The sequence below is a fragment of the Ruditapes philippinarum genome, unplaced genomic scaffold (assembly GCF_026571515.1).
Source record: "Ruditapes philippinarum isolate M1 unplaced genomic scaffold, ASM2657151v2 ctg755_1_1_1_1, whole genome shotgun sequence".
NCBI lineage: Eukaryota > Metazoa > Mollusca > Bivalvia > Venerida > Veneridae > Ruditapes > Ruditapes philippinarum.
In genome coordinates this window covers 261,357-323,942 of record NW_026865297.1, presented here as the reverse complement: position 1 = coordinate 323,942, position 62,586 = coordinate 261,357, and the positions used below count along the sequence as shown (strand labels likewise).

The window sequence follows — 62,586 nt, the reverse complement described above, 5'->3', positions numbered from 1 at the left end:
GAAGATTAAAATATCATACTTTACTATCATACTTAGGTTATACCGCAATAATGAGTTATAACTTGAATTATTTTCGGTACATGATAATTTATATAGTTGCTTTTGGTGATTTTTTTTATTTCTTACCTATTCATATAATAAAACAATTATTGAATAGTGAACCATTGAATATGATGTGATATTCACCGGCAGAAAGTCAAATTGACCTCGGTCAAATATGTCATCTGCCGGTGAATATCACATCAATAATTCAATGGCTCAACCTAGTCAAATAATTGTATAATATTGTATTCGTTGGGTTTACAATAGTATCAATTATTTTCTTGATTTTTACGCTAGTAATTTTTATGGAGAAATTGTTCAACAATTAGACAGTCACTGTTCAAAATCGCTATGCGTTTTTATTTATTTTAAAAATAATGACAATTTTGTTCATAGTTGTATTATTCTTTTATTTTTCTTATGTATAATTCATTATCACTCAGCAACCATTGTTTTACATTATTTATAATACATAATATAGTTTATTACATGTGCGATTTTTTTCCAACAATCAAGTTACAGAAGTTTGCGTTACTACATGAAGCTCTTTATCATCATCCATTTTTTTTACAATACAATATGATACCCACTTGTACAGAAATATATATAGGCAGTGGATCCGCCGCATCAACAACATAACTGTACCACATATTTGCCAACTCCGTGAATGAGTAAAAAGCTACTCCGTTAACGAAATTTCGCTTGTGACGTCGTTAACGTCAATTTCAAAGTTTATACCGTGCGCCGCATTGCTTTACATGTACATGCCAATAACAGCATAACTTTTTTTTGTTAATATTTTCTTGTTGGTATTTTTGTATAATTCAGGGGTAAGATTCCGATTTATTTTCCGTGTATCTTTATGTAAATTTATTTAACAGGTAAAGAATCATTTACAAAGTCCGGTTAATTTTTGATCATCCCTCGTATATATTGATTAAGCATACATTCAAGTTCCACACAAAATAGTGTGACACGATTATTGGAGCACTGCACAACACTGAATTCTAAAACTGCATTTTATTCTGTACGTTAGACTGGTAATTACTGGCATTGTTTTCATTTGCATTAAACTTTATAAGTTACTGTAGAATTAAAGTCCTACTTACAAGTATGTTTTTATTTGATTGAAGAGAATAGAATGAAAAATTCGAAGATTTTACCTTGTTTTCATCTGTTTATCATCTGTTTTTCTTGTTGTATGACTTGACATCCATTTTGTATGACAGAAAGATATGGTGTCTCGGTCAGAAGTATGATATTTTGACATCGCACGAAAAAGTTGTGGTAAACGCCCTATCAACGTGTAGTATATTTTTGATGGGTAATTTTACAATGAATACAGGTAGAACAAATACATGATGTATTTGTTGAAAGTGTGTTATTGTTATTGAATAACCTGGTATTAGAATGTATGTTATTTGTTTATTGAATGCTATATAAGCAAATGGTAATAGAATGTATGTTATTTGTTATTGAATGCTATATAAGCAAATGGTAATAGAATGTATGTTATCTGTTATTGAATGTTAAAGTGTTTATATAATGAATGAGGTCATTGTCATGGTGAACCTGTAGTCTATTTGCTGATGTAATGTTATAATTTATTCATGATGAATAAAACTATGTGATAACAGTACGTTTTGTTGTCATTTTTAGCTCGACTATTCGATAAGAATAAGTAGAGCTATTGCAGTCACCCGAGCGTCAGCGTCGGCGTAACCACTTATGTTAAAAGTTTTTGTAATAGTTCAAATATTTTCAAAGTCCATTGACATATGGCTTTGAAACTTTGCACACTTGTTCACCATCATGAGCCCAACCTGTAGACAGGAGGGGGTAACTCTATCAAGCATTTTGACAGAATTATGCCCCTTTTTCGACTTAGAATTTACGTTAAAGTTTTTGTAATAGTTCAAATATTTTCAAAGTCCATTGACATATGGCTTTTGAAACTTTGCACACTTGTTCACCATCATGAGCCCAACCTGTAGACAGGAGGAGGTAACTCTATCAAGCATTTTGACAGAATTATGCCCCTTTTTCGACTTAGAATTTACGTTAAAGTTTTTGTAATAGTTCAAATATTTTCAAAGTCCATTGACATATGGCTTTGATACTTTGCACACTTGTTCACCATCATGAGCCCAACCTGTGGACAGGAGGAGGTAACTCTATCAAGCATTTTGACAGAAATTATGCCCTTTTTCGACTTAGAATTTACGTTAAAGTTTTTGTAATAGTTCAAATATTTTCAAAGTCCATTGACATATGGCTTTGAAAACTTTGCACACTTGTTCACCATCATGAGCCCAACCTGTAGACAGGAGGAGGTAACTCTATCAAGCATTTGACAGAATTATGCCCCTTTTTCGACTTAGAATTTACGTTAAAGTTTTTTGTAATAGTTCAAATATTTTCAAAGTCCATTGACATATGGCTTTGAAACTTTGCACACTTGTTTCACCATCATGAGCCCAACCTGTAGACAGGAGGAGGTAACTCTATCAAGCATTTTGACAGAATTATGCCCCTTTTTCGACTTAGAATTTACGTTAAAGTTTTTGTAATAGTTCAAATATTTTCAAAGTCCATTGACATATGGCTTTGAAACTTTGCCACACTTGTTCACCATCATGACCCCAACCTGTAAACAGGAGGAGGTAATTGTATCAGCATTTTTTTTTTTACTATCAAGCACTAAGAATAGTCGAGCGTTGCTGTCCTACCGACAGCTCTTGTTTTCTTTAAAGCTCTCACAGAATCAAAAGTTTCAAGGGGAGTTATTCAGAGGGGATGATTATGATGAACTAAATGTTGAAATCCTGTTTTATTGCCCCATGGTTAAAACTAACAAGTCTACGGTAAATCAAATTTGTGAATAAATAACAAACTTATGACAATCTAAGGTTTGACATTGGAAGGTCAAGGTCATTGATATTATGATATATCGAGTTTAATTAAATCATTTTCAGCAGTATTTCAAGTGAAGCAATGACTGGTTGCACCTGCATTCTGTACTAATGTTTCTTCTCTATTTTTCCTGCAGGTAACTAACTTTTTCCCATCATAAACCATTAGCAAAGTGATAATTGAATGAAATACAGTGTCAAGCATAAAATAAATGCCTGCCTTGCCTAAAGTAATTACTTAAAAATCTGCCATGAGAAGACATACTCCCTTTCAAAGTATGAGTGTACATCTATGCTGTGAATAAGAGCACCACTAAAAGATTTGATGCGTTTTCCTATACATTTATCTGCATAAGTGACCCAATTTTGACCTCGGGGTCATGATCAATGTAACTTATGAAGACTACGTGAAATAATAAGCTATGGACAGTTTGTTGAGAAGGAAATTTTCAAAGGAACTTCACTGAGGTCTAAAACATCAAATTTGAATTTCTTATAAAGGTCAGCTTAGGCATTTAAAAACAGAAAGGTATGCAAAATTTTGAAGAATATACTCAGAAATAAATATTTTTGCCAATATTTATAGCCCAATTTGAGTGAAAAACACTTCAATTTGGGGTTATTTTTCACAATCTTGAAAGCCAAGCACTCGAGTTATTGTTGAAGACCTATATCAAACAAGACCTGTCGGTAGGACAGCAACGCTCGACTATTCTTAGTGCTTGATAGTAAAACAAGAAGCGCCGCAATGCGACGAAAACCAGGTTTTCAACGACCAAGTTTTGATGTGACAACAATCAATAGGTCAAAGTGCACTGAAGTTATTGAGTAGATACTGAAAATTCTATTGTAAGCAAATTACCTTGACCTTGTACCCAGATATCTAAGTGGCAATCCAAAGCTGCCACTCAGCAAGTTCAGTGTCAAAAGGTCAAAGCAAACTCAAGTTATAACATGAAAACTAAATGCATTAACCTTGATCACAGACACCTGGGTAGCAATCCCAACCTGCCTCTTGATATAAGCTCCCATTCATCAAGTTTGGTGTCAATAGGGCAAAGCAATCTCAAGTTATTGAGCAGAAACTGAATTTCTATTTTTAGTAACAGTGACATTGACCTTGATCACAGACACCTGGGTACCAATCCCAAGCTGCCTCTTGATATAAGCTATCCATACACCAAGTTTGGTGTCAATAGGCCAAAGCAAACTCAAGTTATTGAGCGGAAACTGAATTTCTATTTTTAGTAACAGTGACCTTGACCTTGATCACAGACACCTGGGTAGCAATCCCAAGCTGCCTCTTGATATAAGCTATCCATACACAAAGTTTGGTGTGAATAGGCCAAAGCAAACTAAAGTTATTGAGCGGAAACTGAATTTCTATTTTTAGTAACAGTGACCTTGACCTTGATCACAGACACCTGGGTAGCAATCCCATGCTGCCTCTTGATATAAGCTATCCATACACCAAGTTTGGTGTCAATAGGCCAAAGCAAACTCAAGTTATTGAGCGGAAACTGAATTTCTATTTTTAGTAACAGTGACCTTGACCTAGATCACAGACACCTGGGTAGCAATCCCAAGCTGCCTCTTGATATAAGCTATCCATACACCAAGTTTGGTGTCAATAGGCCAAAGCAAACTCAAGTTATTGAGCGGAAACTGAATTTCTATTTTTAGTAACAGTGACCTTGACCTTGATCACAGACCCTGGGTAGCAATCCCAAGCTGCCTCTTGATATAAGCTATCCATACACCAAATTTGATGTCAATAGGCCAAAGCAAACTCAAGTTATTGAGCGGAAACTGAATTTCTATTTTTAGTAACAGTGACCTTGACCTTGATCACAGACACCTGGGTAGCAATCCCAAGCTGCCTCTTGATATAAGCTACCTACACACCAAGTTTGGTGTCAATAGGCCAAAGCAAACTTAAGTTATTGAGCGGAAACCAAAAGTTGACGCCCGCTTGCCCGCCCGCCGACTTCGGCATTACAATAACCCGGTTTTCGTTGAAAACCTGGTTAAAAAGCCTTGATAATGTAAAATTTTCTAAGTTAAGAAAAAGGCAACATTTTTCTTTAAATCCATGTAACAGTTATAGGCCTTGAAGAGAGTCCTATTATGCTCTCAAAGAAGAGTTTAAAATTTCAACTTGTTTCAAAGCCATATGTCAATAGAATATAAAATTTTCTGAGGTGGTATGGAAATTTAAATATAAATTCTAAGTTGTAAAAAGGGGCATATTTCTGTCAAAATGCTTGCTACAGTTACCTCCTCCTGTACACAGGTTGGGGCCATGATTGTGAACAAGTGTGCAAAGTTTCAAAGCCATATGTCAATGGACTTTGAAAATATTTGAACTATTACAAAAACTTTAACGTAAATTCTAAGTCAAACTAGAAATGTGTCCATAGGACACGGATGCCCCCACACGCCACTGTTCTGTCAATCTTATGACTCTAGGTCAAATATTTTTTGGACTACATGTGCCACAAGTTGAAAATAACTAGAAATGTGTCCATAGGACACGGATGCCCCCACACGCCACTGTTCTGTCAATCTTATGACTCTAGGTCAAATATTTTTTAGACTACATGTGCCACAAGTTGAAAACTAAAAATCAACAAAGGGCCATAATTCTGTAAAATTTGGTCACAGCAAAAATTCCTTCCTTTACTACCATCTACACATTAAGGTTGTTCATCCCTGGAAGTTTAAGCAAAATCTGCCATCCGGTTTAAGAGGATTTTCGTTCACAAAATTTCTTTATGGTATATAGTGAAAAAATTAACAAAGGGCCATAATTCTGTTCAATTTGATCGCAGCGAAAATTCCTTCCTTTACTACCATCTACACATTAAGGTTGTTCATCCCTGGAAGTTTAAGCAAAATCTGCCATCCGGTTTAAGAGGAGTTGCGTTCACAAAATTTCTATATAGTATATAGTAAAACAAGAGGGCCATGATGGCCCTAGATCGCTCACCTGAATTATCAAACTCATCCAAACAATTACCTAGACAAGCATTCTGACCAAGTCTCATGACAGGTGAGTCAAAAATGTGACCACTACAGTGTTAACAAGGATTATCCATATTTGAGCAGTGCGACCTAGTTTTTTACCCAGGTGACACATATTCAAACTTGACCTAGAAATCATCAAAACAAACTTTCAGACCAATTTCCAGGATACTTGGATCAAAACAGTAGCAACTAGAGTGTTAACAAGATTTTTCTATTTTTAGCTCCGGTGACCTAGTTTCACACATGCGATTTCGAACTCATCCAAGCAATTACCTAGACAAGCATTCTGACCAAGTTTGATGATAATGGAGTCGAAAATGTGACCACTAGAATGTTAACAAGGTTTTTCCATATTTGGGCGGTGTGACCTAGTTTTTCATCCAAGATGACCCATGTTCGATCTTGACTTAGAAATCATCAAAACAAACTTTCAGACCAATTAACAGAATATTTGGATCACAACAGTAGCCACTAGAGTGTTAACAAGATTTTTTTCTATTTTTAGCTCCTGTGACCTAGTTTTTCATCCGAGATGTCCCATGTTCGATTTATTCCCAGCAATGACCTAGACAAGTTTCCTGACCAAGTTTGATGACAATTGAGTAAAATTGTGACCACTAGAGTGTTAACAAGGTTTTTCTATTTTTAGCTCCTGTGACCTAGTTTTTCATCCGAGATGACCCATGTTCGAACTCATCCGAGTTATTACCTAGACAAGCATCTTGATCAAGTTTGATGATGATTGATGCAAAAATGTGACCGCTAAAGTGTTAACAAGGTTTTTTCTATTTTTAGCTCCGGTGACCTACTTTTTCATCCGAGATGACCCATGTTCGAACTCATCCAAGCTATCAACTAGATAAGCATCCTGACCAAGTTTGATGATGATTGATGCAAAAATGTGACCGCTAGAGTGTTAACAAGGTTTTTCTATTTATAGCTCCGGTGACCTAGTTTTTCATCCGAGATGACCCATATTCGAACTCATCCGAGCTATTATCTAAACAAGCATCCTGACAAAGTTTGATGATGATTGGGTCAAAAATGTGACCACTAGAGTGGTCACAAGGTTTTTCTATTTTTAGCTCCTGTGACCTAGTTTTTCATCAAGAGATGACCCATGTTCGAACTCATCCAAGCAATTGACTAGACAAGCATTCTGACCAAGTTTGATGATGATTGGTTCAAAAATGTGACCACTAGAGTGTTCACAAGGTTTTTCTATTTATAGCTCCTGTGACCTACTTTTTCATCCGAGATGACCCATGTTCGAACTCATATGAGCTATCACCTAGACAAACATCCTGACCAAGTTTGATGAAGATTAGGTCAAAAATGTGACCTCTAGAGTGTTCACAAGGTTTTTCTATTTTTAGCTCTTGTGACCTAGTTTTTCATCTGAGATGACCCATGTTCGAACTCATCCGAGCTTTCAACTAGATAAGCATCCTGACCAAGTTTGATGATGATTGAGGCAAAAATGCGACCGCTAGAGTGTTCACAAGCAATTGTGGACGGCCGGACGGACGACGGACATTCATCGATCCTAAAAGCTCACCCTGAGCAAGCTCAGGTGAGCTAAAAATCAACAAAGGGCCATAATTCTGTTAAATTTGGTCGCAGCAAAAATTCCTTTCTTTACTACCATCTACACATTAAGGTTGTTCATCCCTGGAAGTTTAAGCAAAATCTGCCATCCGGTTTAAGAGGAGTTGCGTTCACAAGATTTCGGGACATACGGACGGACAAGTGCAACGCTATATGCTCCCACTCTGTGGGGGCATAAAAATCAACAAAGGGCCATAATTCTGTTCAATTTGATCGCAGCAAAAATTCCTTTCTTTACTACCATCTACACATTAAGGTTGTTCATCCCTGGAAGTTTAAGCAAAATCTGCCATCCGGTTTAGGAGTTGCGTTCACAAAATTTCTATATAGTATATAGTGAAAAAATCAACAAAGGGCCATAATTCTGTTAAATTTGGTCGCAGCAAAAATTCCTTCCTTTACTACCATCTACACATTAAAGTTGTTCATCCCTGGAAGTTTAAGCAAAATCTGCCATCCGGTTTAAGAGGAGTTGCGTTCACAAAATTTCTACATAGTATATAGTGAAAAAATCAACAAAGGGCCATAATTCTGTTAAATTTGGTCGCAGCAAAAATTCCTTCCTTTACTACCATCTACACATTAAGGTTGTTCATCCCTGGAAGTTTAAGCAAAATCTGCCATCCAGTTTAAGAGGAGTTGCGTTCACAAAATTTCTACATAGTATATAGTGAAAAAATCAACAAAGGGCCATAATTCTGTTAAATTTGGTCGCAGCAAAAATTCCTTCCTTTCCTACCATCTACACATTAAGGTTGTTCATCCCTGGAAGTTTAAGCAAAATCTGCCATCCGGTTTAAGAGAAGTTGCGTTCACAAGATTTCGGGACATACGGACGGACAAGTGCAACGCTATATGCTCCCACTCTGTGGGGGCATAAAAAGTGGCACAATTCTTTCAAAATGCTTGATACAGTTACCTCCTCCTGTCTACAGGTTGGGATCATGATGGTGAACAAGTGTGCAAAGTTTCAAAGCCATATGTCAATAGACTTTGAAAATATTTAAGGTATTACAAAAAATTTAACGTAAATTCTAAGTCAAAAAAGGGGCATAATTCTGTCAAAATGCTTGATACAGTTACCTCCTCCTGTCTACAGGTTGGGATCATGATGGTGAACAAGTGTGCAAAGTTTCAAAGCCATATGTCAATAGACTTTGAAAATATTTAAGGTATTACAAAAAATTTAACGTAAATTCTAAGTCAAAAAAGGGGCATAATTCTGTCAAAATGCTTGATACAGTTACCTCCTCCTGTTTACAGGTTGGGGTCATGATGGTGAACAAGTGTGCAAAGTTTCAAAGCCATATGTCAATGGACTTTGAAAATATTTGAACTATTACAAAAACTTTAACGTAAATTCTAAGTCGAAAAAGGGGCATAATTCTGTCAAAATGCTTGATAGAGTTACCTCCTCCTGTCTACAGGTTGGGCTCATGATGGTGAACAAGTGTGCAAAGTTTCAAAGCCATTGTGTCAATGGACTTTGAAAATATTTGAACTATTACAAAAACTTTAACGTAAAATTCTAAGTCGAAAAAGGGGCATAATTCTGTCAAAATGCTTGATAGAGTTACCTCCTCCTGTCTACAGGTTGGGCTCATGATGGTGAACAAGTGTGCAAAGTTTCAAAGCCATATGTCAATGGACTTTGAAAATATTTAAGGTATTACAAAAAATTTAACGTAAATTCTAAGTCAAAAAAGGGGCATAATTCTGTCAAATGCTTGATACAGTTACCTCCCCTGTCTACAGGTTGGGGTCATGATGGTGAACAAGTGTGCAAAGTTTCAAAGCCATATGTCAATGGACTTTGAAAATATTTGAGGTATTACAAAAACTTAAACACAAGTGTTTACGGCAGACGCTGTGGGACTACAATAGCTCTACTTATTCTTATCCAATAGTCGAGCTAAAAATAAGCAAAGTCTTGAAAAATTATTTTCAGTCTAAACCCTCATGGAGTGAGATGTTTATTAAACTAAGCGACCCTTTAGTGGGGCTAATATTAAACACAAGTGCCGGCCCCATGATGAGGATTTATATCACTGACAAGGTATTGTAGCTTACAAACAGTAAGTCTCGAATTTGTTTTCCTAAACAAAAGTGTAGATTATAGATCCAATTACCCCAGGGGCGGGGCTAATATTGTTTCAAGGGGGGCATGATTTCTCCAGTTTTGTAAGAGGTCTAGAAGGGGGACCATCTAAGAAATAGCGAAATCGGAACATTTTCAACTTAATGAGATTTAAATGTTTTCCCTACTATAGGCCCTACATAAAATCGGAAAGGATCCTCGGAGGTTTCCAGGATTTTGATCCTCATAATTCTGATGAAGTTCCAATTTCTTGTTCTACACATCGTCTCATTTCTGCCCCAAAATGTTTCTTATTTCCCCTTTTAACCCTTCAAAAGATAAAAAGCTGGACAAAAAATTTTTAATTCAAACTAATGACCTTATAGACAGAATTGAAACCCTGCACTTTGCGTATCATCTCATTTAATGGTTAATTGCTCGCCATAATAGTTTCAATTTGTTTCCATCATTTAGAAGGAAATTTGCCATTGCCCAACGGAACGGCACAATTCAGGTGCATAAATTAGGGTAAGATTAATAGTAAACTTAAATTTATCAACACTGTGGGAAGAAATAATGAACAAATAATGGATTTCAGAATTTCATTTACTCATTCAAATGTTAGTGACATTCACACGAGCAGTTTTTATGTATAAAAGCTGTATAAATAAAGAATTATGAAAATATGAGAAAATGCAGAATTCACACTCACAAAAAATATCATAAATGAACAGGCAGCGCTTTGTTTTCATATCATGAGGTATATTATAGAGAGATTTTTCAAAATCTCATTGTGTCCTTCAAATTCTAGAGATACATGTAACAAATATAACCATCAAATAATTAATAATAAGTAAAACAAAAATTTTAATGATCAATGTTTTGAACAGGTCCAGAATTCCAAATTTGGAATTTTATAAATAAACTCTATGTGTGGTTGAATATCGATTTTATAGTGTATAGAAAGTGTTGTTATATGGATATGTTTTGATTGTGTACTTCTTATATGGATTAAGTGTTTTTAGTATTTTTTTTAATATCTAAACTCTATTTGATAAGATCTTAAATGAGTTTTTGAACAAATCAAATTTAGTTTAAAAAGAAAAAACAACTATAAACAACGCAAGCGAAACCATTGTCAACAACCGTACTTAAAGACGTGATTACTAAAGCTGTCAATTGCAATTATGTCTTAAATGGTAAACATACTTTTTTTTTCTAATTCTATTTGTAATTATTTGATAAGAAATGAGCGACTTAGCTATACATGTACATAAAAGGCTGACTATATCTTATTTTGTATATTCATATCAATTTCTAATGATACGAACAAACAACATTTGTTCAGGAACTGTGATGGTATAAACGTAACTGATTCAGAGAGTGTGTTGTAAGACAGAATGGACTGTCACAAAATACAATGATCATGGATGGTTACAGTGTATTACATTGATACTTAGCAGTCAATGAATGAATTGTCTTTTCATCTTTCTTTACCACAAAGTTTAAATTTATTAACATCTTAGCTTTCAGTTTCTTTTTAAAAGCATTTTCTTTTTCTTCATAAACTATAATCAACATCAAATTAAGGGAAGATGACTTGATGAATGTTCAATTTGAATTTTGTGCGATTTGAGATTGTGTAAATCAAATTCGGACATACACTTACTGTTTCAATTACTTGCGGTGTGGTTGTTAGTATATAGTTTAAGTAATTCTGCCCCATGGTGCAAATGTTAGAATTACTCAGTGTGTTTCGACTTTCAGATAGAGGATGGCTGGCCAGGCACTTTCTGAGAAACTTATCCCGTCCTGGCCAATTTCTGAAAGTATCTGCTATGACTACACTCCTATCATGGAGGGAGTGTGAGGAGAGGATCGAGCTCCAAGATATAGTTGTTTTGGGCCTCCAGCTGCCTTTGCCATGATTATCTACAAGAAAATTAAAATACTCATGACATGGTAAATACAAAATAAACTTCATCATTGATTTGTCAGAAAATGGCATGGATACATAAAATACTTTAAAAATGAAAGTAATTCTGAATCAATGTCAATAGAGATACTCCAAAACTCGGCAAATGTGTTTTGTTTTTCAATTTAACAGCACAGCTACACCTTGGTAAGTTAATGTAACAAATGTAAGCACAACACATTGTTTACTCTATTGTAAACAGTACACCATAAAGTTATACCATAATAACAGTAAAAGTGTGGTTTATATCCTGGGAATGGAAACCCACATTTGCCAGTTACTAGATAAACAATTTTTATGTATTCGACTCTAACTTAACTTGTATAAGCATAGATTTCACCATAACACTAACATGTTCTTTAGTTTTGTGAAATTTTTGATTGTATCCCATCTGATATTAAATTTCAGACAAAAAGGGTATGTAAGTGATCTATACATTTTTCAGATCATTATGAACTTGCATTTCTTGCTTTTGTCATTTATCTTTTTATTCAAAGTTTCAACTGAAGAACTTGAAAGGCAATAATGATAATAGCAGCCTTTAAATACAATTAGTTTAAACCATAAAATTCCTGTATTTACACATCACATCTTGACAGACTGATAATATAGATTTTAGACATTTATTGGGAGAGAGGGAATACCGGAATTGCATACATGTAAAAGTATAAAAATAGTCGGTGTTATATTATAGAACAGTACATGCAGCAGCAGTAGCGAATCTGATCCCCCAGTATTTGGCGAGGTAAAGGTCAAACAATGCCTTCTCTGCGCTGTCTATTACACCTGCACCTTGAGACTGTTGTATAAAATATTGCAGTAAATAATTTAGGTTTAATAAAAAGTTAAACACTATTTATATGGATACTAAAATTGTTGAAGACTAATGAAAGGAAAAGTACATTTTGAACATTGAAAGAAAACTTTCTTTAAATATAAGGTATATAATATTCAATTATATGAACAAACTTGTATTGGTCAGCAATTAAGCTGCATACAATATACATTTAACTTGAAGTATCAAACATAGATTTTCCAGGTTGTGAAATAATTTGTGCAAAACAAAATAATTTATAGAACTTCAAAAAATTGCAACATGACCATTGTAGCAAATGAGTCATTCATGAGCATAAAAGTGTAAATTGTTTATTGTACTAACCTCAATATCAACACCAACATTTTTCTTGCCTTCCTGATGGGCAGCATATAACAGTGATAATACTTCAGTTGCCTATAATGGATATCAAACAAAACATGTTACAAGTTTACAGAGTAATTTATTTGGTTAGAAAAAATAAAAATAACCCAACACAGAATTTATTTTTTCCACATTAAATCTTATGATAAATGAAAGCAAACCATCATTTTAAAATCTAAAATGTAGAGGAATAAAAACAGGTATAATAATATCTACCTTTACTCCAGCATTTTCAGCAATTGTTCTTGGAACAACTTCTAGTGCTTCTGCGAATTTCTTGATGGCATACTGCTCAAGACCTGGTGTACTTTCTCCTAGGGTTGTGATTTGCTTGGCTAGCTCAATCTCACAAGCTCCAGCTCCGGACCATACATGATACATCCTACTCATGGATAAGGGCTGTATGGTGTAACACCGTCATATGGCTCTCTCCATGTCATCTGATATTATTGTGATCCACGGATGCAATAATAGCGTAAGGCACTCTCTTTCTTTGATCTGTAAAAGATCGTCAATAAACAGTAATAAACCTCCAGTAATTACAACCCAATTAGGCTATATATGGTATTCATGGAACAGGCAAAGTGACTAGATTTTGCTGGCAGTATATAGTGAGGTGAGCCTGCAGTCTGATGTGACTATACTGGGACTGCTTAATTCAAGTATTTTGATATCAAAATCTCTTAAACTATAACTGGACAAACCGTATATGCAATACAGAGCAGGTTCATGACAATATCAAATGGATTGAAAATGAAATGCAGTATCTGTATTTCAAAATTTAAGCAATATTCAGTTACGCAATGTCCAGACAAGAATAAGTCTTCAAAACTATTCTACATTTTTAGAAAAAATATATTCAAACTAATTTCTTTCTTAGTATATTTATTATAATTTATTTATTATCAGTTTAATGCTTATAATGAGTTCTTGTACTAAATTAAAATGTTTTTCATAGTGAGCACACTAAAATTTAAATTCAGTTACATATAACAAGTATCAGATAAAATTAACAAAACCTTCGGTCATATTACACTGGTACTGTTTAATGATACTGACCTTGTCTAAAGACAATAACTGGAGTATCACCAACTTCATCTACATATACATTATCACAGTAACCAGACTCCTCTGGGGTTGGTGGTGTCTGAAATATATATTTCGACGTTTAGGTTCCATGATATAAACATGCACTTAAACAAAAATCTAATCTAAAAGTATGTAACATTTCGAAAATACTTAAACTATTGAAGGACAAAACACTAAATATATCAAGTATCTCAAAATTACTCTTACACTGGTAGAGGATTCATTTCAGACAGTGTCAAAATAAAACTTGATCATGAAGTCCAAAAGAGTAAGACAGAATTGGATTAACAAGCAATAATATATCACATAAAATACAACAGTATGATCAATCAGTAACTATTCAAGACAAACAATCGACTATATAAATACTTACCACTCTTAGAATCTTGTATAAAATTTTCTCTCACAATAATCTTGGTTAGCCAAAATGTAATTTAATCGACGACATCTCATCTGCAGGCGCAGCTGTTGTATATAAACTTGACCTTATAAATCTTCCCACTCTTGGAAGTGGTGTAGCAGATACAGCCTTACACAACCTTCTCAGGTCCCATTTAGACATAAGTCTAAGGATGAGGATTTTGTATTTATTACAGAAATGTGTCGCCATCTCTCCAACTTTACCTCCAGCAACTATCACAGTACAACCTGTATCTGCTATTGCTTTAATTTGCTGTAAAATAATGGAAGAAAATACAACAAAATGCCTAAATTAATCAATAACATTTAGTGAAAGCTTTAAACATCTTTGAACTTAAAGTCTAATACTTTTTCTTTCTTGCTGATTTTTATTTCATTTAACACTTTAATAGATCACATAGCTGCCATTCTACTGGAAAAAGACATTTGAGTGACTATCATTCCATTCATAACTGGTCCTGGAGTAAGAACTATCAACCTTCTGGATAGCTTCCCCACATAAAAAGAACTAAAAGAAGACCATGTTTTTATTTAAATACAGATGAGCAGAAATTAGAAGTCAGCAAACTTTGCTTGAGGTTGCACAGACTCATCTTTACAAGTTAAAATTAGTTCAAAAATTTACTTTCAAATACACACATCTAGCATTGCAAGCGAAACTGTGTCGCACTGCAATTATAATTACTTACTTTCCCAACCCCCTCCCCCCCATGAAAAAGAACCATCTTAAACAGTAAATATCAAGGTAAAAAACAAGATACTGCCCAAAATGATTTACAACAAGAGCCATGTCAACATGGCCATCCCCCGCCGAATGTGTTTGCTCATTGGAAGAATGTATATGTAGTAGAACAGAATAATTCTATTTTAAGAGGTCTTTTGGTAATGAAAACTGATGGCTATAGTGATTACAGATTTGAAACCTATGTGAATACTGATGGCTGAAAATAACAAAGGGCAATAACTGAAAAATAATGCAGGGTAGGTTATCATTCTTTTGTGCTGCATCCCTCCTCAGTAAAATCTATCCACCTATGAAGTTTCAAGTTGATATCTCAAATACTTTTTGAGAAAAAAATTGAACTGAAAAATTAAGTATGAAAAATAACAATGGGCAATAACTCAAAAATTATAAAAGGTAGAGTTATCACTCTTGTGCAGTGCACACCTCCTGAGTGAGATCTATGCACCTATGAAGTTTCATTTTGATATCTCAAAGGCTTTTTGAGTATTGCTCTGGACAAAAATTAATTTTGAAAAATAACAAAGGGCAATAACTCAAAAATAATGCAGGGTAGAATTATCATTCTTAAGCACTGCACTCCTCGTCAATGAGATCCATCCACCTTTGAAGTTTCAAGTTGATACCTCAAATTCTTTTTGAGATAAGCTCTGGACAAAATAGCATGAAAAAAAACAAAGGGCAATAACTCAAAAATTGTATAGGGAAGAGTTATCATTCTTGCGCACAACATTCTTCCTCAATAAGATCTATCCACCTATGACATTTCATGTTGATATCTCAAACACTTTTTGAGTTATGCTCCACTCAGGTGAAAAATTAGGTATGAATAATAAAAAAGGGCAATAACTCAAAAATTATGAAAGGTAGAGTTATCATTCATGTGCACTGCACACCTCCTGAGTGAGATCTATGCACCTATGAAGTTTCATGTTAATATCTCATAGGCTTTTGGAGTTATGCTCTGGACAAAAATCAATTTTGAAAAATAACAAAGGGCAATAACTCAAAAATCATGCAAGGTAGTTATCATTCTTGTGCACTGCACTCCTCCTCAATGAGGTCTATCCACCTATGAAGTTTCAAGTTGATAACTCAAATACTTTTAGAGATATGCTCCGGACAAAAATGTCGGACGGAAGGACGGACGGACGTACCAAAATTTGATGTTTATGAGGCAAATGAGCTCATAAACACCACCTGGACCAACGTCCATAAGCAAAATAAGCTCATAAAAGCAAAAAAATAGCTCTTAATTTCAATTTTATGAGTTTATGTTCTTTATTTAACTACGGAATGAAGCTCATAATAATCAAATGTTGGCTCGGAAGGACGGAAGGTCGGACGGACGGACGGACGGAGACTATTTCTATATCCTCCGCCGAAAATTTTCGGCGGGGGATAATAACCCTTTATGACATATAAGACAGGTTACAATACTAAATGGAAACAGATAAATGAGGGCATACTTGTTCTACTAGATTTTCCTCTCCTTGGCTGAAGTTTACAAGTTCATCTGCATTCTTTATTAAAACTGTACCCTGTAAATAAATCAAAAGAGTATTGTAGAAATATTTATAACATTATTAAATGATGAAAAAAATGGATATTGCATCAAGTAAAATATGGTTTGGTTTAGAAACAAAATGAATATAATCTCTATGTTTGTACTGTAATGTTGCTTGCCTATGAACTTTAAATAAAGACATGACTTCATTATGAAACAACAGCTGTCTGTAAAAGTCAATTCTTTGTGAAGTTTCAACCCATTCCCTGATACCAACTTGCATGCAAAAACTAAACTATACTGTGTCCAATGGAAACAGTTATGTATTCAATTTCACACAACCAATTTCTAAACATGTTGACACAGTAAAAACCTGGATAATAGAACTGCTTTGACATGAATCTTTGACTCAGAAAATGAAATCCATGCTACATGGAGTAGAATATGGATTTGATTTTTTGGAAACGAAAATTATGTATGGATTATAAATGGTTCTTTTAGACAAAGCAAATGAAAGAAAGGTACAATTGATAAGACATGTTTTGGAAGGTAACATGGTACAAGCATTGGAAGTTCATTTGTTACATTTGATAAGGTCTGAAATAACGTTATACATGATTATAGAACATAAGTTATTCCGACTTACCTTGGTTTCTGTTTGCATGATATCTAATGGACACGAGTATACAGCTATTTTACATTTGCTGGCCTTGGTTACCTCCCCTTCTACAGCTCGTCTGAACACCATTCCTTGTATGAGTGAAGACTGCAGTACACCTGAACCCTGGATACAGAAATAATCATATCTTATACATGTTATCTATGCAATGTCAGTTACTGAGGTCATTTTTTTACACAGTAAATTCGTCCGGTTAATATCTATGAAATAAATACAAGATGCCATATATATTCTTGGCAACTTAATATCCCTGTCTTCCTAAACTGTACAATAATTGAAATTCCCATAATTGAGATAATCTTACCCTGAATTTCTTAAATGGATTTATCCAGCTTCCATTTTGGAACTGTTAACTATCAATTTTAGGGACATCAAAAGGAAAATTTGAAGTTAGCCAGCAAACAGTATAGAGCCTTGCTATATGAAGTTATCAACGGCTGATTACTTTTGGTTTCAGCAGGTTAATGCTTATAAAAGATCACAAAACATGTGTCACTTACCAGAATTTTACTGACCCGAATATTGTCAACATTAAATGTAACTTTGTCTGACATAATTGAAACTGAAAAAGAAAAACATAGCATACTAAATATTAGAATTCACAGAAAAAAAAACAAAGTTTTAACCAACATGGTATTTAAATACTACAAAATAAGTGGGTTTTACTTTTTGTCTTTCCTTCATATATAAACAACAATTTCAAAATACAACAAATGATATTTAACTGATAAAGGCGTTATTACGAAGTTGTCATTATACAGTTAATCTAGAAATTTAACACATTTGATTTTTGTATCCTGTTATACCATTTTCAGTGAAACAAAACTTTATGTTTCCTTACCACATGCATCGGCTACTAATTTGGATAGAAAATCTTCATGTCCATATTGTTTGCTCATCAATGAAGTTTTAATGGCTCGAGCAACTTGTGTTCTGTCACGGAGGTCTTTCTGTTGTTCACAAATCAAATCTAAAAATAGAATAAAAGAAAGAAATGATATGTTTTTTTATTATTTCAACACATTTTTGGTCATTTCTTGGGGGTTAGTCCACCCAACCAGGATAACTAACAAGTTACTTCTAATTTCTCTTCAAGTGATTGACTACTAATTCCACATGATTGAGAGAAAAACGACCATTAGACTCAGTGCCAGAGATCTTCTGTCATCAGAGAAATTCACCTCACTTCAGAATCAAACCAGCCTGGATTAAAGAGCAAATGTTCTTCCTACTGAGTTAAGCAGGCTGACAGAAATGATCTATAAACAACATGCCAAACATGCTTGAAAAAATACATGTTCATTACAAATGTTTACATGAATAATGTTATCTGTTGCTTACATTGAAAGTTTAACCACAAACAAACACAAATTTGTTTTTGAAATAATGTATTAAAAAATAATATTACACTATGAAATAAAATGAGATAACTACCTGGCAGAATTTCCAGGGCTTTCTTTGAAGCAAATTCGTAACCCTCTGTGACCTCTGTAACTGACAAGCCCTGAAACAACCAAAACATATGTGAAAAGTACCAAAACAAAGACATTTATCTTACATAAAAACTCCCTCATTATTTTTCTTTAAATGAAAGTAGCGTAAAAAGTTTTAAACAAAATCAATATCATAGTCAGTGGTGAAATTGGGTGAAACAATTACACTAACAACATTGACTTCACTTGAATACTTATTGATATATTTCTTACCATTCTGAGCAACATTTCAGCATGTTCAAGAAGGGAACCAGCAAACACAAGGACAAAGTTGGTTCCATCTCCTACTTCCTGTTCCTGTTGCTGTGTTGCAAGAACCAGCATCTTTGCAGCTGGGTGCTGTACCTCTAATTCATTTAGGATGGTTGCAGCATCGTTTGTTACAAACAGTTTCTCTAGATGGTTAATAACCATCTTGTTCTGACCTACATTGATATATTGAAGAAAATAATTAATTTTAAGTAGATAAAAACACATACATTTGTACAAAAAAGGGGAAAACAAGCAATTATCATAGTATTGCAAGCAATCCATAAGTCCCCTACCGGTAAGAGCCCAAGCAACATTCTGAAGGGCCATTCACTTAGGTTCCTATTTTAAGTAAATTTGTTGAAAAAGTTCTTTAAAAGTGATCACAGGAAACAGTTTTTATGTACAGACAGACGGACTGAAGGACACTCTAAAGTTATTTTTTAAACATCCCTGTTATCAAAATATAACATCTTTAAAATCCTATCATGACTGAAGAAGTTGGAGTAAAAATTACCAATTTCTCAAAAAAAAGTCTAAGTTCAAAAGGGGCATAATTCTGGAAATAGTCTTGCTAGAGTATTGAACACTCACAAATGTTGAGTGACAATAAGAAACATTTATATGAAGTTAGAAGTAGATACATTCAGAAAAAGAAGTTATTAAAAAAAAACAATGTTTTTTTCATGAAAATTTTAAGTTCAAGGGAGGTAATTCTGATAAATTTTGTACTAGAGTTGTAAACCTTGCCACATATGATGTGGTTGATGACAAGCAACTTACATTTAAAGTTTGAAGAAAATACCTTAAGAAATAAAGAACTTATAGTGAAAAAACTTAAAATACTAGAATAAGAAATCTTGAAATTCAGTCTATTTGTTGCCATAGCAACCAGAATTTTCAACATAGGAAGATAAGAAAAGGATGTGCATAATTTCCATACTGCCATCTACCCATATGTCAAGTTTCATAAACATATTTTCAGTACTTTTTGTGTTATCACTGGATCCAGGTTATGTGTAAAATTTGCCATATTTTCAGTCTATTTGTTGCCATAGCAACCAGAATTTTCAACATAGGAAGAAAAGAAAAGGATGTGCATAATCCCCATACTGCCAGCTATCCATATATCAAGTTTCATAAAAATATTTTCAGTACTTTTTGCGTTATCGCGGGATCCAGTTTATGTGTAAAATTTGTCATATTTTCAGTCTATTTGTTGCCATAGCAACCAGAATTTTCAACATAGGAAGAAAAGAAAAAGACGTGCATAATCTCCATACTGCCATCTATCCATATATCAAGTTTCATTAAAATATTTTCAGTACTTTTTTCGTTATCACGGGATCCAGTTTTGTGGACGGACGGACGGACTGACGGACGGACAGACAGACAGACAGACAGACGGACGGTAAACCTAAAGTCCCCTCCGGTAAACCGGTAGGGGACTAAAAAACCCCTAAAGTTTTGAACAAAATAAAATTTGAAGGTAAAAACTGATCAGTCATCATATTATAAAACTCAAATAAATGATTTATTTACTTCAAGGTTTTCATTGTCAATAAGAAAAATTACCATGCGGTCCAAAAGCTGACCGGGTGGTCTTCGCCAATTCCTTACATGCTTCAATGTTCCTATATACAGCTTCTTCTAAACCAGAATAATGCTGAAATTAAAAGAACAGATATTATAGCAAACACTTTTGTTATTTTAATATTATACTTTTCTCATAAAAAAGATTATATGCTGTCATATGACATTGAATGGTGTCTGTTCCAAAGAATCAGAATGAGGGTAATCCTTTGAATACATAGAATATTTTCTGAAAATAGATGACAGGAATTGAACATGACTTCAATTGACTTGTATCTCCTGACAATACTATCTCCTTTATAATATTAGGTATGATTTAAGGAACACTCAATGGAAGCTACATAATTTTTGTTGTCACATCATTAATGATAAAATTATATTAGATTTAATAGAATCTAGCAGTTATTCTAATGAAGTATCATTAGTTAATTCAGTAATATATACTAAGTCAGTGTGATTTAGGTAAATGTGTAAGGTTAAATTGTCATCTCATCCCCTACTCAAAATAAACTAAACATGCTTCCAGTTGTTAAAATGATAGACTGAAATAGAATTTTTAGTAATTGTAAATGTGTAAATTCTTTATTGATGACCTCTTATTCCAAGACAGAAGGTTGACCAAAAAGTCACTTAAACTGGTCTAGGATTTCATTATATTTATGGATAACCTAGAAATTTAAAGATTTTTCAGTTTATAAATTTACAGATATTCAATGTTAAATTTTCTGTTATTTGTTTTATACTAAGATCCACAGCTAAAAACAAGTTTTTATATATTGTTAACATTACCAAAGGTAATGAGATTAGTTTCATCTTTGTATGATGACTGAAATTTATGTTAAAAGTGAAAATCAAGTCATTAAATTGTTCTGAATCTTACCATACTGTTACATTTACCCATATAATCAGTAAACTTATTATTTTTAACATGAGCAGGGCTCTACAAATCCTATAGTTTGACGTCGGGGGCAACTCTAAAACCACTTGGGACAACTGACAATAAGCAGAAAGTTAGTCCCGGAAAAGTCAAATTTTGACAGATGCTAATCTTGGACAACTGTAAAATTATGTTTCTTAATACGACCCTTCACAGCACGGTGCGCCAGTAATCTTCGCCTGAGGCAATCAATCTCAGCAGTTGCTACGCTGATTAATTTTACATTGCCACAGGCAATAAAAATAGATAAGACACTAATAAAAATCTTAAAGATAAAGTCCAACATTATTATAGACATGTCCAAAACACTATTAAGTCATGGACTTGGTCTTTGAAGTTGATGTATTGACACAAGCAGACAGTAATTTGTGCCGTGAATTGAAAATTTGGAATTTTTTGTTTTAGGCTTTTTGATGAATTCCTAAGTGGAAAACAATATTAAAATATCCAAAAAGCATCTATTATGAACGCATTTCAACATACAATAGTCAAAATAGTATAATTTATGAGGAAAACAGAAACATTTTCATTTGTCACATATTTTCGCGATGCCGATTTTTTTATATAAATCGTGAGGCAGTTTTAATCAGTTTAAAGCTCTGCAGCAAGTAGAAATATTAAAAATCTTTTGTTACTTATGCAGGGCTCGAATTTAACACTCGCAAACTCGCAAAATGCTAGTTGAAAAATGATTTTGCGAGTTAGATTTATGACTACTCGCAATTTTTTGCGAGTTGAAGAAAAAACGTAATACGCTCGTCAGGAAAATTTGAAATATAAATGGGGCGTAATATTCGTAGGTAGCCGAGTTATAAACTATGCGCGCACTTGCTGTCTGGTTTACATTTTATATACCTTAACCTCGCTTAAAAAAGTACACAAATTTAAACCAGTCCAAATGTCATTTTGTTCGTGTCAATCAAGCGTGATCGGAATAAAATGTCTAAATGAAAAATAACGAACTTCTTCCCATTTACTGAAGCAAATGTGTCTTCCGATAACAATACTCTGAGTACAGAAGATGATTAAATACAGTCTATCAAAAGAAGGACAATCAGACCTTTAGTTAAAACATTTAAAAAAATGGGAGAAAGAACTGCACGTCAGTCTTGCGTACGAACTCGATGACGATGGAAATGTTGACAAAATATTTTGCGCCGATTGTTGTGCGCATAATCCAGACCAGACATCGTCGATATGGCGACAATATTGCATTATTGTTTTTTTTTAAATGTAGATTGACATTTGGTAAGAATCCCTGTGGCCTAAATCAAGTTTTTGAGTAGAAAGTTACGTTGCTGATTCGTACCCCGGGCAGTTCGAACTCGTCCAAATAAATTACAATTTTAATTTTGTTATTCTCTATATCCAGCAACAACTTTGTCCTTGAACACAGCACATCAAATAATTAAACTTAAAATTGAAGTATTATAAGTTCCAACATGACAATTGAGATAAAATTCATTATTATGATACAAAATTGTAACAACAATGAATTAATTATTATGGTACATGATAATTTAAACAATGAATGTACACAAAAGTTTAAACAATTTTGGAATTAAAAAATCATTGTCGTAAAAATTGCTAGTTGAATTCAGTTTTTGCTAGTTAAAAATTTGTCCACTAGCAAAAAATTGCCAGTGGCCAAAAAAGTTAAATTCGAGCCCTGTTATGAATCAAAAGGACTTTTGACAATGTTAAGATAAATAATGATGAGATTTGTAAGTATTTGAATAGTCTAATTCACTATCATATTTTATCTTTCCCTACCGGGTAATAATGACTGTCTTTTTCTTATTTACCATGTCCAATGTGAAATGTGGAAACTGAGAGAGGCTATGGTTAACTAGATTCATGTTAGAATTAATTTTTCTTAAATTTTTAAGATCAAGGATAAAAATCCAGGAAAAAAAAATAAAACTGAAACAAAACATATAGGCCTACACAGGTTATTGAACTTGAACAGTGCTAAAAGGTACCTGGGAAGAGAGCTGAACAATCAAAACTATTTCAGTTGAAACAAAATGTTAAAAATATTAAAAAATTAATTGTTTTTACTTCTTCTTTGGATATACAGCTGTAGCGCTCTTAGATAACATGTATGACACGTACAGTGTCTATTCTAGGAATTGAAAAATAGGGGTGATTTTCCCCCCTCTATTTCAAAAAAGGGGGCGATTTTCAAAATCAAAGGGTGCCAATATAAACTACCAATGTTAAATCGTCTGCATTAAGTTTACACTGAGGCGTTCAACCGATGAAATAATTAAAACGATAATATTCATTTAAGGCAGCAGAAGTTGTCCCCCCTTAATTTTTAAACGAAAACAAATTATTACAGAACTGCCGCGATTGATTATAAAGGGATTGGCAATACAAATAATCGAACTATCTTTCACGTCTAGATCGTAGCCAAGCTAGGAATTGCCTCATTTTTCTTGATTATTTACTACACTAAAATGGCGCCCAACTGTCAGACCTAGCACACTAGTTCCGGTCGATACGGAACATTCCGTTAATTTCCGTCAACTCACGTTACGAGTACCATACGGTACTAAATTATTATAATTAGCTTACAATTACCTCCCTTCGGTTTTCGGTGTAAATGTAAACAAAACAACCAAATATAATGCAGGATGGAAGTTTTACGGTTTTATTAACTTTTTTTATAGATACGCGATTTCCACGCACATGATTTTGAATTGTGCGCGATCTGTGAAATACTAGCGTGAATCGCGCAATCGCGCGTCCTAGAATAGACACTGCGTGACGTATCAATTCAAATGAAATCAAATTAAAAGTAAATGAAAATTTCAAAAAAATATATATGCTATACCTAATGAGCTGTGAAAAAATCCTTAGTTAACTGGGCGCCGCCATTTTGAAATCCTTTTGAGCTAAATATAGATATCAGAGCGCTTTTAATGAACCTCTACATAATTCAGACTATTGCTAGCAGACGCATGCTAAATAACACTTCCGGTGAAAGAATGATGTACAAAATCAGAAAATAAACATGCATTTCATTAATAAGAACTATAGTTACAGTTGTGAATATAAAAAGTTACTTTAGCATATCCTTTTTGATAAATAAGCACAATAAAAAAAATCGTTAAAACAACAACTGTGAGTGTGATTAGAGGTTAACAAATATGGCAGACTGGATTTTCCAAACGCCGACGCAGGCGCAGTGGTCCCTCTTTACGTTCGGAGATTTGCGGAATATTCTGAGCGCCCCCGATGATAGGTTGAACACCACCAATTTATTTGTTTTGTTTATGGTACAAAAGATCTGGTTTACATGTACAATAAACATGTTATATGCTAAAACCATAATTCGTAAGAACTTTCTGCGCCATGGGTAGCACCTAATTTCATATTAATTATGCATACATATGATGATATTTGACAAACTTGGAAGTTAAATATTTCTTAGTTTTAGATCCAAAGCACCGACTTGTCCATGCTAGCTTGAGAACGAGATTTAGTGACAAATCTAAAATTATAACACTGTATCATTTTAGAATGACAGATACGGTTTCTGATCAATTAATCATATGATAGTTATGATAGATTACCAAATGGATCTTATATGGGATATAGTACGCTGACTAAAAAATCTCGAATGTTCCAAAGATATTTGGACGATTGAAACAAAACTATTCCGCATGAAAGATAACTCACATGGGGAAAACTCAGGTCATAATCTTAGAACAACTATACTTTAGAATTATGGAAATGAATTCACATGTTAGAATATAATCTAAAACTACTATTTCTGTTTAAATAAAGTCACAATACCTTTGCCCCTTCTTTTAACATTTGGGCAAAGCCCGGAGCTTTAGGAACGTGCATCGCCATGTTCGCAAATCTGTTTGTGGAGTACTCGATTACTTTATAGAATAGGTTCCAAATGGTAGACAGACGTTTCACTATTGAGACGGTTCACACCAAGACGGTTCACACCAAGACGTTCTATCATTTCAGTTATCTTATCTTCATTATTGTTGTTTTGAAAAAAGGTGTTTTTAATTTCTATTCTTTGATCTATATGTGCAATTATCACATAATTTCACTTAAAGAAAAAATATTTTTGATTAAAATAACACTTTAATATAACTAACTACTTGATCTTTTGTAAACATGGACTCAATAGGCAATTTTAATTTAAAGCAAAAAAAAAAAATGAAGTTGAAGCATAACAATCTTCTAACAACAATTAACTTTGAGTAACGCGTTTATTTGTTGTTAATTTTAAACATGGGATAAAAAATTGTTAAATTATTAAATGCTAGTATAGTGCTTTTGAGATATATGTCAAAAATTTTAATGGCCATTGAAATCAGAAATATCTTTAAATTAAATTAGAAGGATTGGGATTTTTTCAATATTTGTCATGTATTATCATTTTTTGTGACTAAAATTCATTATTATATAAACAAAACTTATGGAGAAGTTTCTGTGTTTAAATTGGCCGTTGTCAAAAAATATTTTAATGGTCCAATAAACAACTGATTAGTAAACTGTTGATGCTTAAGAATAAGTGCAGTGTTTATACAACTGATCTAATTATAGTGGTGTCAAACTGTTAGTTGATTGTCTCAGTGTTTATACAACTAATCAGGCGATGAGATATCACCACAATTACTTAGGTTTGTTTAATGGCTACTGTTTAATAAATTGATGAAGAAAATAAATTTAAATTTTTTTTATTTTATACACATGTTTCGCATTTCATTGTTTAAGACTTACAAAAAATAATCATTATATAGTCAATGTATTTGATATATTGACATTTTTTATTATATGAATAATATTAATTACTTTACTGGTAGTGATTTCAATATTTAAACTGATACTTATAATATGTCTTTGTTGTTCTTTCTATGTTATTCTATTTTTTTAAATTTACTATAAATATAATTTTCTCATGTTGTTACACTTATATTATAAGTGATATTTCAGAAATTTGTCTTTCATTTACACCTCTTATCACTCAACCCATAATTAAATGAGTAATCTTCTAATAATTCGTATTAACAATACCATTGAAATCAAACAAAACATTAAATTGAATTTCTTTTTTACACTGTTTGATATTTATGAAATTAAAATTTTGTTAACTTTCCTAGTAAACATCTCTAAAAATTGGGAGTGAAACGTCCATACAATTGACAAAATGGGAGTGAAACGTCTAGGTGTGAACCGTCTTGGGAGTGAAACGTCTCAATAGTGAAACGTCTTGGGAGTGAAACGTCTGACATTCGTTCCAAATATAACCGTCTTTTTTCTTTTGAATATTTTTTCTGGTGTCAGACTATATCACAGGTGCTTGAAACAAACATTTTTATGTTCTATATGGGCTATATACTACAATAAGATTTTTAATATACATATATAGGCCGATTATGTGAAATATTTTATTATGTGACTAGCGCCTGTGGACTAAATCACAGGAATTCGACTTTTAGATCCAAAGCCTGTCTATATGGTTATTAATGATGACTAATATAAAATATTAACCTCCTTTTATATTTGTACAGTTGTAAAATCGATTCTTCCACCTCGCTGTTACAGTACAGATTGATTCATATATCTTTTTTTATCTTCAACAGAGAAAGCAATTTTGAAGTATTATAAATTCGTATTAATAAAATATAAAGATATTGTAGGTCAATCCCTGCCAACTATATAGGTCCATATTTCATCGCATGTTATCCGTCTATACCTTTTATAAAATATTGACTCCCCGGTCATAATATATGACGCCCAGTAAAAGCATAATGACCCCTCCACTGCCTAGAAATCACACGTATAGATTCTATGTTACCTATTTTTTGTGTCGCCCCTACATATAGGGATCACTTCTCCGTCGTCTGTCTGTCCGTCCGTCACAAAATTTGTCAGGAAAAATCCTCATGCATAAACAACTGGTGCAATTCATCCAAACTTTACAGAATGATCAGTATCAAGTCTTGCTGTGCATATCTGTAGCTCAAGTCCTTGCACATATTGCACGAGTTTTCCGGTTGAATGATATTTGGCCGAGTTATGGGCCTTAAATAAAAAGGTGTTTTTTGTGTATTGCCAGATACAAATACGCTCGTCCGGACTACTTCTTAAAAACTGTGCAATTTCATCCAAACTTTACAGGTATGACCAGTGCCAAGTCTAGTTGTGCATATCATCGGTTTTTTATGGTTCAATGAATTTTGTCGGATTTATGGCCCCTAATTATTTTTTATTTTTTAAAGTTTGTCCAGACTACACTTCTTATATATATCACTAATGCAAATTCAATGAAACTTTACAGGATCGATTGGTAGGTCAAAAAGTTTCGCATATAACACGGGTTTTCCGCTTGAATTATTTTGGTTCCAGTTATGACCCTTGAATGGTGTTAATAAAGTTTGTCCGGACTACTCCTTTTATACCACTGATGAAATTTTAATGAAACTATACAGGATTGATTGGTAGATCAAGTACATGTGCATAATACAACAGTTTTTTTTTTTTGCTTGAATGATTTTTAGCTGAGTTATTGCCCTTGAATAAAAGGTGTTTTTTTTGTTGTGTTGCCAGCTACACAGATGTTTGTCTGGACCACTCCTCAAAACTTTAGGGGAAGGATCAATACCATGTCTAGTTGTGCATCTAATCAACATTTTTCGGTTCATTGATTTTTGTCAGAGTTTTTTTGTCCCGACTACTCCTGTTATACCACTAATGCAATTTCAATGAAACTTTAGAGTTTTGAACGCCGCCTTTCCTTGTTGTTCTTGTTTATCATATTTTTTTACAGTATCGCTGTTAGCTCAAATCCTTGTGCATATTATACAGGTGTTTAGGTTGAATGATTTTTTGCCGAGGTATTGTTAAGCGCCTTTTCATAAAACGCGTCCATCCACAAACAATACATGTCTTGGGAAGATTTGCTGTTGGATTGTATACTCGAAGGCCCGAATACGCTTTCAATACCTTACTCCTGGTCAGTGTAGGCATACGTTTCAAGCGTCTGCTTGATACTGAGTTACTTAGCCCAGCAGTGGTTTACCCAGGAACCTTCAAACATTGAAATCATTAACAGCCCTTTGAGGGTTATGATGATGAACTCATTGTGATATGATGATCATGTACAAAACAAAAACGTAAAAGTTCTGTTCTGCTCTGTGAAAGGGACAGGTGTTTTAAATGACAACATAAACTGTGGTCATGCAAGGGCATGCAAGGGCATGCCTCTTTGCATATTATATCAGATAGCTGCATATTAAAGCTGCATATTAAAGCTTAAAGTCACTGGTCAGTATTTAGTGCCTCTGAACTATCTATATATTTAGAAGCCACCATTAAAATTGTGCATATTTTATTCCTGAGGGTCGTCCCCAAGACAAGTTAAAGATACAAACTTACATGCAGAAACAGACTGTCTGTTAAAAATTCAAATATATGCCTTTTTGCTCAATATTTTAACTTATTTCCAGCTGTGCAAATAATTAAAACGATTAAAATAAAAACAATGTCATGATAACAAAACTGTTTTTAAAAAAGGAAGATGAATTCTCGCTTGACAAACTGTAAAAAAGTAGTAGTGATGTAAAAGTCAAAATATGGGTATTTGCATATTCGAACTTAAAACACAAGTTTCTTATCATGAACACGATGTATATATAGCTACTACGCTACTTGTGGTTACCTGTCCACACCCACTTTTATTTTATTATATTGCAATAAAAATGATGCATGCAATAATAAAATATATTGCACAGCCAATTACATTATAATGTAAATGTAATCGTATTGGGTTTATAATTAAAACAAAATAAAAAATCATTTAAAAAAGATACTCGGCTGAAGTAAAACTGGTTAACTTGCATATGTTATTTCTAGGTTTTCGATATAATTAGAATGTTAGCAATGCCTGCATTACAATGACATAATAATCAATTGTTGTAGCTTAGAAAAAGCCCATTTTGTAAACATTAAAATTAAAATGTACCATACTGATATTGTTGTGAGTTTTCATTCAAAATAGGACAACTTCTACTTTTCAGTATTGATACTGCAGGTGTCTATTTTAAATGTTTTTACGTTTGATTTATAAATTTTGAAACCATATGCAATATTGGCAGTATTATTAAAAAAATAAAATATAAAATATTGAAAAAAGAAATAATAGAATAATGTATTGCATAAAATCAACACACATTTTTCTTCAATTTAATGCAAACAGATATAATATGAAAGAAAAATATAATATATACTGTAAAAATGTTGAAAGTAATTGGTGATCTCATTATATTTTTATACAGACAAAATGTAAGTACTTATGTGCAAAAACTTAGTAAGTCCTTATGTAAAATAAAAAACTATTCAATAGAAAATGTCAGGTTATCTAAAAGCGGTGTAAAATGTTTATTTGAAAAAAGTATGGTTAAACAGACTTTAATTAAATGTCTTAGCAATTTACAAGTTTTTTTTCTCAAGTTTTCAGGAGTTAATTCAGCATAAACAAACATCATTGCTATACATATGATGTAATGTGCATGTAATATGACAAGAAAACAAACAAACAACAAAATAAGATACATTTGGGAACAAATAAACCCGAAAGTTAAAGAACTATCCTCATTCATGTATATTTTATTTTAGAACTTTCCTTTACATTTTATTTTATAAAGGAAAGAACTATCCCTTACATTTTCTGTACGAAATCTGCTGTGGTCATAGTACAAAAAATGTATTATTTTTACAATAGGTTTGCTCTTAAATTTGGTTTGCTGATCATGATTATATGATATATGCTATGTAAAAAAATATTTATACATACATATGCACATGTTTTATTGTATTAAACAGTAATAGACGTTTTATATTATTGTAATATTATAACGTTTCTTTTACGCGCCAAATGTGACGTCTATTAACGTAGACGTCTGTTTTGTACGTTTACGTCATTTCCTTTATGTATCAACTGAGGAAGCTGAATAAAGCAAAACATGTTTTGATACTTAATTTGTGTTGGTTTTTGATCCAATTGTACTATGATTTTCAATGAAATTCTATATACCTTTAAATTAATATATTTGAATGGATTTTAATGCTCTGTAAAAAAGAAAGTAAAAAGATCGTGTTCGTGTTAGGTATGTTTTTAATTAACCGGTGACCAGATTTAAGAGTTCAGAAAACAATGAAATACGCGAGGAAAAAAAACGTGGTTTTATTGTATACATTTCTATTTCTGTGGGTTTGCAAGATTTTCATATGGTCTGTTCAGTGAAAGATGTGTAATTTTGTGTTAATGTTTTAAAGCAGTAAATTGGTCATGTATTGTTCTTTTATTAGAATCACTTTCCTCATCAGAAGGCATGATGAAACTTTTATATTATGATATATTTATAACATTCCATGAAAACGTTGAAAAAATATAAAATATAGATCTGATGATATGTTAAATTTGTTCATTTTATATAACACCTTTCATGCAGCAAGCATAAAAAGTCTTCACAGGAGTTAGTATGCAATCGTACCAATATTACATACGAATGTATGTAATATTTTTCTTGTTATTTTAGAGCTATCTTTAAAGGTTTTTTTAAGAATGGTATGAACTATCCTTTACATTTTATTTTAGAGTGGTTAGAACTATCCTTTACATTTTTTTAGAATGACCAATGAGATTCCCCAATTCCAGTTTGTAATTAATTCTAAAATGACAGATGAAAAATCTTTTTATATTCAATCCTTCCCTGTTAATTTTACAGGAAGTCAAACTTATTTTGGACGGACTTCGTCGCTAAAAAATAGTTCTAGATCAATCAATACATCGATTAAAATAATAAACTATATAAAAAGAATCAAGTTGTTTTATTTATTCCCACAATCCCATAGTTACGCCGAAAATTTCCGAATTTTGCCGGATAACAATTTAGAATTTCCGCATTCACGGAAATATCCGATCAGCTGTCACTGACTTGCGCATGTCTGAAATTACACATGAGCAGACTTCCAGGGTTTCCGGAAAATATTTTGATAAAATTAATAGCTTTAGACCGGACATAATTGAATATTTCAAAGTCTTGTTGACAGAATATGAAGAGACCTAGAAATGCTGACTGTGCTAAACTACGTAGACCACTGAAAAGGAGCAAAATAAGTGAAGGATTTTACGGAAGGTGAGACAAAAAATTTCCAATATGGCAGCAAATTAACAAAAACACATTCTCCAGATTAGAATGAAAATTGACCTCATTATGCATTGCAGAACATTCATCTCATATTGTATTTACTTGATACATAACATCAATATATAGAAATTTATTCAATTTTGTGTGAACTTACACGAGTTGAAAATTTAACAACGTTTTTGGTGACATTTTGTGATTTAGATGTTCATTTTTAAATTACAGTATTTGTCACTGTTGGTATCAATTTTAACGAAATTCTTTGTTATGCTTATTTTTTTTATATTGTAAACTTTAGGAAAGTTGTATTATAAGGTTTATTAACTATATTTTCCGGATATAATTATTACATTACTGTGAGTAGTTGCATTGCACAACCAACTTATGATTGATGAATTATTAAATTGATCTGTGTCATCGCGTTATGTCAGGGATATTTTTAACAATACCTTCCATGTATACTTGATTGAGCCAATGAGAACATAATGACGTTTTAGATAAAATAACATTATGATTTTTGCAATTAAATATTTATTAAAACCCAACATTTTCACTCCCAATTAACAAAAACACTACAAAAGTTGGCAAAGTAATACCGAATTTTTAATTTGTGATGTTTCGCTATATGAATAAAAATAGGTGTTCCATATATATATATTAAGTAATTAAATTTATTTCAATTTTCGTAAACAGTAATATTTTTATGTCTTTTTCAAGAACGTTGGCTTTGAAAATTTGGATGTCCAGAGTGCAATTCTTCACCTTTTATAGTAGCTATAATCATATGGAGAGTGAATAATAGAATATCCAAAACTTTACTGCAATCTTTTATGTCATTTTTATGGTTATTTATTATTCAAAATTTCATCAAAATTTATATTAAGAAATTTTATTTAATCAAAGTATCAAATTTATTTTGACATAAAAGTAGGGAGTGAAACATCTTTGTGTGAATAGTCTACGGAGTGAAACAGTAGCCAAAAATTTTAACTTAAATAAATATAAAAGATGTGTATTTTGCTTTTACTTATATTGGTAGTAAATAAATAATTGTAAAATTTTCATCTCCTGGACTTTTCACAACTGTGCACTAAATAGCAGGGTTGATTAAATTTACATTCCATATATATCTTATTTCAGTTTTACATGGATACTAAACAAAGATATATACTTATAACTCTTTCTTTTCTTTTATAAATAGAAAGAATGAAAAAATGATTATGTAATGTCTCAGTGTTTTTAATTATGCCCCCGCCATATAATGGCAGGGGCATATAGTGTTACCCTGTTCCGTCATTCCGCACTCACAGGAGAGTAATTATGTGGCTAGAGGGACAATAGGTAACTGTTCTTTCCCTTTGATGTTTTTCATTCCGTAATGCTTTTATGTGGCTATTTTCTTTTGCGTGGCTAAAAAGAACAATAGAGAGAACAATAGAGTAGCCAAATAATTACTGTCCTGTGAGAACGTCCGTCCTTCCGTCATCATCAGTTTCCGTTCATTATCTTAATAACCGTTGCACATATTGAACTCAAATTTGATATATATATATGTCATTAGAAAATACATGTCAACTTCGAAATTGGTCATGGTTCGATGATTTTTGGCAGAGTTATGCCCCTTTTACTTTGAAAAAAATATGAAATTTTCAGTTTCCTTTCATTATCTCCCCAACGGTACAACACATTCAACTCAAACTTGACATATGGATATGTCATGAGAAAATACAGGTCAAGTTCAAATTTGGTTATTGTTCGATGATTTTTGGCAGAGTTATGTCTCTTTCACTTTAAAAATAATATGAAATTTTCAGTTTCTGTTTATTATCTCCCCAACAGTATTACACATTCAACTCAAATTTGACATATGGATATGTCAAAGGAATGCGCAGGTCAAGTTCAAATTTGGTCATGGTTCGATGATTTTTGGCAGAGTTATGCCCCTTTCACTTTAAAAATAATATGAAATTTTCAGTTTCTGTTTATTATCTCCCCTACAGTATTACACATTCAACTCAAATTTGACATATGGATATGTTTTTGGAATGCGCAGGCCAAGTTCGAATTTGGTCATGGTTCAATGATTTTTGGCAGAGTAATGCACCTTTCACTTTGAAAATGATATGAAATTTACAGTTTCTGTTCATTATCAACCCAACAGTGTTACATATTCAACTCAAAATTGACATATGGATATGTCAAAGGAAAACGCAGGTCAAGTTGGAATTTGGTCATGGTTCGATGATTTTTTGGCAGAGTTATGTCCCTTTCACTTTGAAAATAATATAGATACATCTTAGGAATAAGCAGTTTAAGTTTGAATTTGGTCGTGGTTCAATGATTTTGGACAAACTTATCTTTCCTGAATGTTGGAAAAATTTTGAACTTTCAGTTTCAGCACTCATACTTTTGTGGAAATGTATATAGCCATTATTTTGGCTACAAATATGCAATATGCTATTTTCAAAAGGTTAAGACTGAATAATTTCAGTGCCTTGAGAATTGTATAAAAATGGTTTGTGTTAACATTGAAAAGTTTTAAGGGCTTTGAACTTAGAATGAAAAAAATAATTTGTGCAAACAAATTTGGAACTAAATATTATAACATTTGAAATTTTGGCTGCATGCGGGGGCATCCGTGGCATGATGACACATTTCTAGTTTCTATATATAACTACTATCCTAAAATGGTACTGTTCCCAATAGAAAATAGACATTAAAATTCCCAATTTCCAATTTTTCATTCCCAAAATGGCTGTTCAAAATTCCCACAAGGCCAAGTGATTTCTCTGAAATCATTTGAATCCAACATATTCATATAAATCACCACTCAATAGTTCTACCTGGACAGTGGAAGCTGTTAGCTATCTTTATTCATGATGACTAATCTAATTATCTTAATTGTAGCTGAAAAAAATGCTTTAAAAATTCCCCATTTAAGTCAAAATAACACATTTTTTTCCCAATCAGTCTGGTACCGGCACCATTCCCAAAAAATTGGAAAAAAAAACACTGTGTCTTAAGTTAGAATCACCGCACAACAAAAATAATGATTCATTTGGCCTTTAATTAAAGCCTGAATTTAACATTACAAAAAAAACTCATATTGTACAATGTAGTTTTCTTTGTTGCCTTTTCAACATTATATGGGCATGTCATTATCTCTCTTCTTTTCCTGGTATAATCTACTCAGCACTGTATGATAATATAATCATGTATCAACTTTCAGAATGGCAGGTTGGATGGAAAGTAATATTAGGCTCTCCATAAGAATGCTTACCACATCCACTAATGTACTTCACATTTTTAGTATTACTAAAGATTTTCAAAAAGAACATAGCATTATTGTAAAATATTAACAAAAAAACATTAATTTTGCCATTGCGAAAATGTGATGATTTAAAACTTTCCTGTTTTCAGCAGAAATATTCTCAGTTTTGGTTTTTAATGTCTGGAAGTAAATATTTTTGTTATTATTTTAACATTGCTTTCCAGTGGTGATTTAATCAGCAGTCTAAAACAAAATTTTCAAAAGTATTATTATTTAAGCACAAAAACGATCCAATCTGCTTCAAAGTATCAACTTAGACAATGGCTGTGGTTAAATAGTGCATAATACATCATCATTGGTGGATGATATCTTTACTTCTCACATGTATTTTAATACCTCTGGCAATACCAATTACTGTGTGCCCAATAATAAGTTGACACATGTTAGAATACACCCTGCTGGTGTTAATTGGGTCTACCTATATCCTTATCAATTTTTACACCTGGGTGACCTGGGGCAGAGATTAAAGACTATTGGGACTTAAATGAAATTATTGCCAGTTTCTGTCCTTAAATTATACATGTAGTTAGAACTCAGAAGCTTGTAGGGGAAAAAATAGATTGGACATCTTAAAGAATGGGTTATGCAGGCAGTTTTGCATTTAAATAAAAAACTTGTCAAATAAACAGTTTATCGACAAATTCAGAAAATTTCAAATTTAGACCTTATTCACCTAATTGTATGTAAAAGTAGGTCAAAGACAATATATTTCCAATATGTACTGCATTAATGTCTCTTTGCAAATTGGCCTTTGTCCTCAGTATATATTGAAAAGGTCATGTATATTAAAACATTACTAATAAACCTAATAATTTTCTGAACTTTTTTTTACCGCCTATATGACTGAAATACTGTTGGGAAAAGGCGTAAAATGAAAGAAACAAAAAAAATTCTGAACTTTTCTAAATGCTATCAGTTTAAAAATTGACATGATTTTACTCGGACATGTTGAAAAGTCCCATTCGAAAATCAAATTTGATAGTAATAAGGAGTATATCTGGCAAGATTGTTTACCTTTTAACCTTTATGAGTTATTTTGTCACTAGTAGAAAGTTTTTGTTGATATTTACACAAGTGATTATTAATATAATATGTTTGTTTAATGAAAACAGGATTTCCTGTTTAAAAGGACTTTACTGAAGATTGACTTTTCAAAGAATAAGGAGAGCTATTGTATTCGCCCAGGCATCCCCATCACTTTTTGGTTAAGTTTTTGTTTACAAGTTAGTATCCCCAAAACTACTGAAGTGAAAGGATCAAAACTACACACACTTATTTGAGAGCATTATAGGAGGGGACTGTCCAAGGCCCATAAATCTTACATGGATTTTGACAGAATTATGGCCACTTTTTAAACTTAGAAAACTCTACATTAAGTCATTATCCAGGCTCTTGTTTTACTATCAAGTACTGAGAATAGTCAATTGTCCTATCCTACTGAAAGCTCTTGTTGACATGAAGGGACAGGAAATAATTTTTAGAGACTTGTGTTCCATTTGATGTACATAATGTATACATGTATGTCTGTACTTAGAACTTGTGTGCAAAATTTCAGATCATCCCATCACTCTGTTTTCCCAAGGTAATTATTTTAAATGTGCAAGGATTTTAATCAGAGTCTGTTAACATGATAAAATGTTAATTCTCTCACAAATATTTAAGGTGAAGCAAGTTTGATTTATTGTTTTTCAGTACTTTTTTGTACATGAAATTCCTGATGGTTTGGGCACTAGTTCTGATGGCAGATTTCATCCTTGAGTTCCGCTTTGAGTACCTGTGGCCTTTCTGGCTTCTTATGAGAAGTGTGTACGACTCGTTCAAGTTTCAAGGCCTGGTAAGTAATATTGATTACTTTTAATAAGTTTTACTGAAAAATAGGAACTTCTTTTAAAATGCTAAACATCTTTAACTTTGATATTTAAAAGTAAAACTTCAAAAAACATTTTTTCGTTCATGATTAATTGTAATATTCTGGTGTATATACCATGCAGATAAACTGCCTAATTGGTTTATTTAGAATGAGTTGCTATGGTAATATGAGATTGTATAGAAACCATAGATTAATATGTGTTGAAATAAGTAGACTATTTTTATGGCCTTCAATTAGCCATATAGTGTTACATTAATATGAATATATTTTTAAATATTTCAGGCATTTTCTGTATTTTTTGTAAGCATAGCCATAACATCGGATGTTGTTTGCTACCTATTTATACCAGTTCAATGGCTGTTTTTTGCTGCCAGCACATATGTATGGGTACAATATGTATGGCACACAGGTTTGTATTTTACTATTAATAGCTTATATTTGAGTGACCTTATTCACTTTTAAAGACAATTATTTCAGGCTAAAAGAAAATTTTCTGTAAAACTTGTTTATCTTATATGATAACAAACATCCCATGAAAAGCTCTATCTTACTTAAGTTTAGTATTTTATAAAAATGGTAAATGTAAGGTCAGTATTGTATTGGCCATTTAAGTCATCACTTCAAAAAATATATATGTATTTATCAAAATGTGATGCATATAGATGATACTAGAAAAGTCTTTAAAGATTAATTATATTCTATTGTCTGCGTTTTGTTAAAAAAAAACATGTAAAAGGGACGAATATGTTTTAAAGAACATGACCACTTATCAAAGATGACCTTATATTTCATCTGTGGAATGGTTTGTCAAATTATTGAAATGTGTCACAAACATAGCAGAAAAATATAGAAAACTGGACATCTGCTTTTGACAGCTGTCTGCTGGCTTTGTTCATGATTGATTTGGCGTAAATGTGAGAATCCCTGTTATTATCCAGTATCACACTGTTTGAGATAAAAATAACAGTAGTCATATTTTTATAGCTACATGGACTGGAGTAGGTATATTATTATAGGTAAAATATGATTTATACAAAGCGGTTGAGATGCTGCTTTAGTCTATTTATAACTAAATGATGTTTCAAATATTATATGATTGTTGACATTATACATAAATAATTTTCATATAAAAGTCCATTCCTTAATGCTATGATAATCAGTTTAATAAATATATATATATATAAAATTTAACTAGAATAGACTTGAGTGGTTGTATGTGTTTTGTGAATCTCTATACATGTGTATAACAGAGATTCAGAGATTATTCAGATGGCATTATTTTGTAACTTTAGATCCATTCTATAATAAGTTCTTACTTGTAACAAAAGATGATTTAGCAAGTTAACATGGCTGAATTTCTGGCAGTTACAATGATACAGGAAATTAAATATTCACAGATAAGATATCAATGTCCATAGAGTATTTGTAGCGAGTAAATATTCCAATAATTATAATGCTGACTTCCAACACATGTAATGTCCTACGGTGTTTAATACTGTGAACTTGTTAAGCCTCTAACAATAAGGTGTGTATTAATTAATCATTGTATCATTGTATATATGACATCATTGAAATTAAGGATTGTGTTGACTTGTGAAATTGTTACACAATATTCATTTACAATGTAACACTGTTACAGTGGTTTCAAGAGCCTTTTTTACCAAATATGGTGGCAAATGTCCAGCCCACAGGTTTAAAACATTTTACAAAAAAAAAAATTTGCTTCTGTTATTTCAAAGGATGATATTATGAAAAGAACCTTAATAAACTTGCCTATAGTATACAAATAGTCATTAACAAAGTTTTAATGACAAAATAAATATAATTATAACATAGTTGCCTCTATAGAATTTTAGAATAAATACTGACTTTTAATCAGGTAAAGGGAGTGGCAGCCTTGTGTTAATGTGATAGCCTCTCAATCCAAGAATTGTGGGTTCAAACCCTACTGGGTCATGACCATGACCTCATATGACACTAAAGAGTAGTACTGGTTAGTACCAGGAAGCTCACTCGAGATAAACTGTCCTCACAATTGAGCTTAATAAAATATATAATGTTCAAACTAGAAATTGTGATCAAAGTTATAAATATAAAGAAATAAACATAAATGTAATCACTTTGTTAATTAAAGCACCAATCTAAAATTGACTAATGGAAGAAAAGGTTTTCTTTAGAATCCATTCCATATGTCGTTGATGCTTTAAAGTGATTTTATGTTCCATGAAAAAGACTTGTTTATCCCCTAGACACATTAGAGAAGTCACATTTTGTGCAATATACAGCTAACTAGTATTTGATTCCAGAGTGTTTTAGCTCACCTGTCACAGGTTTGATGTTTGTCCAGTATCATTGTTATCATACTTGTATTGAACAAAGATTTTGTAAATTATAATTGTGCTAGTTCTTTTAAATTTACTAATGAAATGTTTAAATCATTTATTTCAGAACGAGGTATATGTCTTCCCACAGTGTCACTGTGGTTACTATTTGTCTATATAGAAGCATCTGTAAGACTTAGAGAACTTAAAAACTTGCCATTTAACCTTGATCTTTGTCGACCTTTTGCAGCTCATTGGTAGGTACATTTTGTCCATCATTATTATATGAACATGTATAAGTTTATGTTTTATAACAAGCAGACTATTCCCTTATTACCTAGTTACATTTTTTATTGTCTGAGTAAGTTGATAGATGATGATGATCTGAATTTTTCTGTAATATACATTTAATGTTATTCTCCACTTACAAAAAGTTACACTGATATGTCTTGGTTTTATTAATTCTCAGATATTTAGAAGTCATATAACTTTCCTGTATCACTTGTACAGGAAAATCTGTACATTAAAATAGTTTACTTTTGACTTCTATATTATAGGATTTCATTAAGTAAATTCATTAATCAAGAATGGACATTTCACTAACCAAATTAACAGTTATAATTTCAGTTATACAAGCGTTAACATTCTGGATTTAACTGTATTTCAACATTATTGTTTTAGGAGTTTATTGTAACTTGTTAATGTTATATACATTGTATGTTTCTTTTTTTTCAGTATTGGCTATCCAGTTGTTACTTTAGGATTTGGTTTTAAGACTTATGTTTCATATAAACTTAGATTGGTGAGTTAATAAGTCATCATTATATTAGAGAAATTTTTGGGTTTTTTTGCAAATCGTAAAAGTTATAAAGATTATTGACAGGTTATATGACCCTGTATAAATGGTTGTTTGCATATATAACCCGAGCCACTAGGTAAGGTTTATATTGCAAACTACCATTTATATAGGCCATATAACCTGTCAGAAACTTTATAACAAATTTATATTACAGCAAACTTAAGAAAAAATTTAAGGGAAAAAAAGAAATTACTTCATAAATTGTAAGAAGTAGTGTATATTGTTTATTTAAATGTTATGATTATCAGATGAAAAACCTTACAAACATAAAGTACAATAAAATCATTATATATTAGCTGTAAAATATCAGCATTGTTTATGTTTGATGGTTGAATAAATCTCCTAGAAATTTATATCCTTGATGGAAGTTATTGATAACTGTTAAATTTAAGCAAATGGAAAGATTTCAAACCTGATAGAACATCATTATTGTATTTTCTGATCGCAAGATCAGTAAATACAAAGCTAACATCCACGGTCTAACACAAAGTTTCCTAACAGACCTAACAACGCAAAGTAGTTCTCACTCAGAACTGCTTAAAAACCAGCAGTTTAAAAGAAAGAATAATTTTTAATGTAGGCATTTAACGAATTACAGTGCATTAAAAGTTTAGAGTAGTCAATAGAAATATGAGGTTACAATCACAAATTTCGCGGATGAATATCTTTTTTGTGCCCCCACGTTAAATGTGCGCGGGCATTTAGATTTACCCCTTGTCCGTCCGTCCGTCTGTCCGTCCTTCCGTCCGTTCACTTTTGTGTCGCACGTAACTCAAAAAGTATTTGACCTAAGAGTCATGAAAATTTACCAGGAATGTTGATCAGCTGTGTAGTTGTGCACCTGGGTATTTTTTGTCTGGATATTTTTAGTATTTTCAGAGTTATTGCCCCTTGACTTAGTATAAATTTTGCAATTTTTTCAAAAAACATGTGTCCAATGTAACTCAAAAAGTATTTGACTTCCTAGAGTCATGAACTTTACAGGAATGTTGATCAGCATTTGTTTGTTGTGCACCTGGTATTTTCTTATCTGGATATTTTTAGTAAATTTTCAGAGTTATTGCCCTTGACTTAGTAAAATTTTTGCAATTTTCAACTTGTGTCGCATGTAACTCAAAAAAGTATTTGACGCTAGAGTCATGAAACTTTACAGGAATGTTGATCAGCATGTGTAGTTGTGCACCTGGGTATTTTCGTCTGATATTTGTAGTATTCTCGGGAGTTATTGACCTTGACTTAGTAAAATTTTGCAATGTTCAACTTGTGGTCGCACAGTAAACTCAAAAAAGTATTTTGACCTAGAGTCATGAAACTTTACAGGAATGTTGATCAGCATGTGTAGTTGTGCACCTGGGTATTTTCGTCTGGATAATTTTTAGTATTTTCAGAGTTATTGCCCTTGACTTAGAAAAAAATTTGCAATTTTCAAATTGTTGTCGCATGCAACTCAAAAAAAGTATTTGACCCTAGAGTCATGAAACTTTTACAGGAATGTTGATCAGCATGTGTTGTTGTGCACCTGGGTATTTTCATCTGGATATTTTTAGTATTTTCAGAGTTATTGCCCTTGACTTAGTAAAATTTGCAATTTTCAACTTGTGTCGCATGTAACTCAAAAAGTATTTGACCTAGAGTCATGAAACTTTTACAGGAAATGCTGATCAGCATGTGTAGTTGTGCACCTGGGTATTTCGTGTGGAATATTTTAGTATTTTCAGAGTTATTGCCCTTGACTTAGTAAAATTTTGCAATTTTCAACATGTGTCGCAAAACGTAACTCAAAAAGTATTTGACCTATAGTCATGTAACTTTGCAGGAATATTTGATCAGCATGTGCAGTTGTGCACCAGGTATTTTCGTCTGGATTTATTTAGTATTTTTAGAGTCATTGCCCTTCACTTATGAAAATTTTTTGCAATTTTCAAACCTTGTGTCGCAAGTTACTCAATAAGGATTTGACATAGTCATTATAAACCCATTATGGGCAGGTTTTGCTCAGCCCATATTTAGATTTTAGCACCTGGGGTTTCGACTTGTTGGATTTTGTATTTGTAGAGTTTTTTGGATTGAAAAAGGATTGAACCAGAACAGTTGGAGCCTGGGGGGCACCCAGTTGTCCTAAATGGGCACATTTCTTAGTTACCCAATAAAAATGTTCGGCTATTTCCGTTTAAGCCCTTAATCAATGAAAATCCTAAATTTTTCTATTCGAATTACCGAAATACTCCTGAGGCGTCGTACACAAATAATCTTGACTGTCGAAGTAATAGTGGAAATATATACAATGTCGTACTGTTTTCGAAGATTATTCGCCTAAATTATTTTCATCAGGAATAAACAACAGGTTTTAACGTAACAAAATACCTCGAATTAGTAAGGAATGGAAATTCTCAAATTTAGAATTATAATATTATAGTTGTTTTATTCAAGCATACATATGTATTTACTTCACCGTGGTGCAGAGGTTGCGCGCTCGTTTAGGGTGTGTGAGAGGCCTAAGGTTCAAATCCTAGTCGAGGCAACTTTTTTTTTTTGAAGTGTCTTTTTTAAGGAAGTAGCCACGATATGCAAGGATAAAGTGTGGCTGTCATAAAAAATGAAAAATGATTTTTTGATGCAACTCTAGTCATGCAAAAATTCCATTTGTATCAATCTCAAACTGTTATAGACGCAGTCGCTGCGTAAGATTAATTATAGTATATAAAAACTTATACAGGAAAAATACATACAGATAGTCAGTATGATTTAGATTGCAAAGATCAGAAAATACCACAGAGGTTTGCAGCCCTTTGATTATGTTTAAATTGGGATGTAAATCATGTAAGGTTGTTAATTTGGTAGTAATATGAGTCTGGTTCAGTTAAATAGCCTTGATGAGGTTTAACTGTTGCTGATTAAATTTCATATTGTTTCTTGCATCTATTTTAAGGGTCAAAGGTCATTGCAAGAATTTCTATTCTTTTTTTTTTTAAATCGATTAATTTGTAATTAATGGGGGTGTGTACTGTACCCAGAATGTAGATATTTCAAGAGGAATTGTAATGATAAGCACTAAAGAATATAACAAACTTTCATAGAATACCCACTTGCTTTGTTAAGAAAAAACACCATTCAAGCTACTGTTCTTAAGCCCATAATATATCACAAACAAAGTTTGAATATTTTGTTTGTTTATTATTTCAGAGAAAACAGAAAGATGTACAAAAAGACAATGAATTTTATTTTCAACTTATACAACAAGCACTGCCTCCAGAATTACAAAATGTAGAAAAACAAAAAGGTAAAATATTTGACAGTTTTTTGTGGGTTCTTTTTTGACTGTATGACCACTAAAATGGTAGTGTATTGGTTATGATAAGGCATCTCCCATTATCTATATTGTCATTCATCTGTAAAGATTGTTTTCTAGAAAAGTCTGTGTGTTTGCTGTTTAATAGAAAATTTAAAAAAAAATTCTGACCTGAATATTTAAATAATTTATTATCTTCCTTAACACTGTAATAAGGCTGTAAAATTGAATGTCAAACTCAGATAATTTATTTACATATAGCAGAGTATGATGCAAACTTGTGTGATAGAGGCATTGAAAAGATAGTTTTGCAAAGTTATATAAGTGAAATTATACTTTAATTTTTTCTGATAAAAATACACTCATTTTAGACTGAATAAATATGAAAATCTGTATCAATATTCAATAATTTGTGTTCATTAGCTAGCCTGTGTTATATGTTAAACATATGCTGGACTACTTTTGTGTATTGCATTTTGGGCATTTTGGTCCTGTTATGGCATAAAGTTGTGTTCCCACTGTCTCACCCTATTGGCATATTGGGAATACAACTTCAGACAATTAACTCAAGCGATACGAACCAACAGAGTAACACATTTATGTAATATATTCCTTATAAAGACCCTTTCATATAAGCGATAAGCGTCAAGAAAGTTACTCCCCTTAGCGGATGTGACATATATTGGGGATTATTCTATACAGACAATTACAAATGTTGTTCAATCAAAAGTCCTGAAAGAACATTGATACTGATTGTTCAATTATGAATATAACATGAAAAAATTGCCATATGCATGCAGAACTTCTATATATCAAGACAAAAAGAAACAAATGTTTCAGATTGCAACATTGGCAGCAAAATCTGAAGATTGATAATTTAGACTTTCTATAAATGTTATTCATAATGATGTATATAAGAAATTTAGAGCATTTTTGTAAAACATAAGAAATGTCACTTGGGTTAAGCCTAGTGCCAACTTAAGCTAAAGTTCACATTTAAGCACTTGTGTGGGGTGGGGTGGGGGAGGGGGGTGTTTCATTTAAGCAGTAAATTGTATTAACAATGACAATGGATAATGCTTAATGCCCAACAGCAACAAATAATAGCATGATTATAGCTTGTCTGTTTGAAATTATTTTGTTTCTATCTTTTACAGCTTTACCTGCCAAATCAGAAGAGGAAGTAATCTCAAATGGAAGTGTGCCAGTTGACAAATCACCAACATCATCATCCGCCAAATCATCTTCTAAAGATGACAGCAACAAAAAGTCAAGTAAAGACACAGAAAACGAAGATGATATACAATATATAGAACAAAGTCTGCCTAAAAAGACTGCGGATATTAACAGCTTTGATGAAAGTGCTGACAGTTTCGCCAATGAACAGCAGGCTAAAAATTATAAACAGAATGGTATAGGTAAAGTTTCGAGCTCAAAGCTGAACAGTAATAAGGAGAATAGTTCTAAAAAAGGGAAAAACTACAACAAAGCTGATATATCCTCTTCTGCATTTGCTAATAATAAAGATGAAGCAGCATATATACAAAGGTATGTTTTATAAAGATACAGAGTGTATAGGTCCTGACTTGTTAAACTTGGTAACCAAAATTTGTTATCCAGCAATATGTGATTTACCAAGCTAATCCCCCGGGACATCAGACTTACCTTTATAGTCACATGATACGCAACTGTTCACAATAGATTAGTTGACCTGTTGTGCTTTTTTTTTCAAAGTTGTAACTGTAAAAGTTTGTTTGTTCTCTTTGATTAGCTTGGATAAATGTGAGATATTCTTCCTTATGGAGTAAATGTATGTATATGACTTTTAATTTTGAGGTCATTATGTGAAAGACCCTTTTTGTGAAATCTTTGTTTAATCATTAGATAGTTTTGAATGAGATGGGTTTCTGAAACTCATAAGTTTTAATAATATAATTATATGTTTTACTTCTTGTAACACGTGACCTTTATTAAGTACACTTTAAGTTAAAAGTAGGTAAATATGCCACTTAGTTACTGACTGGCAAATGAAGTGAGGGCATCATAAGTTTGACACATTTCTGAAATATTTGAATATAGAAATTACTTTTTAGCTTTACTATTGGAAGAATCATGAAAGCTATTATACTCAACCAAACATCTGTGTTGTCATCAACATCACACTATTTATGGTTTAGTTTTTGCATGCAAATTGGAATAACTGAACGGAATGGATTGAAACTTCAAACACATATTTAAGTGTATAATTGGAGGTCACTATCCAAGGCCCATATCATGGATTGTGACAGAATTAATCTATTATGGCTCTTTTTGAACTTAGAAACTTCTACATTATCCAGGCTCTTGTTTTACTATCAAGCTCTAAGAATAGTCAAGCTTGCTGTCCTATTGACAACTCTTGTTTATATACCACAGTAGGTCTGGGTGCATACTGTCCTTATCCAGTTTGTCTGTCAGAAGACTTTGTTTCCTTGTCTGTTTTTCAATTTTAACAAAATAGAGGTCACATCTTGGTGGCCAGTCCACCCAACCTGCTTTATTTGATAACTTACCAGTAGTTACTAATTTCTCTGCAAGTGACAGACTACTTATAAATCCTATATGATTTCTTAATCAATGGTAAGAGACAAATGTTGCTAAGCCTGAGAATTGAACCAGTGACACTTTTATTACAAATCTGAAAACATAATCATTCTCTTTTCAGCTAAGCAAGCAAAGTTAATGACAACTTATCCATAATACATATCTTGTGATAATACATGAACTTGATTCTTGAATCTCTTTGGCCTTCATATTCATATGTTCCAAGTTCAGCCATTTATCAATTTCTTGCAAATTAATAAAGTTAACAGATTCAGGGTGAGGGCTTTTGTAATTTGGTAACACATTATATGATGTATTCATGCAAAGGACTGTCATTGATTATCTCAATGTCTGTATATCAATGCTATTCAACATCTCCATTTTAAACCCAATTATCCCTGTCATGTGCAATTATCTCTATTATGTCTCAAGTGAGAGGCCACTTCTCTCCTTACATGAATTTAATTTTCAGAAACATTTAAGACAGTTAAGTATGTGATGACTTAATCAAGCATGCATTACACCATGATGACGTATTTTCAAATGATTTCCACTTTTCAAGCTATTTAGTTCTATATATTACTGATATTTGGCATTTGATATATATAAATACAGAATTTTCTATTAATGACATGTTCATTGATGGTGAATTTATTTTATACTTTACAGATTAGAGAATGATGTTAAAAGATTGAAAACAGATTTACAAATAAGTAGGAATACAGAGCAAGAGCTTAAATCTCAGATAAACAGTTTTATATGTAGTGATAAAAACACACGATCCGAGCTGTATCAACTACAGCAGGACAATGAAAATTTACAGAACAAGTAAGAATTTTTTATATTCATTTTTGCTTTAAAGATTATAATGCTTAAAAGGACTCCACTTTGGTTTAGTGGACTGACAGGAATGGAAATACTTTATGGAGATTTGTGTACTATTTGATTTAGGCCTGGACCAATATCTTGTGTGCAAAGTTCCAGATGGTAGAATGAATAATTTGCAAAGTAATTTAATATAGTGGTATTTGAAAAATTAGGTAACATGGTAAATTTACATTTTATATCTGAACAAAATTAAGTATTTTGCAATGATATCAACCATTTTTTTTTATCCAGACTTCATAACTTGGTTACTAGTCGACAGAAAGATAAAGAAAGTTTATCAGCAATTGAGCGTAAATTACAAGATGAGAGAAAAGCTAAAAGTGCATTAGAACAACAGCTAAATACAGAAAGAAAAGCTAAAAAAGCAGAAGATGCTGCAGCTGCTAGAGCTGTTGCCTTGGTTACTGCTAGGTATGTTCATTTATTTATTGTTGAAAATGTAACAAAACCCTGAAACAAAGAGTCACTTATTTCATTTAGTGACAAACATTTTTCTTTTGAATTTACCAAACAACTTGTGTCTGTCATATTACACTGAAATTATCAGATAGAATATGACTTAGACAATTTTTATTAGGTAACGCCACATTTGTGAATGATGCACTGCTGGTTTACAAAGCTGGTTTCCTTATAAAAAATTATTTAGTCATATTGAATTGCTTCCTTTTCATATTATATAACAATAGCACTTTGGCAAATGCTAAGTTGTACCGAATACTAAAACAGTAGAGTTTGAAATGCGTTATTTGATTAATAATACTGATACCTTCAAAACAGTAGGTTTAATTCTCACATTGATCTTAAAAAGTAAACATATTCCTGGAAATATTTGTATTGGGCCACAGATTTGGCTTTACTTTTGCATAATTCCGGTGTTATTTTCCCATTCTTGCTTTACTAGATATGTTTATGTGAGAAATATTCCCCATTGTCTTAGATTTAGTCTTAGATTTAGATTACCAATTTTAGCACAGTTTCATTCTGAAAGCATCTTTAACTCTTTTGCTGCCAGAGGGTTATTTATTTATTGATCACCTATTTGCCAGAAGGTTTTCTAAGAAATTACTATATTATTAATTAATATTATTATCATTATTTGTTATTAGTATTATAATAATCATATATGTTTCCAAATCTGCTAGTATAATAATAATTATTGTCAATGGTATAATTATCTATATATTTATTATGATTATTTTCATAATAATTATTATTATAATTATTATTATTATTATAGAAACGGCAAAAGCCGTCCATATGGCAAATATGCCGAAAATATAGGGCCGGCATATGCCGACCATATGGCAGTGAAAGGGTTAAAACAATGACATGAATATATGTGAGTTAAAGGTGGTTATTATTGTAATTACAGGGGTGACTGCTGTACAGATGTATGTTTATCACGGAGACGTGACACAGAAAATGATATACAGAAACTTAAATGGGATTTACAGAACAAAGAAGATAAAGTTAGACAACTTGAAAAGGAAGTACAGGTAAATACATAATAATCTCCCTTGGTTTATGATCTTGAATAGATATTAAAAATTTTTAGTGTCCTTTTTCAAATAGCATGTGGTTATACCTCTTTTTGGTTAAATTTCCTTTTCATAGAAAAGGTATTCATACTTAAACCTTAGTTTTTCCTGTATTTCTTGATATTTGAAGAATAGAAACATGTTGTTCACCAGCAATGAAGGTAATTATATACACTATTGCTTGTACTTATTTCGCTATGATAGTTATTGTAATATTATTTTCCACTTCCAAGAGGGACATGACACAATTCACTTAATGCTGATTCAAATCACTTTTATCTGAATTTTCTGTACCCCATGTTCCTGAAATTCCACCAAATTAATTGAAATTAAAAAACAATATTTATATATGTTATTATTTATATTTGATAGTCATTACGGCAGTATAAAGATCAACAGAGTGATACAGAAGTGTTAATGTCAGCACTGGCTGCAATGCAGGACAAAACATCACATCTAGAAAACAGTCTTAGTGCAGAAACTAGACTGAAACTTGATCTATTTTCTGCTCTTGGTGAAGCTAAACGACAGGTGGAAATATATCAAGGTAAGTTATACAAACAAACAGTGTGGAACATCAGTTTCATTGATTGAGATATATGGTCACCAAGCATAACATTGTCATTATTAATCTATCAATATATAGTTTAGTGATATATAATTGACCGGTGATAAAAACCATTGTTGTATTTTATCACCATAATATTCAAATGAATACAATGAATTTCATCCCTGTGTCAGTCTTAACTTTTTAGTGAGGACATTAATTGCTTGAAGACATCATGAATAGTTGCAGAAATTTTATTTTTTTGATAATGAAATCTTTTATTGAATTGTTTTTACATTTTGAATTTAAATTTTGTTTTAAGACAGACTTATAGACACTTGCCTAGTTCAGGTTGTAAGACCTTGTTTAAATAAGAGATGTAATTTTGTATGTCTCACACAGTATGTATTCTTTATCCCTTAACCTGTTGGTTGTGAATGATTTTACACTTGCAACCATTGCAGACCAAGATCAGCCATCACATGTTTGCTGTCTCATCATTGTCTGCACTGTTAACATATCCATCTTATTTCAAATTTACCATACATGGATTAATGGTTTTGTCCTGATTAAAAGATGGACTAGTCTATTTTAGAAATTTAGACCTGAGGGTTATGAGGGTTAAACAAATTTATTGTAAGTGGTGTTTATTTACGTTTCTTATGAATTTTTTTTAGCTGTTATACAGAAACGTGATCAAGAGATAGTTGACCTGAAGTCTAAGATGTCGGAAGTGATGGCGTTGATGCCACCTAATGCTGTTGTAGATGGGATAACTATGCCAAGTTCAGGCAACTCCTCACCGTCTCCTCTTTATTCATCTGCACAGTCACAACAAAGTGCAACAGAAAATGGAACCATCCTCAAGTCAAACCTGAACCCAAATGCTAAATTATTTCACGCCAAAACAAATGTAGACTAAATTATGTCACGCGACATTCTTTCTTCTTCATTTAAACGACCCGTACTTACAATTAAGATTTTGCTACTTGTATGAAGAAATTAACATTTCTATTAAATGGTTATCTTTGTGTTTGGTGCATATTTAAGTACCTTGTATTAATGAGGTATGGTTTAGAGATATCATATGATTTGTTTCTAGATATTATAAGGCAGTAATGTTGACTATTTCATACAAAATGCTTTGTGTGTTTTTTGTCGTAGATTTGCTGTATTACTTGAATTCTAGCTATTGATATATGTGTGTAGTCTGTTACGTAGGGCTGTACAAATGGAGCTGATGACTCATGATGTTGCTACGACAACACCATAACAATATCTGATTTGTGCTTTACATATTACAGGAGTATTCTACCCATGCAAGTTAACATATATTTTAAAATAAGACCAACAACCTTTATTTATATGTCTAATGTCAAATTCTTTTATCTTAATTAAATTTAAGTAAAAATGTTAATGAAAAATGGACAGAACAATATCATTTAAAGTGACAAGGAAATAGAAACACTTGTTATGTGGGGACTTAAGCACAGTTAATTATGTTTGGTTTTGTTAAGGAATGTTGTGGTAACATCATGAGGATATTAGCAGTAAATGGGTCAGCTTTATCCATGACATTATACAACAGTATATAAATGACACATTGGTTTGTGGCTACTTATAGGCCTATGTGTTATTTATATTATTACCCCGAAAAAATACTGTAATGATATGAAATTTTTCAAACAAATGTAACTGTTACAAAATTGAAACTACTTTAATATTGTTCTTAATCTCCTGACCATGCTGTGTTAAACTTGAAAAGTTATGCATTGCTTTACACTTATTCTTTGAGTACATGCTGAAATCTATCAATCATGAAACATACAAACACAAACACATTAATACTGTTATGAGCTGTGTTCAGATCACATCCAGAATATTCTTCATCAGCTATTATAACCTCCAACAATGTGCAACTATGATATCTTACATCTAAATAGTGTTTAATATCTGTCTACCACACATCAATTGGATAAATCATCCTTTGTTGCATGCTTTAATCCTCTGCTCCAACCATTTCGATAAATTTTACCCTGCAGTTACTTTGGTTGCCGACTGAAAAAGGTTAAAGATGATAAAAAGCACTCTTAGGTTACAAACAACTTAATTCTCAGTTATGTATGATCACTATATCAGTTCTGTATGATCACAATATCACTGGTGTAGCTCTCCAGGAACGATGGTTAGGAGACTACCCGCCTATATGACTGAAATACTGTTGGAAAAAGGCGTAAAATGAAACAAACAAACTGTATGATCACAGTATCAGTTTTGTATGATCACAATATCAGTTCTGTATGATTTCAATGTCAATGATCACAATATCAGTTTTGCATGATCACAATATCAGTTCTGTATGATCAAAGTATCAGTTTTGTATGATTACAATATCATTTCTATGTTATCACAATATCAATTCTGTATGATCACAATATCAGTTCTGTAGAATCACAGTATCAGTTCTGTATGATCACAATATCAGTTCTGTATGATCACAGTATCAGTTCTGTATGATCACAATATCAGTTCTGAATGATCACAGTATCTCTTTTGTATGATCACAATATCACTTGTATGATCACAATATCGGTTCTTTATGATCACAGTTCAGTTTTGTATTAATCTGTATGTTCACAATATCAGTTTTGTATGATCAAAATATCAGATCTGTATGATCACAATATCAGTTCTATTTCTATAAGATCACAATAATTCTCATAAATTCTGTATGATCATGGTAACAAAGCTATATGATTAAGGACCAACTCCTATGATTACTAAATGATCATATTCAAAAGCTGTATGATCACTATTCCAGAATTTATGATCACTGGCAAGATTTTAGGATCACCGTCAAGAAACAAGGCTAGATCACAATCAGATTGATTTTTTACTCATTTCTTAAATATCAACAATATTTGCTCACCTGACTGCATATACTATTATGTACTGTCATATAATAAATTATAGCAAAGATGCACACCTTTATTGAAGTTGCATTCCAAACCAAATGCATGCTTAATCTTTCAAGATCTTCGACCTTTAAAATTGACGGTTATTTGAGCCAGAGACTTTACCAACATTGTAATATCATAATCATTAATTGCATTGGAGAATTGTTTTCATTTATTAACAATTTATTTACAAGACAGAATCTTCAGAATTTTTATAAGTATTCACAGCAAATGCATAAACAACTTAAGAATTTTTGAAGCAGAGATACTAAGTGTAAATTAATGGCAACTCGTATAGAAAGTATGTACAAATATTTTGGCACCATGTTTTGTTTGACTTAACCCTCCAGAAACTGAAGGAATTATATTATCTAGTCTTATATAGGTGTGACTTTGTCAGCAGTTAATCAGTATTATGTGAAATCATAATGATATTTCATACAGTAAACTTGATGTACAATTATGCCATCTCTTAATTTAGGTTTTCAATTACAATCATTTTTTCACCACTGATCAGTGTCGTTAATTAAGTTAAATTTTAATTATGTTGCTATAACTATCTTCATCTCTTTTTGATCTATTTTAGTACATGTATATTATAAGAAGCATTGATTTGTGTGCAAATAATGATACACATGTTTGTTAAATCTTTCCTTTTATATTCTAAATCATTGAGTGTAATAATTGAAGACTCTGTCAAGCACTGATACAAACATAATGTATTGATAGTTTTTTTAAAAAAACAATTTGATCTTGAAATCCCAAAGATTTACAATGGACTGTTCCAAATTCACAGCTGGATTAGTCCATGTCATGAAATCAGGGGAAGAAAATGGCTAAATTTCTATGTTTTACATATTGATGTTGTTAGATTTTGTTGCATTATTTATGTACAATCGCTGGAAATATTTTCTGTATTTTGTTGTCAAGTTTCTGTTGATCAAGTAGAATAGACTGTTGTAAACTCACAGCTATAGCTAGCTCATTGCTTAAAAAATATCTTCCCCCAAAACTGCATTTACGATATTCTTATTTTGTCATTTGAAGATACATGTATGTAGCAAATGAACATTTTTGTAAAAATTACAAAAGCAGCATTGTACCGGATTGTTACATTTATGTCTATGAGATTAATAGAAATATGTTGTTTAATATCAGTTAGATTTTGGTCATTTCTTCTTGAAATATTTTATTCTTATGCTAATTATCAATTTCGAATTAAACCCTCCCATAAATTTCATACTCGGTGATCTAAGTTATGAATTTATTAGATTTTCTGCAATATTTAAAGTCAAATAAACCAGTAATTGAAATGTTTTTATAGGTAATGACAATACTTAATTTTTGTTGGCTAAACATTGATAAATGAAGTAACCAAACTAAATTTAACCCTTAATCTGCTATAACTCTAGAATGGATTTTTCTTTCTTCAATCTTTAGAACTGTCCAATATCATCTTTGGGAATATCAAGATGGAAATCAAAACTTGATAAACCAACAGTATAGAACCTGTTTATACTGCATAGATGTACAGGCCAGCCTGGCTGTACTAATACACCCATTGACAGTCTCTATATGAACAACGTAAATAACCGAGTTATATTGAGTGAATAAAATAAGTTATTTCCCTTATCTTCTAGTAAAATTGACATCTCTAATGCTAAAACAATGCAAATTTAGCCGTTTATAAACTGCTAGTTTGGGGCGATTTAATGTCTGATTTTAGAATTCATTACACCAATGAAAAACTTGTGATCTTAGCTTCGTTTCAGTATATTTTTCAACACTTTGACATTCAAGGTATTTAAATAAATAGTAAAACTTACCACAAGTCAGACCATATTACATATGTTTTATACCGATACGCAATAGGTTATCTTTACTCACAATTCTACTGATAAGAATAGCCTGTCGTCTGCTAGTTGGGAAACTGTCAATCTGTGTACTACTTAGTTCCAGCAGGTTAAGGGTTAAATGTAATAGATGTTTGGTTTGGAGTAATCTGTAAGAAATATAGGACTATCATATCATGTACTTAACTGATTTAAAAATGACAAAAGAATAATGTCCCATTGTCAGTTGTTATACTTATTAATATATTTAATTGTTTGATTTTCATTTAAATCACATAACAGTTATAAGAAGTGATTTTTTGAATGATTTAACTATTTTGACATACAGTGGAATATAAACAGTTTAGCATTTGGCTTTTAATGGACATGAAAATCATGGATGTTTAATCTGTCAGTGATGACAGGAAGATTTCTAGTTTTGTATTTGTTTCGAGGTATATAGTTATGATTTAAAGTTTGACCACAAAGAACAGTGGAATGTAGCAGGAATCACCTGTTGGTGACAGACAGTAAATAAACAAGCAAAAATTTCTCCTTTGGTTCCTTATTATTGTCCATAATTAATGCCTAATATAAGTCTTAATGTTCATCTTGTAAGTCCTGAAGCCTATATGGTTTAATTGCCGGTAAGTTGATATATATAAAGTTCTACTTGATATGCATGTCATTGATAAACCATGATCATGGCCTTCACTTTCCTTCAGGTATTTCCCATTTATGCACCAAACATGGGTATGGTGAATGTATTTGGTTCCTTATGTCTATTTTTAGCTTGACTATTCGATAAGAATAAGTAGAGCTATTGTAGTCACCCGAGCGTCGGCGTCGTCGTAAAACATTTATGTTAAAGTTTTTGTAATACCTCAAATATTTTCAAAGTCCATTGACATATGGCTTTGAAACTTTGCACACTTCTTCACCATCATGACCCCAACATGTAGACAGGAGGAGGTTTATCTATCAAACATTTTGACAGAATTATGCCCCTTTTTAGCTTGACTTTTTTTTTTGAAAAAAAAAGTAGAGATGTTGCTATAGTCGCGGCGGCATTGCTGTTGCCGTCTGATAACTTGTACCTGGATCTAAACTTTTTTATTTCTTCATACTTGGCCACAACAACCCTTGGGACAAGACCTTTTAGTAGACCACACTAACCTTGACCTTCATCCATAAATGACCTTGACCTTCAAGGTTAAAAGTCCAAATTTTGCTTGTTCATGCTGTTATTGGCTGTAACTTTGTTATTTTTGAATGGATTGTCTTCAAACTTGAACATAATAATCTTCAAGGATATCCCTTAAAATAACCAGACAGACCTTGACCTTCACTCATAAATGACCTTGACTTTGAAGGTCAAATTATTGAAATTTTCATTTTTTGGGGCTATTATTGGCTGTAACTTTGTTATTTTTGAATGGATTGTCTTCAAACTTGAACATAATAATCTTCAAGGATAACCCTTAAAAATAATCAGACAGACCTTGACCTTCACTCATTAATGACCTTGACTTTGAAGTTCAAATTATTGAAATTTTCATTGTTTTGGCTGTAACTGGCTGTAACTTTGCTATTATTGAAGGGATCAACTTCATATTATAACAGAACATACTTAAGGACAAGACCTTGTTGTTTATCAAACACTTGGGCTCATCAACAACAACACGTGTCACCACCACCACCACGTGTCACCACTACCACGTGTCACCACCACCATGTGTCACCGTCACCACCACATGTCACCACCACCACGTGTCACCACCACCATGTGTCACCACCACCACATGTCACCACCACTTGTCACCATCACCACATGTCACAACCACCACGTGTCACCACTACCACGTGTCACCACCACCACGTGTCATCGCATGTCACCACCACCACATGTCACCACCACCATGCGTCGCCACATGTCACCACCACCAGGTGTCGCCACCACCAGGTGTCGCCACATGTCACCACCACCACATGTCATCACCACCACGTGTCACGGCCACGTGTCATCACCTGTCACCACCACCGCGTGTCACCACCACATGTCATTTCATGTCACCACCACCACCACGTGTCACCACCACCACGTGTATCTATTTATAGAATTTTCTATTTATAGAATTGCGTGTTTCTATTTATAGAATTGCGTGTTTCTATTTATAGAATTTTCTATTTATAGAATTGCGTGTTTCTATTTATATATATATATAAATTAGTATATTTATATATACAAAATATATAGACAAAACTAATGTGACAAGACAGACCGATTAAATTTATAAAAAGGAAACGTTAAGATTTTGTTCAAACATTTCTTTGTTTGCTTTTAGAGAAAGTAAAAAGTCGAGCGTTGCCCCCGCCCGGCGGTGGCTCTTGTTCGACTTAGAATTTACGTTAAAGTTTTTGTAATACCTCAAATATTTTCTCTCCAAGGCCTATAACTGTAATATGGATTTAAAGAAAAAATTTGCCTTTTTCTTTACTTAGAAAATTTTACCTTTTAATCAAGCATATAAATCTTCTTTTAAAGAACCCAAAGAGCTAGAGCTAAGATTTTTAGCATGAAACATCTTCTAATGGGTGTCTACCAAGTTTGTTCAAATAAAAGCCCTGGGGTCAAAATTGGCCCCGCCCCAGGGGGTCATTGATTTTCCCGATATGCACTTCTAGTGAGTGTCTACAAAGTTTGTTCAGATAAAAGCCCTGGGGTCAAAATTGTCCCTGCCCCGGGGGGTCATTGATTTTCCTTCTTTATGTATAGCAAAAATTTGAAAAATCTTCTTTGAAAAAACCCAAATAGCTAGAGTATAGGTATGAAGCATGAAACATCTTTGTGTACAAAGTTTGTTCAAATAAAAGACCTGGAGTCAAAATTGGCCCCGCCCCGGGGGACATTGATATTCCTTATATGTGTACAGCAAAACTTAAAAATCTTCTTTGAAAAAACCCAAATAGCTAGAGTTTAGATATTAAGCATGAAACATCTTCTAGTAACCGTCTACAAAATTTGTTCAAATAACAGCCCTGGGGTCAAAACTGGCCCCGCCCCAGGGGTGTCATTGTTTTTCACTATATGTGTATAGTAAAAACTTTTAAAAAATCTTCTTTTAAAAGACACAAAGAGCTATAGAGCTTAGATGTTAAACATGAAACATCTTCATATGGGTGTCTACCAAGTGTGTTCAAATAAAAGCCCTTGGGTTAAATTTGGCCCTGCCGGGGGTGGGGGGGGAGGTGGGGTGTCATTGTTTTTCATTATATGTGTGTAGTAAAAACTTGACATCTTGTTTTAAAAAACTTAAAGACCTAGAGCTTAGATATTTAGCATGAAACATCTTCTAATGGGTGTCTTCCAAGTTTGTTCAAATAAAAGCCTTTGGGTTTAAACTGGCCCCGCTCCGGGGGCCTATATACAGGTGAGCGACTTCAAGGCCACCATGGCCCTCTTGTTTTACTCATTACTGCACACGAAAACGGAGATCATGTTTCATGCAAGTTACCCTGCTCTACTCCAAGTAGTCTTGAGTTCAACTGAATGATTTTAATTTATTAAGGAATAACTGCAGGCCAATTGCCAGTTCTAGGGCTTTACGTTCTGAACCACACTGCCGTGTCGAGCAATGTTTTAGCTGGAATATTCAAAGAATTGTAGGCTTTTCCTACTTACTGTGCTTGTTTATTAAGTTTTTCATGCAACACCATATTTCATCAACCATTAATGTTATTTGCTGGTTACGGACGGCCTGAGGTCTTCCTCCACCAGTAAAGCTAGTAGAATGTTGCCATATGAGCTATACTGTGTTGATGCGATGTTAAACCCAAACAAACATGGTCAACAAGCCCAAAAAATACTTTATTTACTCTACCATTCGCTGCTAAATCAGGTCATAACAAACTAGCTCCTTTTGAATGAACAACTTTCTATTTAAATTAATTAAAATTGAGTTCTATGAATATGAGCAAATATATAGATTACGCATTAAATAAATAAGTTTTCCTTGAAACGGACTCTTGACTAGCTATGACGTGAGGTAAAGTGTGCATTTTCTCAGCGACAATATTAAGTGCAAGTTTTGGCAAGAAAATAGAATGTACTCTTATTCATATTAGAAATAACATGCAAGAGCCTACAGACTAGTACTGAATTCGTACATTGATAATGTTATTTTTCAATTGTACCTATAGGTAACCCGACAAAACATGGCGGACGGCGAGCCCATTTATGCACCCCTTGTTGAAATTTTTGACGTCCACTTTGTTATCATGTGATATTAAAAACTAATGAGCCGCGTCACGACAAAACCAACATAGTGGGTTTGAGACCAGCATGGATCCAGACCAGCCTGCACATCCGCGCAGTCTGATCAGGATCCATGCTGTTCGCTATCAGTTTCTCTACTTGTAATAGGGTTTGTAAGCGAACAGCATGGATCCTGATCAGACTGCGCGGATGCGCAGGCTGGTCTTGATCCATGCTGGTCGCAAACGCATTACGTTGGTTTTGTCATGACGCGGCTCATTTAGGTGTGTCACGTCACGCGATATTGCCATTAGAATTTTAACGGCTTTTACGACGGCACGAGACGTCGCTCGCCATTTCAGCTTCCACGAATCAACCATTAGTAGGCTGAAGAAAATTACGAACAGACTAGAAGCGACAAAAGCAGGCTATGTTCGGGAAGACTTCGTAAAACGACAATTCCCCGTGTTGCCTTCAAGGCGTAACCGTTTTATGTGCAGTAAAAGGCTAGCTCAGCAGCTGCATGATTTAACCGGTACACACAATAAAAATGTCATGACTGTTTGAGCTAATGTACTACTCACACGGCGTCGGTGTCGATTAGGTTTTTTTCTTGCAAGTTGGGACCCCCTAATCTACTGAAGGGAACGAGTTGAAACTTCACACATACAAATGCAACTCTTGACAAAATATGGTCCTTTTTGAACTTTAATAGAAACAATTTTGTTAAAGTTTTACATGCAGCATTTACATGTATCTTTAATGGTGGTATTCACTCTAAGCTTCATACATTTCTTCGGAATCATACTGAAAGGTCAAGTCTCATAACTCTAGTATGGATTTTGACGGAATTATGACCCTTTTTGAACATAAAAATTCTTGGTAAAAGTTTTGCATGTAACATCATTTTTAAAACTTGTGACGTTAGTCACTTAAAACTTAATACAGCTCCTCGGAATCATACTGTAAAGTTCATATCTCTAGCATGGATTTTGACTGATTTATAGCCAAAATTGTTGATGTAACATCAATCTTCTTAACTACTAAAGGTATTGACTTGAAACTTAATGCATGTCTTCGGGATGATAATTGGAGGTCACTATCCAAGGCCCATAATTCCGAGATGGATTTTGACTGAATTTAATATGCCTAATTGAATAATTTGAATATAGAAAATGCCTTAGATATATCAGATAAGCGCTTCCATAAAATATTTCTATCGTATGCCTTTTTGAAATCTATAAAGACACAAAAAGTAGATTTGCGTAACTTTTCCTAGTTAAGCAAAGCATTTGGTCTGTAGTATGCCGACCTTTTCTGAAACCAGTCCTAACCATTGTTCTCGGACCTTCTATTAAAAAAGAACAATAAAATTGTATTTTTGTTTTTGCATGAGGCGGCGTTCTATAAAAACACAAACACTTGGCAGGTAAAAGGGGTCACTCGATGACAATAAACTGGCTGCTAGTAATTAGTGGTCGCTGGTCGCATTGATCAAACGTCGCTTAATACATTTAAATCGTTGTCGGCTGCAGACCAGTCAATAAAAGTAAACTGAAAGAATTGAAAAGTGATGTAAATATATGTAATGTAAAAAGTGTAAATAATGCGGTGAATTTATTCACTGATTTAGACTGTAGGGAAGCAAAACATGTGTACAAAAATGCATTAAAACAATATGTCACGCACAGAGACTCTTCGATTAAAATTAATAAAACTTAAAACTAGATATAAATGCGTTGTTAAGAAAAATCGTTGTTCTCGTAAGTGGCAACATACCAAAATATTTGAAAATTTAAGACAGTGTAAGCCACGTGATTTTTCGCGCTATTTCCAAACACAAAAGGGAAGTAATAATTGTGAAATACCTTTGCACGATTTTGAATGAAAGAGAAGAAAATTTTAACAATGTGCATGATTTTAACCCTGTTCTTTTCAGAATTATATGGAACTATTACAGGAAGTACAGTTTCTATGCTTAAAAGAAATAAAGCGGCTGGAATAAATAATCAAATAAATAAAGAAAGCTTATCTTATCTTATGAAATCTGGAGAGGAGGTTGTATGATATCATAACATAAAAAAGGGAAATAAAGAAAATTGTACACAATTACAGAGGAATAACTTTCTTGAGTCATCTTGGTACACTATTTACCTAAGAATAACTAAATGGTGTTTTTTGAACAGCCATACACACCATCACATACTCAAAGTGCAGGAAAATGATATTTTTACAAAAAAAGAAAAGAAAAAGAATTGGTAGCAAATGTTCAATTTCTTCTTTAAAAAAAAAGTTAATGCCGATTTCTATTAAGGACAGTTGCATATGTTGTTAGAACTTGTTGTTGAACCCTTTTGCCCTTTTTTATACCCCCACCTCGAAATGTGTGTCTGTGTGGAGGGGGGGGGGGGGGAGGCTATAATGGATTCGCTTTGTCGCGTCCGTCCGTCCGTCTCCATTATCGTGTCCGCTCTATAAATCCTATACCAATTGAAGGATTTTCTTCAAACTTGGCTCAAATGTTCACCTCAACAAGAGGATGTGCAAAACTCATGTTGCCCATGTGTCAGCTCAAGGTCAAGGTCACAATTGAAGGTCAAATATCAAACAATCAAATATTAGACAGTATGTCGTGTCCGCTTTGAAGTCTTACACTAATTGAAAGATTTTCTTCAAACTTGGCTCAAATGTTCACCTCAACAAGGGGATGTGCAAAACTCATGTTGCCCATGTGTCAGCTCAAGGTCAAGGTCACAATTGAAAGTCAAATATCAAACAATCAAATATTAGACAGTATGTCGTGTCCGCTTTGAAGTCTTACACTAATTGAAAGATTTTCTTCAATCTTGGCTCAAATGTTCACCTCAACAAGGTTATGTGAAGAACCCATGTTGCCCTTTTGCCGGCTTAAGGTCAAGGTCACACTTGAAAGTCAAACATTGACTTAGGAAATATTCTTAAATTTTAACATGTATTTGAATATTTCTGAAACTAGAAAAGGTATTTGCTTGAAACTTAAAATGTATATGAAGTGTCACAAGTAAGATATGCAGGTCAAGTTTCATAACTCTGTATTGCATTTTGACAAAGTAATTCCCCTTTTTAAGCCTTTAAATTTACATACAATCAAATATTAGACAATATGTCGTGTCCACTCTATAAATCCTATACTAATGGAAGAATTTTCTTCAAACTTGACTCAAATGTTCACCCCAACAGGGCAATGTGCAGAGCCCATCTTACCCTTGTGCAAGCTTAAGGTCAAGGCCACACTTAAAGGTCAAAAATTGACTCTGTTCTGAAATTTTAACATGTACTTGAATATTTCTAAAACTAGAACAGATAATCAATTGAAACTTCAAATATATACGAAGTGTCACAAGTAAGATATGCAGGTCAAGTTTCGGAACTAAAAAAAGTGGGAGGGGGATAACTTTGTATTGTATTTTGACAAAGTTAAGTCCATTTTTATGTCTTTAAATTTATTTACTATAATATTTCTTAAACCAGAACAGATATTTACTTGAAACTTAAAATTTATATGAATGGTTATAAGCAAGCTCAGATGACGAAAATTCTACAATTCCATTGAATTATGAACTAAAGTTATTCCCTTAACCACCTTTCCAAGTCGTCTTCTGTCAAGGACATTGGTGGGGTATGAATCGCATTCAGCGATAGTTCTAGTTAAACTTGTTGTTATGTGAAAATAATGTTCTTTAATTGTATTCAAAGAACAATAAAATAGTATTATTATTAAACTAAATGATGTAATGAAAATAACATTATTTCTGATGTGCAGTTTGGTTTAAAAAAAAGTAGCTCTGCTACGGATGCTGTTTTTATATTATATTATATGATTTAAAAATATTTAAACCAGAATAAAAGATTGCATTGTGCATATATACATGTGTATATGGTCATTCCCTTAACGAGAACATACATCATTACAAGTTCGGCGCACGAATTATATAAGGGAGCAAATTGCAACATTTCAGGCCTTCTATTAACTAATATCAATCCCACACTTGACAACTCTTGTTTCCAAATTCGAACAATATCTAAGTGTCCTAAACCAGGAAATAAGTTACTTTAAGCCATAGATATTTTCACTAAAATTAAAATTGTATAAACGTTTCATACTTCAGTCATTTCAACAACGGAAGAATGGTTCAGCCAAGTTTAAGAGAATTAAAGTGTTGAAATAATATGAAAAGAAAACAAATTCTAGGAAACTTTTTCATTATTTATATGTTGTCATTATACGTTGTCCAAATAGTTTCAGTTTTTAGTTAAGTTTTGACACATGGAACACAACATGTAAATTCGGTTTTCATGTTAACAAGTGTTATCATATACATTCAAGGATCTTATTTTTTGTATTTGCATATATCTATAGATTGATATATATGTCCTTATATTGACAATAAAATGTGATCACCAATGGCATAATATTTCATGAAAAAAAATTCAATTGATTAAAAGTTTGTAAAACTTTGTTGATAAACATGATGTGTTACACTATCTAAATACTATATTAATATCTTAATACCAAAATAATACAAGAAGAAATTCAACTTCCCC

The 62,586-nt window shown here is 32.6% G+C and overlaps 2 protein-coding genes across 2 annotated transcripts; one reads left to right on the top strand and one right to left on the bottom strand.

The window, feature by feature from the left end:
• Nucleotides 1–12,329: 12,329 nt before the first annotated feature.
• LOC132728576 (T-complex protein 1 subunit theta-like) lies at nucleotides 12,330–25,460 on the bottom strand. The gene is given in 13 exon segments (XM_060714236.1): nucleotides 12,330–12,440; nucleotides 12,801–12,872; nucleotides 13,056–13,337; nucleotides 13,882–13,987; nucleotides 14,429–14,601; nucleotides 16,560–16,631; nucleotides 17,244–17,381; nucleotides 17,777–17,838; nucleotides 18,118–18,246; nucleotides 18,711–18,780; nucleotides 18,983–19,194; nucleotides 20,594–20,684; nucleotides 25,353–25,460. Coding segments are annotated over 13 exon segments (1,578 nt in total). The 5' UTR covers nucleotides 25,413–25,460.
• A 6,043-nt stretch (nucleotides 25,461–31,503) lies between these two features.
• On the top strand, nucleotides 31,504–54,300 carry LOC132728574 (macoilin-like). The gene is made up of 12 exons (XM_060714234.1): nucleotides 31,504–31,723; nucleotides 36,756–36,897; nucleotides 37,216–37,342; nucleotides 39,382–39,511; nucleotides 39,990–40,056; nucleotides 43,297–43,393; nucleotides 44,560–44,950; nucleotides 46,655–46,813; nucleotides 47,105–47,284; nucleotides 48,246–48,369; nucleotides 48,784–48,958; nucleotides 49,636–54,300. Exons 1-12 carry the CDS (start codon nucleotides 31,641–31,643, stop codon nucleotides 49,878–49,880), a joined length of 1,920 nt encoding a protein of 639 aa, XP_060570217.1. The 5' UTR covers nucleotides 31,504–31,640; the 3' UTR covers nucleotides 49,881–54,300.
• Nucleotides 54,301–62,586: the final 8,286 nt, after the last annotated feature.

Excerpts from the sequence above, each read along its gene's own strand:
- LOC132728574 (XM_060714234.1), top strand. The coding sequence starts at position 31,641 with ATGAAGAGACCTAGAAATGCTGACTGTGCTAAACTACGTAGACCACTG. Across the intron at positions 36,898-37,215 it reads CGTTCAAGTTTCAAGGCCTG|GCATTTTCTGTATTTTTTGT; the intron begins GTAAGTAATATT and ends TAAATATTTCAG. Across the intron at positions 39,512-39,989 it reads CGACCTTTTGCAGCTCATTG|TATTGGCTATCCAGTTGTTA; the intron begins GTAGGTACATTT and ends CTTTTTTTTCAG.